Here is a 72,089-nt window from a genome sequence, read left to right on the forward strand (position 1 = left end):
ATGTTCATCATTAGGTTAATTTGGATATGTAATATTTATGAACGTTTAAAGTCCTAATTGTCCGATTCAATTTATTTGAATTTCCGATCTTAACGTGTGTTTTTGAAAATAACAATTAGATGTTATAAATAATAGATTAATTGCTAGTTGGGAAATTACAAGAGAAATTCCTCTATTAAAACATCCTGCAATTAATTTTTATTGCCTTAAACGCAACTTCTGCACGTGGTATTCTTCTCACACAATTATTCGAGGAGCAAAATTGCAACTGATTGGCTGAAAGCAATAGTCAGTTTATTAATAAGGAATGAAATGTATTATTTTCACAAATAATTATTTTAATTTGGCAAGTCAATAAGATTGATTTGTTAACAGCAAGGATGCAAGTGGGGACAATTTTCAAAAGATGACAACAATTTCAAGATGACTACTTCGTTCTTATACATGACTCTTATAAACAATTTTTATCATCATCCCATTATATAACTCCTATCACAGTGACGGAGTGAAAAAAATCTTCGTAAAGTTCTTTTGTCAAAAAATCAACTCCAAACAGTTTAAGCTGTATTCATCACTGTGTGAGAAGTATCGGACTACAAAAAAAATATATATATTGTTGGTCTTCAGGAGTGAACACTTACATAGAACTTTGCAATGTCTTAATGAACTAAGGCGATACTCAACAGTTAAAAAAACTTTATTTATAAAAGTAGTAAATCAATGGTAAGCGCGTACAACACATTATCAACGTTTTTCTGACATGAAAAGTGAAGAATAATTGTTTTTTTACATAAAGGTAATAAAAAAAGATATTACCGAACCGATAGACCGGAAAGTTAGCCCTGAATTAGTACAGGCCTTTTCGCAATCGCAACTTCTCGGTCAATCTCGGGATCAACGTTGAAAGGAAACTTTATAATTCTAAAATCAAAATCGCATCATTTGTTTGTATTTTTGTACTGAGATTATTACAGTCGTTAAGGTATAAAAATATATTTTTATATTTTTGCACCGGTTTTAAACCTTTCAAGGATTAATACAAAAACATACTTCTTTTTCATCTCATAATTATATGCGTGTCAATTCGAGGCAATCTTTTCTCAAAATACAGTTATTTCATGCAGTATTTATTTTAAATGTAGATTTATGTTTTTGCTCTGATTGGCATGAAATATATTGTATATAATTATTGTAGTATGTTTACGTTTTACTTTTCATTCTGCTCATCAATGGTAGTCACGATTTAAAGTTTTGATAAACTAATTGTTTTTCAAAACAAACAAAGCCAAATATGGATTCATATATGTGTGTATACTATATGTATGGGACATATAAATTGTTTAAATTTTCATATTATACTGAACAATATTTGTTGCAAAATATACCTTTACGTTTTCGTAGTGCATTTGCAAAATTTAGATGAGGTGTAGCACCTTTAAAGATTGAAACTGGTCGTTATGAAACGTTAGCATTAAACGAAAGATTATGTCTCAGTTGTAATGATATAGAGGATGAACACCGTGTATTATTAACATGCCCATTGTATGATGATCTAAAACAGTCACTATTTTTATATATTATTAGTTATAATGCAATTTTTTTGTCATTGTCTGATGATGATAAATTTATATTTTTATTTAACAATGAAAATGTATGTAGCTTAGTTGCCAAACCTGCTAAAGTATTTTACTGAGAAGAAATAGTATTTTATATCATTAATCTATGATACTTTTTATAAATCGTACCTTTTTGTTTTAACTGTATTTAAGATGTTTATATTACTATGTTCTCAATAGCCTCTCATAATTCTTTTTTTTTTTGCATTTTAATTTGCATGTTTTATTTCTTATTGTTATCATGTTTTATATGAATTTATGTGGTGAGACTTCAATAAACTATTGAACTGAACTACATATGAAGTACGGTGTCATAGAAAGATTTGTTTCTTTATAATACATGCCTTCATTTCACGAATTTCAATTTTTTAAATTACCGTTAATTTTGTTTTGATAGTCCGTATCTTTTTGTGAACATACACGAGGAAAGCTATTTTTTTCGAAAAACTAACGCAATAATGGGACAAAAAAAAAACATTGGCTGAATGCATTAATTATTAAATAGGGCACGACTCCCATAAATATTAATCGATTGTTTTTTTTTTTAAATAATTAAAGTTCGTCTGACCAACTTTTTCGTGATTAAAATACCTTTGGTGTAGATACACAGAACCATTTTACACAATAATCGAATACCATTTGATATAATTATTATCACGTGTAGTTCTGAACAACCCATCGTAGTTTTTTTAATGAAAACATTTTGTTTTGTACTTTTCATACTGTTTAATTAAATCATTGAGAAACAAATGTTGGTATGTACTGATATATTTCTTTGTGTCACAAGCAAACACATATTGAGATGGATAGGGAATTTTAGCAGTGGCTTTTACCGTTTCATGGTAGCCCACATACAAACATCGTTTAATATAGTAATGGTATATTATATAGCACTACACTTATGTTTGTCATACACCCATTCAAACAATCATCTACCTCGATAAAGAATCCAATATAACAGTGATATAAAAGCGTATCTAGTGAATGTAATCTTTTAATGTGACCGTGACTTCAAAAATTGGAATATTACATCATCCGACGCCACGAACTTGCTTGATTGAGGAATTTTCCTGTACTAAAATGGATCTAGTTCGCCCTGACTTGGCTAATTATTCTCCTGCATCTAATTTGTCTCTGAACGAGACAATAAAGAAACGGATTGGAGCTGGGGAGAAAATTTATCATTTTGCATTTGGACAGTCTCCCTTTCCTGTAATTGAGACAGCTGTTGAAGCTCTAAAGCACTACGCTGGTGAAAATGCCTATTTACCAGTGGCAGGTAAGCCTATTTTTTACGATTTTTAATATATCATAGATTATATCGGGTCAAATCAATATTGCTATAAATAGAATTTTGTTTGTGTTTACATTGTTAGCATTAATATGTAACCTCATATTGATAGTTATATACTCTTCTGGGTGCCATGCAAGAGAGTTTTGTTTATTTTGACGTGGTCAAAGTTTACAATGTTTTCAGCGCCGAATCCCAAAAGGAAATAAGACTATTTAAAAGCGAATGCTCACATGTCTTTGCGATATTATAATAGTGTTAAAAAAACGTCAAGGTCATTCGTGATATAGATTATGTCCAAAATAAGTCCAATTGCTTCTCCTTTTCTATTTACTTTTTTTTGGGTCATACAAAATTCAATAAAAAAAGGTATAGAAGGCACACACATGTATAAAAATGATATTAGTTTATTATACCAGGTACAATTGAGTATTACGACGTTTCGTACGTTGTTGGTGTCACATTCGATTGAACCGGGGCTGGTTACGAAAACCGAAATATTGCTATTAGAATGTGGAGTTATCAAAGGCAAAAGTTATCAAACTTTTTTTAATCGGGACTTTTATTAACTATATTGACAATTTATTACATAACCCAATGTTAATACATGTATATATTAAATGTTCAACCAGTCTTTTTGTTAAAAGCCTTTTTGTCCGTATTTCAATTATGTCACAAATCTTAATTTTTTCGACGTTGGCCATTGGTTACTTTATTGCTTATGGTTGTAAAATATAACAACAAATAGTATTTTTACCGAAGTATATTCACGCTTAAAGGACTGTGGAAATATTCAGAATATCATGTTTATTCTAAAAAAACAATGAGTTTTATTGTCTAATAGTAGATAAATACGCGCGTATGTTGTGATGTCACATTGTATTTTTCCCGACGTTTTCTACACGTTGCGTGCTACCCAGTCTTTATCATAAGTTTTTTACGTTAGCTTTGAGTGAACTAATAACTATGAAATTTTGAATTTTACATGTACATGTATATATGCTGCAGATAGTATATTCTAAAAATAATGGTACTTGGTTGAACATGTATTTAAGCGCAGCATTTTGTCTGTGTCTAACGTTAACCAAGATGTCAATTTTTATCACCATCCCATTATATAACGCCTATCACAGTGACGGAGTGAAAATTTGTATATGTTATTTGTTCACGCGTACACCATGCAAAATTTGAACAAATTGTTCAAAAAGGCAAATGGTGCTGAGTCGATTTCTTCATATACTTAAAAATGTATTCATCCTCCTATTGTTTTACCGTGTCTAACAAAAATGTCACAACGCGCATTTTTGACGTTTCTAAAGTAACGTTCTGTTTTATCGAAAAGTTACGATACTAGATTAAATTATTACGACTGTGGACACAATGAAAAACAAATACGATTTTAGCGCATCTGATAAAATAATGAAAGAAATGTTGAAAAGAAAACAGTAAAAAGAAAGCCCCCCCCCCCCCTGCGCGCACTCCAGTCTGATCATATGCAATGATGACCTGGTGGAACGGGAATTAGCGTGCCTGCATTAAAGTATTTTGAAATGTGTAGACGCGCTTGCAAATTTGCTAGTGAAATATTGTAAAATCAACGTATTTCATGATTGTCTAATTACTTCCTGACAGTTATTTTAGCTATAAGATATAATAAGCTGTACAACCATTGCAAAAAAATTTTTTTTAATTTGTTTTCAAAAACGGACCAAAAACAAAGCAAAAAAAAAGATTTATTCTGGTGTGGCCTTTTTGACCCCTTATAATTCGAAAATCGTAAGAGATATCCAAAATCTGATTGAAAAATTCTAAATCTAAACTTACTTGGGTTTTAATAAAATACGTATTTTTACCCTTTTTGGTCCCTTTTTCTAAAGCGGCGGGGACAACAAAGTCCAAATTAAATAGAAATCTTCTTAGTTGTTGGTTAATCATATCAACATTTCAGAACAATTCGTCAACCACAACTAAAGTTATCGCACGACGACGCGGACGACGACTGCGCCATAACATTATACGACCGCAAGTTGTTTTCGTCGTATAATAAAAACGGGAGATTTCGCTCAAAGAGGGAGATTTGCCAAGGTTTTGTTTTCTCTAAATTTTTAGCAATGTTTTATATTAGCAACAGACCTTATGAAATTCCGCAACGAATACATGTATTCGGAAATATCAACATACATCTACATTAGAGATATAAAACCAAATAGGAAAGGTTCATTTTATACGCTTTCACAATATGATTTCCGGGGGGTGCTACTGACTTTTTTGCTTGTAGGTTCTGTTTTAGTGAGGGCGTTTTACTTTTTTTTTAGCGCATCACGAAATTTGTTTTCATATTTCAGAACATTTTTCTCATAGGATAAAATTTCCTTCAAATAACTTTTAAATGGTTGATGCCAAACTATTTACCATATCAGGATGTGATCTGATCATTTCAATTGACCAAAACGTACGAAATATTAATATCGATCGGATAATTAAATAATAAAACATGTCGTATGTGTTATTTTATGTAAAATATTAAATAAGCACACTTCTTTTTACATGTAACAATTATAGAACGATGTACGTCGCAATACAAAGAAGACGTCAAATTTTGGCCATTTCGACGTTACCAAAATGACACCAACACCGTACGCTACGTCTGAACGTTTGAGTTTTTATGTCTGAATATATAAAGTGACACCATCTTAACCGAACTCCTATTACCAAAAAAACATACAACATCAAGTTCCACGCAGCCGCAGACGTTCGTTTCTTCCTTTACTAACCGCTGCAGACAGGCCTTTCGAAATTCTCAGACACTTTTCAAATAAAGAGTTATCAAGGGAACCAAGGTTATGGCGGTAATCAAAAGAATGTATGATATTAGTTTGTCATACCAGAAAAATTGTTTTAGTGTCTGAATATATAAAGTGACACCATTTTAACCGAACTCCTATTACAAAAACGTACTACATCAAGTTCCAAAACGTCGTATTATAATCGGATAACGTCGCGTAAAATCGTTCATTTTTCCCGACTTTGCAAGATTCTTGCATTTTCTGAGAGGACTGACTGCAGCGTCTAGCGTATATCTTGGAACTTCAGATATTGTTCGGAGCTTGATAATACATGTTGTAATAAATCTTTTTATTGAAGCATACAGGTAAATGACTTATGATACATTATTATTAACGTATTAAAATGTTACCCTTTTGCCTTCTTACAGTGTCATTGTGTACCATCTAAATGCTTTTGCATAATATGATCGTTGCATTGAATTAATAATCAAGTCCACTTTTTCAATCAATTATTGGTCATTTTAAAGTTTAAAGGTTTTGTTATTGATTTGGTTAAAAGATAAATGTATTTTTCTTTAAAAACTTAAACTAGTATGAGTCACTCAATCCGATGCATCAATTAAGTTCATTGGGCATTATATATATATATATATAAAAGATGTCAAATATTCAATTTTCTATATGAATGACATTTTTGAAAATTCCTTCCTCCGAAAGTAAATTTTCATTTTAGTTTCGTATCCATTAAATTCCAATTTCAATGAGATAAACCCTCTTATATTTACTCAATGAGAATAGTAAACATTAAATTTTATATACGTCATTTACCGCTACTATCAAACATTTGTATGACCTTATTTAGTTAAACCCATTTCTTTAGGCATTTAAGTACACTGTCAGATAACTAGTCTAATTTGTGGATGTTGGACTATGTATAAAAACTGTATGCTAAAGCAAATTGAGGTCTGTTCTATGTCAAATTGATAAGCTTCATTTTCTATAGTAAAAGTTATCAAAGAAAAACAAACCATATGAGGACCCTAAGTAATGAACCGTTATACAGCAGGAATTATAAAACGTATATATTGTTACAATGTAGTATGAAGGCACCGACTATTTTTTATACCGGGGGAGGGGGCTCTCAATGTTGCTAAATTTTTTTTTTCTGCTTTTCTTAAAATAATTTTATTTTGTTTCCGTAGCAATTGAATTATATTTTTTTTTCAGGAATATGCCAGTTTTTTTTTTTGCTAGTCAACTTTACGATAAACAATAAATGTAAAATATTATGTAAATATCAAGGGAAGACATATGAAAGTAAATACTCAGATAATCAGATATTGATTTCTTGTTAAGACCAAATAAAATTAATAGGTTTACATCCCCTTCCGCTCTTTAAAAATGACATTTTTTTCAAAATCAGGATTTTGTTCACTTCAGTCTCTTGTATTTAGGCACTATAATACACAAATCTTTCGATTATTGGTGACCAAAATAATGTTTCTCCTTTGAATCTGATTTGACTATGAATTTAGAACATGTGTATACACCAAAAAGATAAAATTAGGCCAGCAAATATCTGGTAAGGAGTAACAAATTAAAAAAAATAAATCCCCCCCTGGGGAGGGTTGAATGAAATTTACTTGGCCTAAACAAGACATGGCTTTGTCTGTAGTCAGACATTGATGAGGAGCTGCTTCTGTTTTCTAAACCATACAGAGCACCAGAAAGTCTTTAATACCCCAAAATATAACAGTTAGGCAAGAAAATCTATGAGTAAATTCATGATTGCTTATTAAAATTCTTGCACACTTATATAGAAAATAAGGGGTGACAGGAGACAACCTTGGAGTATTTCTTGTATGTCATTCTATTTACTCCTCTATGATAATCCGTAATGTGGCAATTTGGTCAATACATGATCGACCGCACCGGAATCTGGAGAGTAGCTGAATTCCTGTCAAGTTTTTGGCAGTTGCTCAGATCGCCCTTATTTGGAAGCATAATGATGTAGCTTTAACTCCACTATTCAGGGATTTCGACTGTTTCCTAAATGTTTTCAAACAAGTCATGCAAGGCGAGGTAGGGCCCTGTGCAGGTCCCAGTGTCAACAGAACAGGTGAAATATTGCTGCTTGGGCAAAAAACCCTAACAATCAATCAATTAATTAATCAACCAATCAATCAATCGAGATGTAGGTTTTTTCCGGGTTGATCTTCCAGACCTCAGGTGGAAATTTGGTTCGGTCCCGGGCCTTTTCCAGTCCTTATTCGTAGGGCTTTTATGATTTCATCCTTCGAGATTGGGTCAGTATCAACATCAAAGTTTTCTCCAGGAGGTAGATCAGGAGCATCTGATATATCTTCTCCATTTAAAAGTGGTCGATCTAGGTTTGTTATCACATTGCCATATTTGTCTTTAATTGGTTTGGATGTGTTGGTCTTTCTATCTGTCAGTTGGCGTGTGATGTTGTACTCAGTTTTTGTGTTATTTCTGCCCATTGCATTTTTTGCTTTTGAAGCGAGCTCGTTGATGTAGGTTCTTTTATCCTGTCTGTTCCTTTCTCTTGACTTCTTTATTAATGCTTATATGTTCGCTCATCAACCATCTTGTCTTGACCTGGTCAGGTTATATCTTAACAGACCTACGCTTCTCAGTTGTCTCGGTTGTATCGTCAGATAACCATGGTTTGTATTCCTTCTATGAGAATCCTTATTTTTCTTGGCATGTGGTGTTATGTGTGAATTTTACTCTTTCCAATTGTTTGTCTACTGCGCCTCTTCCTTATGTTCTACTTTTGCCCTCTAATCTGATTTTGTCTGGTTGCCGTGGATATCTTGATCTTTAATTTAGCCACCACAAGTTCATGATCGGATGCTATATCAGCACCTTGATAAGCTCTAACGGCTGTAATATTCTTTCTGCATCTCCTGGCGACTGTAATGTGGTCTATCTGGTTTCTAGTTTTCATCTCTGGAGACACCCGGGTTGTTTTGTGTAGAACCTTGTGAGAGAGTTGGAATGTCGTACCTCCTATGACCAGATCGTTCTGGGAGCAAAAATCTGGATATCTGAGTTCTCCATTTTCGTTGATGTTACCAATTCATTCCTTCCACATGATGAGTTCTCTCCCTGTGTTATCTTTTCAAACTTTGGCATTCAAGTCACCCATTACAATCAAGATGTCCCAAGTGTTATTCAATCTTAGGCACTTTGGACTACTATTAAGTCTTAAGTGTCGTAACGTTTCATCTTATTCCATTTGGATTTAATTGCACTTTCTCTAAAAAATTACGGAGGACTTAGATAACGTATAAGTAAATTTGAGTAGTTCAGGTTCTTATTAGCAATGTTAAATAACATTTGAAGTTGATCAAAAGGCCCATTAAAGACAATAAAGCCATCATCTTGGAGCTAATTATGTTGTGCTTGTTTGGGAACTTTTCAACCATAAAGTTAATAATTCTTACACTTGTATGTCGCATATGTCAGGGCAAGGGACTGTGTCCTCATTGCACATGGCATTAAGAACTAATTCTAATAGAAAAAAAATATAATGTTAGAAGTAACTTCACATTGCTCCTTTTTTTTAATTGTTTTCATTGCAAAGTGAATGCTTTCACTCGCCTTAAATAGTTCATTACTGAACATGCTTGTATACATGCGTACATAAGTTCATTGGTCTTAAACTATAGGTAGCAAAAAATAGTTAAGAAGTCTATGCAATTTCCCCAATGGGGAAGAATCGGACGGCATGGTATTCTTATCTCTATCCCTTCTCTATTGGAGATAAAATCTAAATTGGTTATAATGTTTAGTAGTTGTTCGTGTATTTTCTGCATCTTTCTAATAGTTTGTTTAACAAACTGGATTAATATAACACAAAAGTCTCTGGATTTTGATATTCATTTAGTTGCTCATTATAACATTAAGAATTTTTCGACTATAAACCGTAAAATGTTAAATTTAAAGATATTTGTTACATACTTCTTCATACATAATTTAACATACTTAAACTTTTTTTATGAAAGACAGAATCAAACATTTTTCTTTTTTTCACCATTAAGCAACTTCATTTATTGTTTTCTTGCCACAACAAATTTTTTGTTATATTTTTCTTCCAAGAGAAATTAATATTTTTTTCAAAAATACCCCAGCCCCCCTCAATATAAAATGGTCGATGCCTAAACTACTTCTAGTACTTCAATTTAAAGTTGTATATCATCACAGTCTCAAATTAAAATCACATTAGTTTTGTTCTATATAAATTCCATTTTGTCAGTATTTGTGGGGTAAAGTTTGTGACTTGACCGGTAATTTTGTATGTCCAACTTCATGAAAATGTTGATTAACTGCAGTTTATAGTTTTATCTCAACTTTTTAAAATTCTTTATTATTCGTTTGTGTTTAAGGAACACATGAGCTACGAAATTCCATAGCAAAGTTCCACAAACACTTCGAAGATCTGGACATAGATCCTGAGAGTATCATAGTTGGACCTGGCAGTAAAGAACTAATATTTCTTCTTTTGCAAATATTTAATGGAGGTAAATGGAAAATCATATTAATTTCGTTTATCTTAACTGTTTTTACAATAATACTTGTGTTGTATACAGGTTTTCACCTTGACGCGAAATAGAATTTGGTGCAGATAGGGGGTTAATTTTGGGGGAAGTGATTTATTCAACTGAATTATCGGAAATATGTTTAAATAATGTTGTGAATTTAAAATTAAATTTTGAGAACGCTTACCCTTTTTGGTGTACATGGTTTATGCTCCCAGTTTTAGCGGAATGCAGTTGCTTATTCACTTTTTTCTGTGTACGTATATGTACAACTTTGGTTATTTCATGCTCTTTGTTGTGTATATCTATTGATAACCGTACGAATCTTTGTTCCTTTAATTACTCTTTGAAAGAGTGTTAGATATAAACTTTGACGTTTTGGAGTATGCTTATAATTGATAGTCTTACATGACTAAAATATGTGACGAAAATAATGAAATGAACAAAGACTAAGTTTTAAGTGTCGTAGACCAAATGTATTGTATTAAATGTCTTTCAATTAAAAAAAATAGAATCAAAGCTAAAAAAGCAATCAAAAACAAACAAGAACAAAGGAACCAAATGCAAAAAAAAAAAGCAAAATAAAAACAAAAACAAAAAACAAACATATTGGAGCAAACACAAATTCTTTTGTAGACATGTACTTTCTAAATTATTTTGGATTGCGTATCGTTTTAGATGTACTTCTTATATCTCCATCATGGACAACATACCAACCACAGGCACGATTATCGCATCATGAACCGTATATCATACACACGACGCTTGAAAAGGACTGGAAGATAACACCAGACGACATTGAAAAGGTACAATACTTATTTAAATAATACAGCCTTTCATCTTGCATATACATTGTAAAATATAAGGAACAAATTACGGATTATAAATTTATAAATTTAAATGATTTTTTTTCACACTGGAATGATGTCCTTTTTTTAATTTAAATAAATTATTAAAAGAATTATGTAATAATGTTTTTGTCATGAATGATCTGTTAACGTCTTTATATAATGCAGCAAACATTACACAGTTAAACAAAATAAGGCATAAGTCCAAAAGGTTTTTTTCTTTTCGTGAGTTGATACAAATATGAGGATGAATTGAGAATCCATGCCAGAAAAAAGGTAATTTTACAGAAAAAAAATTCAGATCATTTTGGTAATATCCAAAGATCCATATTGAAAAATGACATACCGTTTTATGAAATATCTAAAAGAGTGTGATGGAAGTGAAAAAGCACATTCTTTAAGTAATGGCATATTTTTGTTTCGTTACAGGTCCTGAATGAAAATGATCTTCATAAAAACAGATTAATTATAATGAACAATCCAGACAACCCGTGTAAGTCTTTAACTGAGATAAGTTTTATAAGAAATCCGATGTTTTATCATCATATACTGTTTGTTATATGGTGAGACAATCTTCGTCTATATTATTTTAGTTTGGTGGCAGTTTTGTTAAAGCAGTTCTCTTCTATACATGTATATAAAAACAGTTTATTGTTTATTACAGAATAAGTTCCTGTTGCATAGAATGTCACATATGAAATCTTAAGTACTTATCCGTCTAAGAGTCGGGCAAAATGTATATGTGTGGCACATATTGTGCCACCCATTGCCTGATTCTTACACAAAATGGTTCTTAAATTGGTAGGGACATGAACAAGTTATAAGTTGGCATAAATGGTACTTTTCCAACCTTACTAATATGTTACAATACTTTTGATAGGTTTCAATAATAAAAAATCTAGTAAATCATGTTTTGAGTTGACTTGTATATTTCTGGTAACTAAACTCAAATGAACTTTTTTTCTTTCACTTTAAAATCGAACCGAATTAGATGTTCTCGTAGAAATGCACAAGCACAGATACTTGTTCATATAAAAAAATGCACACCTTCCCTTTTTGATATGTCACGTGTGTGTGTGTGTGTGTGTGTGTGCTAGGCGCACATTTAATTAATGAAAAGTTTAATAAATGAGTTTTTTGCATAAGTTTACATATTTAACTTTATTTTTTAGCAGGAACGAGTTACACGAAAGACGAATTGCTTGCATTGAGGTACGTACTAAATTTGATTTCGTATTTTAGTAAAATAATACGACTACTTTCAAAATAAGCAAACATATATATATATATATATCACCCCGTAAGAGTGATTGTTGACTATTATTCAGACGATTATATATATATATACATTGTAGAAAAAAAAACCAAAAATAAACTAGGATAAGTAATCTACGGTGAGACAGAATTAAGAAATTACATACAACAATCAAATAATGTTTGGGTTCTGTGACCAGCTACTTAATCTGGTCGATCAATCCAGTTGGTGATAGGTTGACATCTGTAAATACGTGTATATCATTTAAAGTGCCATTTTGTTCGTATTTAATACTACATACTAAGTTTGTGAAACATTACATTACGTTTTAAATAGAAGTATTAAATGATTTTTTTTTAAAGTGAACATACTTTTAACTTGGCCATTAATATCAAAGTCTATGGCGATATTCTGCTTTTATTTATATAGTTCATCTCAAACCGTTATGAATGGGAAGCAATTTGATTTCTTTCCTTATTTTTTCCCAGTAAGATATATTATAAAAAAGTGTTTCGAAATACAAACCCTTTGAATTTGTTTAAGTTCGAAAAAATGTTTTATTGGTTTTTTTGTTGCTACATGTCATTTATTGTAGCGATTTTTTATTGGGTGCTTCTAGATTTTTGAATTTGGTCCTTCTTTTGTTTTTAGTCTTTATTTTGTTGCATAAGTACATTCTTTTTGTATATCAATAAACACATTGTCTTAAATTGTAAACATTTCGCTTTAGCAAAATAATTCAGAATGTTTAAATTTTCTCAAAGTTTAATTAGGTTTCTTGTTTCTTGTTTCTACTCAGAAATCAAATCTTATAATACATATATTGTTTTTTTTTGCACATTTTTACAGAATGCGTTTTTTCCGCTTTATATAAAATTGCAATTTCAGCGAGTAATCCTTTGTGTATTTTTATTTGAGACGTTTAAGTTTTTCCCAATTACTGATTTCTTTATTGAAACGATATAACATAAAAGAATAATCAAGGAAACCAAGATTCTAGCGAAAGTCGACAGAATGTAATCCAGAGACAAAGACCAGATATTGAAAACAGACAAACACAACAAAGAACATGAAATAACCAAATAATACATGTGAAGTAACGAAAGTAAATGAGCAACTCGGACTCCACTGAAAACTGGGAGCATGGACCAGGTGCATCGGTAGGGTAAGTGTCCCTTGCTTTTCTAGAAACACCTGCCGAGTTGCTGATAAAAAGTCAAGTCTGAAGAACTAAACGTTATCATATATATTGTAGATTTTATGGTATATCTGTGCAAATAGTTTTGTAATTTTATTTTAGTGAAACTTTCAAGAAAAACAATATTATTGTCCTCAGCGATGAAATATATGGAAGATTACACTACGACCAGAACCATACTTCTATTTTCAAAGTAAGATTTGACAAATTACCCGTTTAGATCATTCAACAGGCCTACTAAATTGACTGTATATGGACATGTTTCAACCATCAATGAACTGATTATATGTTTACTTTTCCATAAATTCTCTTCAAGACTTTGTTTCTCTACAAAAAAAAAACTTTCTTTAAAGTCCGTGAATTTCCAAAGTCTCAAAAAGTATCCTATGAACAATTTATAAAAAAAAACAAAAACAAAAACAAAAAAAAAAAACCAATACATTGTAACAATAAATATGCTTAAAATGCCACTTTAAATATATGTTCTAGTGTTATCCAGAAGGAACGGTCTTGAGCACGGGTCTGTCCAAATGGGCTAGTGCAGGAGGGTGGCGGGTAAGTGATTTCATTTTTGGGATGAGGTCATGAGATATTAAATATTTCTTAGATACTATAATGCTAATTCAAATCAAAAGTCGCATTTTTTTCAGTAGGTAATAGAGGCAGTTTGTCATTGATTCAATTTAGATGTAATCTGATGTATATCTAACATACTTCAGATCGTAAGTTAGCGTAGGTAAATATAACTACTTTTTTCAGTTCATAAGTACAGTTAATGATGTTTATATATATTTATTGATTCCGCAGTATGAATTATATGACCAGAAGCAGGCACTGCATTTATACGTTTGTTTTGTTAATTATTCTATGAATAGGTTGGATACCACGCCTATCCTAAAGAATTAACAAGTTTACGGCAAGCTGTACGTAGTGCAGCAAGTCACACATACAGTTGTTGCCCAGCACCAATGCAGTATGCTGTCACTAAGGTAATTTGGTTCAGATACTTTTGATTCTTCTGGTCCAAAAATAAAACATAGATGCGACTATTAAGGGATATAATGGCCAAAATAATTAAATACTTGAGGTCTTTACAAACTTTAAATCAAGGAGAGTAGTGTTTCTACAATACTTTTTAAAAAGTCAAGTCTCGAAATCCTACCAAAATTTAACTCATAAGTTATACATATAATAAAAAGTAACTATTGCCCTTCCCTATGGATTTCAAGTATTGCATACCTTTTAACCCCCTTCCAATATATAAAGAGGGAGACTCCTCCAAAATGAATAGAAAATTTAGAATCTCCCACAAAGAAACGGAAATTTGTGGCTAAAATTAATGTTTTCAATAAAAAGTAATGAATAAATGATTTTTTATATACCAAAAATGCTTTTACGTAAAATTCTCCCACATGAAACAGTGTCGATGGGGAAGAATCTAGAACATTAACAATTCCAAGGGTTAACAGAGTACTTTTCTGACCGGGTTAAAACGTCCATTGAATGAACTAATTTGTTCTCAACATTTATAATTCGTTTCATATACATTAAATTTGCTTTACGTTACACTCGATTGATTTGAAGGCTAAATCAAACGATTTATTTATTTTTTTTAATTTGACCCCATTGCCTTTTTAAACTTTAACCATGATTGCAGATGTTCCAAGATTTAGATGCTATAGACGATTACACTAGGCATTGTTCGAGAATACTGAATGCTATTGGAGACTACTGTCAAAGGTACAGAGATGTCATGTTGGATTTTGGTAGAGAGATTTTCCAAGGGAGTGATAGTTTTTGTTTTTGTTTATTTTAACGTTGATTCTTCCATTTAAGATAAAATTGTTATTTCAGTCAATACAGAAACTGTCGATTTGAACATGTTTCTTGTACACAAAATTTTGCTTTACACAACAAAAGAGCTGATTTTCCCCAAGACACTAACGTACCTCAATCGTTATGGTACTTAGTAATCAATATTCGGTTCCTAGAAGTTTCAACTTGGCAGTCAGTGGATCTTTCACAATGAACAAACTTTGAACTATTTATATAAATTTAGGAAAATAAAATCTCCAGGTCATAACCATGGACTTATATTGCCTTCAGGTTAAATTCATCGCCTCAAAGCTTGTTAGAGTTGTTACAATGATTGGAATGTGGCCTCTATGGAGTCAGATCCACATATGGCAAACAGCTGGTATTTGTATTTATAAGTTCTTTTAGATCACATAGGTTCATCAAGTTGTTAGTTTGATTCGTGTTGCTCCATTTGGTTTTTAGTTTAGCGTTGTAATGTGTAACTTATTTTTCGTCCATTGTCTTTTTTTGTGTTTATGGCAAAGTCAAATTCGACATTTCGGCATGACTATTTTTTGTTACAAGGTAAATGAAATAAGTTTTTTTTTTTCAGTGAGTTACAGTCTATAGGAGTCAAGTGTCTAGCACCTACGAGTGGTTACTATATCTTTCCGGATTTTGAAGTTATGAGACCAAAGCTCAACGAGCGCGGGATTAAGACCTGTGAAGAGATGTGTCAGGCAATGACCAAAGAATGTTCTGTCGTAGTAGGTTTATATGAATGTTTAGATAGTCTGCAGTTCACAAAACACAGATAAATGGGAGCAGGAACACTACTTAAAATAAATATCGATTTCACTGGAACTTCTTACAATACCTACATGTATAGTTTTTGGTAGTAACTGAACATTAGACCAACTAAATACTACAAAAAATGTAATTACTGTCTTGGTTCGTGCTCTCGTTTTCAGTCCAGTTTTTCTTTTTATTCCGGCCTTTTTTTCTTAATAATGTATCTATTTAATTTGCGTTTTCCTGTCAACTTTGAGGTCTGTTGTTTCCCTTGATTTTTCTTCAATAATCAATATGATATAATTTTGATAGGTAATGGCAGGAGGGCCAGCATTCCTTAGACCAGTAACAGAACTCACAACAAGGTTGTGTTATGTCCCATTTAATGGTAAATCAGCTTTACAGGCCAGCAGGGATATAGGACTAGACAAACAACTACCAAGTGGTTTTGTAAAAGAGTGGTGTACACCTATATTCGACGGGATACAGGTAAAACAATTAAGATATACTGTGGTAAAATCATCGATTTTTTAAAAATAAACAAAACCTAACAATCGACTGAATAGATAGACCAGTTCATGTTTTTAATGAAAAAGACCAAACAGCTTACTCACATTTAATAGTAAAACAAGGAGCTGTTACATAAACGCTATTGGGTTTAACTACATAGGTTTTCAGAAGATATGACATATTTTATCATCAGAAACTATATATTCTGAAGTGCCTGTATCGCTCATCTGGATGATTGAAATAATTTATTTCAAACAAAAAAGTTCATAAATTAAAGATGTACCTATACTTAAATCATGTCTGCTGCCCACTGAGCCATATGAACAACAAAAAGTTGAATTAATTGTAAAGAGTATTTAGGTCAACATCCCAATAAAGTCTTGAAAAAAAAAACTTGCACTAGAATTGTTATATTTACAAAAAGTTGTTCCCAATCCCTTCAGTTTATTTTAGTAACAGTGGCCATGTTTGTCAAAGGATCATTAATCCCCACATCAGTAAGGGGAAGCATACCCTCAGGAATATTCATAAGAAGTTTGGTTCCAGATTGGTCCGACAGTTTCTGTGAAGACTTAGAATAAAAAAATTCAAAATACTTGAAAAAATAGCTAGTTAAGGGGTCATACCTCCATAAAAAGCTTTCCACTCTCTAGCTTACTTTGTGTCTTCTTTATCCACTGTCTTTTAACATTTTTATAAAATAGTTTCATGTTAATATCCAAAAACTGCTAAAAAATAGTAAAAAATTGCGTGAAATGGGCAATAACTCCTAAATAAAACTGTTCAGGGAAGATAAATCTCATGAAACCTAAGAGCCTAAGAACTGGTATTAGATTTTTCATGGATCTAAAAGCCCAATAGTCATTTTGTGGGGGAAAATGAAAAAGTATTAATTTTCCTGGAAGACAGAAAAGTGCGAAAAAAATAGTACCTGTGAAATTGATTTTTAACACTATTTAACATTTATCATTTTTTGAAACTGCGAAAATTGATACATTTACAATACCCTATTGGAGGAGTATTTATACCAATTTTCATTGAATTCTGTCGAATAGTTTTAGAAAAAATTTTTAAACTAAAAATATAAAATTTAACAAGGAAATTACCCAAAAGAGCTATAAATCTGACATCAGTGAATGGATTTTCACAAAATTTCACCACAGATGGATTTCATGCTGAAGAATTTGACCATGTCAGATTTCCCTAAACCTTAAAATTACAGTTATATATAGTAACAGTGATTATGTTTTATCTCATGAACCAAAAATTCCAATTGTCATTTTTTGCAGAATACCCAGAGAATCAATTGAACCAACTGTCATTGAATTCTTTAAAAAAAAAAGTTAATAAATGACAACAAAGCAACGATGATAGACTGGACACCAAGTGATAACAATAGGTTACAAGGCCTTTGGTGAGCTAGTCATTATGTTATTGAAAGGAAAACGGAGAGAAAAGGTCTAAGTTTGTTTTCTTCTCCAATATTTTAAATGAAGAACTAATGATTTAGTGGAGAATTCATATCTAGAACAGTGATAACTGGTACTTATTTCTTTGTGTTTTCAGGAACTGAAGAAATGGGTGCAGAAACATACAGATAAAAAATGAAAATAGTTGATGTGAATTAAATACTAGTAGACTTGTACTGATATTGTTTCACAATTTTTTGGCAATTAAACATATCTAGAACTTGCCAGTCATAAGATTGCATTTTAATTTTAACACATAACTGTTTCTAGTCAACAAAGTTTCTGAGAATGATAAAGTTTTGTGGAACACAGCTAGATAAGCCCACAGAGTTCAAACCCTAAACAGATCATGAAAAGGAGCAAATATGGACACAAACTTTAAACTTGATACCACTTTTAATTTTGATTGTGATTTAATGTATAACACAAGATTATATTTTGACCAGAATGGAAGGAGTCAAAGAACTTAAATACTTGCAATATAACATGAACAGACAAATGGACAAAATGCTTTCAAAAAACAAGAATTTGTTTTTGTAGGCCAGGATATGATTAATAATAAAAAAACCTATTATTAAAAGAAATAAACAATTCACATTACATTTGTATCTTGGCATATGGTGGAAGCAATTTAGAAATATTTTCAAAAATGGGATATTGACCATGCTTGTGTGAAGTCCCATAAATTAAAAATGTAAAATCAATAATACACATGTATATAAAAATCATTAGGGAGCTTACACTAATAGAAAATTACTATTCAACATTTTCATGAAAATTGCTTGAACATTTTGGGTTATTGCATAAACATATGAAATCCCCCCTTTTTATGAATAAAGTCCCACAACTGAAAATAAAAATTAAAATCAGAAACTTAAAACAATCTGAATGGAACTCTCATCAATTAAAAGAAACAATTCATCATAGTTCATGAAAAAAGGTGCAACCACTATTGAGTTAAATTTGAAAACAGTGAAATTCCCCTTTTTCTTGAATAACGTCCCATAACTCTAAATTGTAAAATCAAAAATTTTCAGATTGAAAGTGAGCTTTCATCAGTATAAAAAGACGATTCACCAAAAATTCAATGAAATCCCTGCTGGGGTTATGAGTTATAGTCTGAAAACAGTAAATTACTTAATTTTTGTATGAACAAATTTCAAAAACTCAAAAACAAAAATTCTGAAATAAATAAAACTGAAAGGGAGCTCTTACCAATCAAAAACAAATTAACCAAATTTTCACAGATTTGTGGCAACATTTTTGAGTCCATGAGCAAAGTGTGAATGACCGATGGACTGATGCTTGTACACCATAATGAATTCTACCTTTGAAGTCCGACTTAAAAAAGTTGGTCAAGTGACCAAACTGATACCACATTCTAAATTGTTTATTTCAAATGAGTACTGAAAACAAATGCAGAAAACATGATAATCAAACTTTTTTTTTGTTAAGAAGGTAGACCTTGGGCAAGGGACATAACTCTTGAAATCAGTGATATGTTAGTATTATACTCAAGTTCACCAAAGCCTATTTAGCTTTCATTTTAAACAGAATGAAATTGGTCCAAGTTACTTTGATGCTTACATGAGATTGATGTAAAATGCCGAGTACATATATTCAAATGATTTGTATGAGTTGTGTCCCCTACCTTAGGTCTACCTCCTTAAATAAGCAATATTGTGTTTAACCAAGTTTAGTTCAGCATTGAAAAAAAAAAAAACAAACAAAAAGACAAAACAAGCGGAAATCGGTCATAAGTCCTGAATGGTGAATTACAAAACTCAGGTATAAACTAAACTTAACCTGTTCTTCATGGTCAACAACATATTTATTTGACAAAAAACTGATTCAAAAATATCATCTGGAAACCTAATGTCAGAAATTTACTGCACCAAAAAAACCTTAAGTATTTGGAAACTTGGCAAACAGACAAAATAATGCACCATAAATAAGTTTATTAAATCATAGCACTGCCCAATGTCAAGTAATTGTACAATCATTACATAAATTAACAAAATAATTTTCACTTCATAATCACATACCTGTTAACCCTCCCACATTAGGGGGGCACATATAAATGTAACATTTGAGGGAGGTTTTTGATTAAATTACTACATTTTCTGTAAAAAATACTAAACGTACTTTTCTATCAAAAATTAGCTTCCAAGTAAAAATCTCCCACAAAGTGTCCCAAAGGTTATCAAGTATGTAATCACATAGTATATATGCATAATATCAAGGAAACACAAAATAACAGTCTGGCAAAGGTATTCCATACCCTAGAAGTTAAATAAATCAACATGCACGGTAAGAAATGTTTTTTTTTTTCATGTAAATGATTCAGTCATACTGAAAAAACATAAATTAACTGGTTCAAACGTACCCTATTCCATGAATTTGCATGAACAATGAAATCAAAAAGAAATTATTTTTTTGATTTTCCATGGAACAAAGAAAATAAAAAAAAAAACATGTTTTATAATTCAAACCAAATTTCATTGGTTGTTGACATAAGCATGTACATGTATATTTATTATAATCAAATTTTAAGGACATATTATTTATTTGTTTTACAGATCCTGTTGAATAGCAATAACCGCCTTCTTTAAGGAAAATAAATATGTCGTTCTATCAACATGTCAGATCCCTCTAAGAAAACAATAATGTTTAAATGATACACTCAAGGCATTTATTACAAGCTCACATGAAAATAAATGCAAGTTGAGAGCACCTGTGTCCATTAGACTTGAGACCAGAAGGTTATACCCCAAATCAATTTTCATTCACACAACCCTTTCATCAAATCACTAAGGCCAAAAAATAATATGTTTCCTGCTACCCTACCTACCCTATTTTTTTTTGTGCCCACCCTAAGCATTTTATGGCCATTATGTTTCAAGCAGCATTAAAGTATAGATTGTTTCCCCAATAATACAATGTAAATTAAAAAAAAAACCTATATATCTTGTTTTTTTCTTGCTGGTAGCAGGAAACACAAGTATTATTTATTGGCCTAAACAGACTGTTACACTCATATATCCCATCCTTCTTACTTTCTCTCTATGCATACTTTTCTAATCTGTCAATCACAAGTCTATACTGCTCAACAATTTCATCATAGGCCTTCTCCAGGTAGGCGTGTCTCTGCTCTATTGGCCAAGAGTTCATTGTAGCAGAAAGTTCATTTGGTTGAAGTACTTGCTCCAACTTCTTGTTGTCTCTACCATTTTTCTGCAAAAATACAAGTTATTACAAAAAATCAATTTACACATATATATAAGAAGCAGTAAACTCCTTTATACAACTGGAGTTAAACACATGAAATCAACACTGAAGATATGTAAGTACCAAGGCTTTTCATAATAAAATTTGAAATATACATAGTACACTTTCATGTGTATTAAAGATCATGTAGGAACATAAAATCCTGAATTTAAATAGTATTTAAGCTATCAGCTATCAATATAAGAATACGATTGTATATTATGATTTCAAACATTCAGAATCTAAACAGAAAAAAATGTACAATTTACATCAGTGACTAGGTGTAAGAGGATAAGGAATAAGATTAGTGTTCCTCAAGAATCACTAGCCTAGACCAAAGGCAATCTTCAAAATCCAAGGGACAACAAATGTACTTTTCCTTAAATATTCCTTAAGTGATTTTTTTAATACCAGCGGAAACAAAAGTTGTCATTAAACAAACACCTGCAAGGAAATTGCACTGCACAATGGCAAGATGACATGTTGAGTAATAGTGAAACTTAACAACAAATCTGTTCAATTTAATTCTCTTAAATACCAGGGATGGTTTTACGAGGTAACAAACAAAGCAGAAATTGGCAAAATATGAAGTAATTATACAGTAAAAAAAGAATCATGACAGTAAAATCCGGATTTGAAATAGTGAAATTCTGCTAAAAAAATGGAAAAAAATCCTTGTTGTTCAAAAAAGGTAAGATCTATTTACCAGCTCAACATCTCTTATGTAGTTACTACAATGTATCAAGTTGATTTCTATGAACTATGAAAAAAAAAAGAACTAACACTGATATTCATGTATAACCTAACCTGTCTTTGCAACATTCAGCAACAACCTGTCTTAAATTAGACTATGATTAAAATATCCCTAAGAAGTTCATTCTTTGTAAAACTAACATGTCCCATAAGATCATGACATTGGTTTCCATGGGAACGTAACGTAAGACAAGTTTGACTGTATAATAAAACATTAAATGTCAGTCTCTGTAAGAATCAGTGCGTGAAACATGGTATGATAAAATCCACCATTGGAAAGTTCAATTTGACTATTTGCATCATCAGAAACAAGAAAAAAAACCCAAAATTTTCTACATCATGTTGGTGATTTAGTTATAATTTCATTGAAACCTATTGAAAATGAATATTTCAAGGGCAGACAACTCTGTCAAAAGCCTAATTTTTCTTACATTCTATTGAAAAGTTTCTGAGCAAATCCAATGATGCAGAGATCAAATAGTGGTCTTTTCAAATAGTGAAAGCATTCTTGAGTGAAATTATACTGTTAGATCATTGAGTTTTTCCCATTTTGCCTGATTCATACAAATACTTACACTTGACAGAGAAATATATATGATAAGGACAAACCAAAATAGGAAAGTGCAGAATTCAGTTCTTATACCTGGAAAGGAGCATTGAGTCGTTTCTTGACATCTAATCTATAGTTCCTATATTCTTCTTTATCATTAACATTGGTAACTTTTAGTCTGAGTATCTCATACAATCTCCTGGTCTGTCTCTGTCAAAAAGAAAGAGAATGGTTCTCATTTAAGAGGATTAATAAATGTTAAGTAGCTGTCTTTGTAAGAATCATGCAAAATCTGAAAAATGTGATACACCCAAAAAGAGGCTACATATTTTTATTTTTGTAATTAAGTAGTTTTATGAGTCTATACCGTGAAATATGTAACTATTCATTCAAATTTGACTGCTCTTACGAGATAACCAACATTGAAAATCAAATAGATTCTATTGTATTTGAGTGTCATTTACTGAGTTACCTCCCTTTATTTCGAAATTTACAGAGCATTCTATATAATTTTTATCTCTTATGAACACGGAATATACGAAAAACTGAATGTTAATTTCTGTTTACTATGGCAATTCAAACAAAATATCAAAAATAAAAATATGTAGGCTTTTTACCCATGAATCATTTTTTGCATGATTCTTAGCTGGAGTGCTACTTAATTGACAGTGGGTTCCCTAGGTATTAAAGTCTTTTCCAAGGCTATTCCTCTATTAAGCTATTATGAATTGTGGATTAATTTTACCTGTCCATGGCTAGACCAGTACTGGATTTAGAGTGTGTATTACACTTTCTTATAACAAAAATAATGTTTACTATCTTTGTGTTGTTGCAGGTTCAAATGTGAAGAAAAGAGGATGGTATGCGACTGTAAATCAAATAGTATATAAATATACATACAGAAGAAGATCTCTCTATGTATATTTTAAGTTTTGGATAATTTAATATGACAATTCCATCATTATCTTGTAGTTTCAGACAAGTCACAGGACAAAAAAAAGAAAATGAAAAATCCTCCCACTGCCCCACCTTTTGGTAGACTCTGGGTGAAAATCTAGCAATTAAATTCAATTGGCCTAACTGGTTATACTATCTAGAAATAATTAAAACCCGTATGCATGTGCAAACAAAATCATTTCATCAAAAAAAAAAAAAAAAAGAACATGTGTATTGTCAACTTTCCTTTCATCCATGGCAATTTCATGGCAATTTCTCCCAGCGTATGGTATGGAGTTTTCATACCACAACTCATATGTTATGCCAGAGCTTGCTGTTACTAAGCAGATTTTTTGCATCTAGACTTCTTACAATTAGGCTTCTGGAACAGGGTTATGTTGCTACAAGATTGAAGTCATCATTACAGAAATTTTATGGTTTACATCATGAACTCATGGATCATTACGTTGTATCTATCTGCGTTCAAAGTGTCATACTTTCCTTTCCTTTTTCATCTACCCTGGACACACTTTTTGTGACCAACTCGGCAGGTATTTCTTGAAAAGCAGAGGACGCATATCCTACTGGTGCACTTGGTCCTTGCCCCAAATTTTAAAGTGGAGTCCAAGTTGCTCATTTTCTTTTGTTTCATTTGCTTTGTATGTGTTATTTAAGTTATTTTATGTTCTTTGTTGTGTGTGACTGTTTTTCGTGTCTGGTTTTTGTCCCTGGACTACATTCTTTCGATTTCCACTAAAATTTTGGTTCCCTCAATTACTCATCAAATACGTGGATTTAAATATTACCCAAATCAAGCAAAGGAAATTAATATAAAATAGAAAAATAAACGAGTTTTAACACCAAAAAAAAAAAACATTTACTTTTGAGAGTTTGAGTTTCTCTCTTGTTTCTTTGACCATATCATCACTAAAACCTTGAAGAAGTTTATCTTTCTGGAAGCTGGGTAAGTTCATACAATTTTTTGCATCTACAAAATCTCTAACTCTCTGGAAATTCTCTGATGGATCCTCAACTATAATAATTTAAAAAAAAATGCATCCTGTTATTTCCATCAAAATTAAACATATACACAGTGTTCTAAAGGCATATTTTTAGGCACTGTAATTTTAGCCTGGTGTAATCTGAAATGAATGAACTAAAATTTATGGGAAGAGCCTTATGAACTGCATTATGCTGGTAAGCACTAATCCATGCTGATTAGATTTAAAAGGGGATAACTGCAGATGCATATATATGTTTAAAAGTGAACAGATATACAGAAAAAATGGAGCACATCAGAAGATTCACATACCAATATTTCACCTTTTCATACTCATTTTAATAAAATATCATTTGTTGTAAGAAGTTTGAACTTTTATGGTAAATAATCTCATTATTACGCAATAAAATTACTCTTGAATAATATGAACTTTGTTTCTAGGTAAAATTTGTGAAGACACACCATTTTGTTCTCACTGAAACTGATCAGCAAACCTACAAATTTAACAATTCTGTTCCAAATTAAAAGAATACCTGTGATGTCTTTGATTTCTGGTCGTTTATAACAGGTATTATAGAATGTCTGTAACAACTGAGCTCCATGGCCTTGTCTTTGAAATGGTGGAAGAATCAATACTTGGCTACAAATATACATTCAGATTATCTCTCGTACATGTAATATACATTCAGATTATCACTGATACATGTGATATACAGTCAGATTATCTCTGATACATGTAATATGTTTGTCTAGGCTAGGCCTATGATTGACAGAGCTCATTCTTTGTTTATGGTGCCCTGCCATGTTGCTATGAGCTTAGTCTCATTCGGTAAAGACCACATGTGAGACTTTCTTTTGGGAAAGATTTATACATTTCTACACAGCAAATAATTAAAATTTTTTTTTAAATAAATAAAAACTGTGAATTTGTAAATTTGACAACTCTATCAAACAAATGAATGGGAAATTTCTGTTACATTGGGAAACAAATTTCTTGGCTCATCAAACACACGAAAATTGGTACTCCACATGCAGTATATTAAAAATCTTATCTATTGACATATTAAAAACAAAACAGCATCTCTGCACTTGTGCAATTGTCTACATTCGAGTCAACAATTTTCGTCACTTCCATCAGAATATTCTTTAGCCATTCATAGTTCTGGTCTTACATTCTACCTATATATAGAATGTTGCTCACACTCTGTCCATACTATGGGAAAGATTTAGTGTGATAAAAGTAACCAAGCAATTGGCAAGGCAAATCAATAGAAGGTCATGGTCACAACTTGAAAAATTTCTTGCATCACAGTTGACTTTTCAACTTCTTAGAAGATCCATTGAAGGTTAAGGTATTACATTAAAATTCTGAACTACATTTATTCATTGTATGTTTTGTGAAACAACATTTTAAATCAAAACAAATTTAACACACAATATCAAAAATAAAAGTTTAGGTCATGTGGAATTTTTCTAATTAACGCGCTCTGCTGTATTTCCCAAAAATGGATTTTAGCACTATTAATACAAAATTTAACTATGAAAATTCATTGCCATCTAACCTTAATTAGAGACTTGACCTGCAACCCTGAAAAACTGAAAATTGATCTTTATCATTAGTGGTTCCAGATTGAATTCAACTATTAATTACTTTAGGGAGTCAAAATATGTTGGAAGATGTAGATTCCAGAGTATTCATATATTTTTGTGGGGTGCTAATTTTGGCATATTTTAGTGGTCTGTCTGATAAATTTTGTGAAATATTAACTGTAAGCTTTAGTACTTAGTGCACCACTTACCATCTGCCAAAATTAGAACACACAAAGTTGTTTGCACACTTTTTTGCCCTAAATCTCAATATTTTACACATACCAAAATAATCTGCCATATGGTAACAGTTTTGCAGTAATATTTGGAAAGGGCAATAATTAAAGACAATAGTTGGTGTACTTTGTTTCTTATCAGAAGTCGCTTTGTAAGCCTACCTGACTGATTGATTGATTGATTACCCTATTCTGCCATGTATTCCATACATTTGTGTAAACTGGGCACCCCCATCTTGGCAAGGGAGATCGACGAAAAAGGTTAGTTTACATGTAAAAGGTGCATTTGGAAGCAAGGAAAAATAATCAGCAGAAGACCACATTTAGATGGAAGGATTGCCGTGAATTCTATGAAATGTGTATCCTTTCATTATTAATCAATCAAATAAAAGTATATTAGATGTTTCCCCGTGTTTGCAAGCCATTTATTAATTAATATACTGCTATGTATTGGATGCATTCAACAAGTCTGCTGTGATGTTTGCGTTTTCTGTTTGTATGCAAACCAGACATTTTACTAAAATCATGGTGTCAAGTCTGACCGTTTATAAATAAAAAGATATTTTAACTTGTGATTGATATTTGAGATCTGGAAACAGTTCATCAAACAGATCAAATGGTCAGTGACAATTTTTTTCATCTTTGAAATTTGATAATAAAATGGCCATGGGCCCAAGGACAGGGTTTTGTGTATTTGAGCTTCCACCACAAAGGTGAAGAAGTTATAATTAGGATGGTGTGTTATGAAAGACAAGTAAGACGCTGGTCATGGTTTTTTGCACAAACAATGTAATGCAAGAAAACAGCATTGATGGATTAATAAAACTGTTTCAAAAATACAAAATGGCTCAATGTTATCTTTTGTTGACAACTGTGGTTCGGATTTCCGAAATCTCTCCGGAAAAAAATCTAGATACTCATCGTTTTGGTGTACACCTTGCATCCCCCCTCCTGGAACAGACAAAAAGTTAAAAAAAAAAGTGTGTGGAATAAACAAAAGAATATGGTATGGATTAATGTCCTATGGCAGATATTTCATGCATTTCAGGACAAAAACATCTGACCAATCGAACATATCCTGCTTTTTTAATCCAACTCACTGAGCCAGATTTTTATTGTGCTAGCTCACAGAAGCAGCAGCCCACAGGTACTCAGATATTATTAGAACTCCAAGTCATCCAATCTGCATTCTCTCCCCTTAAATACCACATGCTTGGTGGAGAGGCAGTAACTACCAAATTTAAAATTGCCTAAATATAGCTGAAATATTGCTGCTCGGGCGTTAAACCCCCAATAATCAATCAACCAAATTTAAAGTTTTGGTGCAACTTAGCAGAGGATTGAACCCACAACCTCCAGAACTTGAGGCAAGTATGCTACCCTGAGACCACAAAATGGTTCTTACCTGACTCTTGGTCTTATTTTCTCTGGATATGCATAGTAACTATATGTTGTCATGTAACCAGCTATAGCATACATTGGATTTCCATTTACTTTGTACTTCTCAAATCTACAACAGAGAATGACAAAAACATATGCTTCAAGAATAGACAGCTGAAAACATAAATGTAGGTATAAATACGGGAAAAAGTTATCACTATTTCTTGACTGGTAAACTATCATACTTAACAAAAATTAAAAATGTAATGTCCAAGCCAGCAAAAATAAGATTAAATACAAAGCCTAAAGATTTTTCAAGGACACAATTGGTAAACAGCAAATAACAAAGATAAAGGTAATACAGCCATCCCCCTTTTTATCAGGGATTTGATACAAGCCAGACAAAATATCAGAAATCAATGAAAAATGAAAATAATAAACTTTTACTTATAAGAAAGAAAAAAAATGACAAACTAGACATTGCCCCTAACAAGACTAATACACCTCCTCATAGCAGCCTGTTGAACCCTGCTCATTTGAGGACCAGAGTGACAGATAGACTTACACATGTAACACTTTTTACACAAAATTTGCTGCCATTTCTAGAAGAGAAGTTGTGATCTAAGCATGAAACAAGTTTCCCTGAAAAACGCCAAAGTTCGACAGCCTTCTTTCTACAATATTTGCCCAAACATAAATTCTAAACAATATACACAACCTAATGTGGTATTTCAACACCCCATCAAGTTTCATAACAATCCTGAAAGTTGTTGAGGAGGAGTTGTGGACAAACCATGATACCAAGTTTTGCTGAAATATGCGTAATGGACAGATAGATAGATGCCAAGTAATATAACATGTATGTGTGTAGAAAATGAAGCACTTCCTCTGATACTAATGCGAGGGTCATTAAAATTTGAGTGAAAAATTTAAGTCAATCATAGTCTGCCAAAGTAATAGATGGATCCAAGGGGAGGGTGGGAGGCTAGGCCCCCTTATCAATTTGCAAAATTTATTTATATAGCATATTTTATATGTAAATATATATATTAAAATGTGTTTATCAAGGATTTTTTGGTGGGCCCTAGTGGCCCCCATCAGGTGATTCTCTGTGTCTACCACTCAAAGGGATCCCTGTCTAAGCCTTTAAACATACAATAAATAGAAGTGCCATCTGGCATCATCCACATCTATATAAGAAGCAGCATCAATAAAAAACAGGATGAAGGTCTGTAGCCTCTCATGATAATCTCTAAACCCTGGAGTATCAATGTCTGTGTGGTATATCTCAAATTCCCTTATTTCATCACCTACAATAAAGATATGTATTCTATAGAATAAAAGAAAAGAAAAACCAACAATATAATGTGATGATTAAACGTGAGTACATAGGAAAAGAATGGAGATATGGTGATTCATATACACCCACTAAACTATGCTAGAGGGTATGAAAACTAAGTTGACTGCCTTAACCATAGGTATTGAATATAAAACCAGAAATCTTTGAGTGATACCCTTGCTTTCAATCACAATATAAGGAAAGTAAACAAATCCTCGGTTAACAGGAAATTGTCAATTTTTTCTAAAATATAATCCCACTATATGGCATACCTACAGAAAGAATGTTAAGATTTCAAGCCATTGTGCTGAGTAGTTGATAAAAAAAGTGTGATAAATATTTTCACTTGCAATACTTTTAAAATATAAAGTCAAAATTAAACAAAGTGCTTGATTAACAGAATATTGTGGTTTAATTTTTCGAGGGGACTGATTGAGAACCTTGATTTATCCAAGATTTCGAGTCATCCAAGGTAACATTGTATTGGAGTTTTGCTGGAACTTTACAGTAATTTCGAGTTATCTGAGATTTCGACTCTTCTGAGTCCGACACATCATAGTTCCACTTAAGTTAATTTACGGAGTGCCATTTATGTACAATAAATTGCTCTGTAGATTTTTAGTGAAAGGAAATAAAAACTGTAATGCTACACATCTACACTATATTTGACATGAGACATAAATACATTTTTTATTATATAAAAGGGATTGGTGCAGCTTGTTACTGTGTGTACTTATATTTTCGGTGTTAAAATGTAGTGGTCGTCTTTTGATCCCTTCATTATAATATTCTTGGTTTCGTTCTTTGTCCACATATTTCCCTCTTTATGACACTTGGGTATACCACTTTTTCTTAGAAAACATCAGTATGCAGAATATAAATGTCAAGTTCATTGGATTGCATGTTCTGACATTCATTATTTCGGTTAGTCTTTAGTCCAGACAACGTCTGACATAGATGCCTAAAAGGGAGGCAACCAAGCAAAATAAAAATTAGCCAAGAAGGCATAATTATTTGGACTAGGTTAGTCTCAATTCTGGATGGGCTATTGTGATTTTGACTGCTGTGTATAAGGTCTTTATTGGTGGGAGGTACCTCTTTATATTTTACTCTCTCTATTGATAATTTGGTTCCAAGTTTCTATGGGGGCTGGTTATGAGATTTTCTGTAACTTTGCACCACATGTGTCCAGGGCATCTGGTATGTTTCTTTTCAAAATTTAATATACAAGTGGTTTGATTTTTTTTTTTTTAGAATTATAAACCAAGCTTTTGAAGAGCATTTTCTACTGTACATATAAAATTCTTTCTTTTTCTGAGAAGTTTTCGTGTATTTTAACAGGATGGAAATTAACAATAAAATGGTGTATTATACCTGTACTGGGAGACTAGCCTTCAGCAGAGGGATAAATTTTTACATCTATAGCAGAATATATTTCTGTCAATTTTAAGTAGGATGTTTATTAAAAAATCGGAGAAGGAAATAATTTTAGCACAACTCAATCCTGGGGAAAAGGATTATTTCTTTATGATCTCCAATTTCTTCAGAATCAGATTAAATTTTATTGTTTGACAGATCTTGGGACAACAGATGATGTAAATATCAGGTCAATTATATTCACCCAATTCATGTATAATAATTAAATTGAGGACTTATTCCTTCCCAGTTAAACCCTACCCATAAACCCTGTTTTTCTATTTATGGCACAGCCCTTTTATAAAACAAAAAACAAACCCCCCCCCCAAAAAAAAAAAAAACCAAACAAACAAACAAACAACTGTATCAACAGACAAATTTGATAAATGAAGTCTTCTGCTTTCATTCTAGTGGTCAATATTCAACAGGAATTGAATGTACCGGGGAGTGAAACGAATCTGTCTTTTATGATCTATGTCACTGAAATGCTTTCATCAAAATCCATCTGACAAGCATTTTAATGACTGACAAATTGATTTTTGGGACACATCAGACTTTTTTTATTTACACAAGGAAAAATAGTGGGTAAAATAATAATGCAATTTTGAAATTTTGGGGGATCTGTAAACCAACTAATTAAAAAATAAAGACCCAGCACAATCTGTTTTGGGTTAATCCAAATCTTTCAAGTCCAGTCCTTCCATATTTAATCAACAAACCTGTGTCCACTTTGTAAGAGTGTAACAGCTCTCCATATGGTTTAAATGTGGCATCTTTCGGCAGTAGTTTAACAAATTCATCTTTATTTGTACAATAACCTGGAGGAATCTCCTTAGCTAATGTCCCTATCACATCATCTGGCTGAAATTAAAAATTAGAATTTTCTTGGCTGATGCACATACCACAAAATCTGACTTTAAACAGGAAGTAGATGTCCCACAGGCCTAAAATCAAATCCCACAATATGGAACCTGTAACTTTTCTTTTTAATTAATTTGTATTCTTTCTACACTGCTCCTGCAGTGATATTAAGAATTTTTTCAAAACTATCTCATTCTTTTTTATTGGAAAAAAATGTCATTTTTTTTTAAATTGGGAATTTTGGTATAAATGTCAGGGTTTGACACTAACTTCATTTGTTTGGTGGTCAACAGGACTACTTCAGAGGTAAAACAGGTAGTCCACAAATGATAATGACAGTTCTGGTCTTGGATCTTACGAAAAATAAGTCGAAATTTAAATAGTCCATAGGATTACAATGAAAATTTTTCAGGTAGTTCACTCCAAAATTAAGGTGGCACAGGACTACCGGACTACTGATAGTGTCGATCCTTGACTGTACCAAATCTTGACTTTGTAGTTAAAATGATCAATTTTGTAAAGGATGTCAAGAAATAAACTATTAATCAGTGTAACCTTGAACAGAAACATCCTAACCCTTCAACTACCAATTGAAAAAGAGAATATCTTATTTGGGATTATTTTTTTCACCATTTATTTGACAAACTTGTAAACTTTCATAAGAAAAAATAGCTTACTTTGGTAATTTATGGCAGACAATATCACAGTTATGTAAATCTCTTGTACCAGAGAAATTTAAATGCCTGGTTTGGCAGAAAAAGTATGAGCCAATAATATTTGATCTTACTATTTCTCAAATCTTTAATACATATCTTAAATAAGGCCAAAAATAAATAATTGTTTGTTTCCCCAAACCCGACCCTACCAAGTCAGGTGTGGGTAGGTAGGTAGGTAAAATATTTAATTTTTTTGGAAATTGTTTTTTTTTGGTATTGGTAAGTAGGAATTACAAACCAGCATTATAGGCCAGTATTTTAAGTTTTATGGTGTATCAATTTATCATTTTCCTCATGTCAGATTTACCGAATAAAACTATGTATACTTTGAAATCATTTATTTTATTAAATTTCTCTTAGGTGGTATTTTGCCAATTATAATGCAGTCTCTGCACACTGGTAACACACTACAATGTGTTTTAAGGGCCTCCTTGTTCTTCGTTTGTTGCCCCAACAGCTGCACAGAAGGCAGAGAAAACTATACCCTTTAGTACTGAGTTATATAGCTTGCTTTACACAAATATTCAGAAAAAAAAAACAGATACTAAAGTAAAACAAGGTTTATAATTAACCTAACCACCATTATAATTCAACTCAGGATACCATGTTTATTACAAAAACCAAGGATTGTTGAAAATCCAGCAAATGTAAATAAAAAAAAGCAGGAAAATAACAGCAATTTTGAAAATGTCTGCTCCAATCAAATTTTAAAAATCACCGTTCAACTCAGGATAACATGTTTTCCTACATGTACCAAATTTAATTGAAAATCAAATAATTTTTCAAATACTCCCAAAAAAAATGGCATTTATTTTGAAATGCTACCAAGTGATTGGTAAAGGGGGTATCATGCACTAAAGAACGGTTAATGATAATTCATTCCATGGTTCATGGAAAATAAAAGCAAATAAAATCCCTTAGTTCGTGGGAATTTGAAAGTCACATGCATGATTAAAAAATGTATCTGTAAAAAATAGACTATGATAAACCTAGTACAAATGAAATAGCATGCCCTCAGTGTTGAGCAATCTGAAACACATTTTATCAGTGTGTTGTAAAAAAATTATCATGCCGATGGTATAGACTAAAATATACCTGTACCAACTTTTCTATGTACCCATATACTGTTTTGCCAATTTCTTCCAAATTCTTCATTATTACTTGATATTTCTAGCTGGAAGTTAGTACACATTTGGAAAATGACATGATGGATAAGCTTGAATTAATGATTTTGAAAATATCTGTCAAAAAAATAGATTTATTCTATTTTCTGTTTTCAAAAGGTCTAAAATGTGTAAACCCAAAATTCCTGTACCCAAAATCATAGTCTGGTATTTTTGTTATCTGTACTAATGTATTGCATATTTGACAATAAAACGTCATAATATAATTAAAATTTTCATTGACCATAAATTGAAATAGCATCAGACTCTGTTTATCAGATTTTGTTATTCGTATATTCTGGATAAGATCATATCAATTCTTAGCTGGCACGGGGATTGATGCTAGGTATGTAATTGAATTAAAACTCAATCACTTCTTTTTTTTTTAAAATATCAAATCTTTCAAAAAGTTATCCATAGCCTTAAGGTGAAGTTTTAACCTCTTTAATAATTTAAAAAAAAACGTAAAATTGGGACAGGTTAGTGAGAAATAGTCAATAAATAGTTGGGTACGGTAAATTCCAGTTACACATTTTAGACTTAACAAAACTGATCAAACAAGAGATATCAGAAAAATATACATCAAGTTCTTGATTAAAAATGAATTAAAACAGACTTTTCCACATTTCATGCAATTTTCAGTTCTTAAACGTGGCGTAAGAAAGAATATTTTAGCAAAACAATATTTGGGTACAGGAAAAGTTGGTACGGATGCAGGTACGGGTTACACACATTAGACCCTAACCATACAAGTTATCAAGATTGGAAAAAAATAAACAATCCTATCATGATGCATGAAAAATAAAAAATGCCCGGAACAGTAAACAAAAATAACCCCTTACCACCCACTACCAGGGGAGAAGTAAGGGCTGTCTGCTTTTATGAGACTAGTGTGGGATAGTTCTGTTCAAATATTTCCATCTTCGAAAATCTCCGCCATTGTTAACAACTGTTTCTTAAAGTTTCCAGCCAATAAACGGCAACAGAAACTGACAGAATGGTGTCTATGTGTTTACTTAAAGTTACGAACAATCTAGAGGATATGGAAAAAGACCCGAGAAAGCCTAGTCGCATCACTGATGCATTTTCATCTATGTCGATAACAAATGTGCTTTTTTTTATGTATTTGGCTCCTCCATTTTATAGGAGCACCACAGCATGAATTTTAACAAGTACAAAAATAATTTCTACACAAAATTGGCAATAAAATTATTTGGGTCGCGACGATTTTTTTGGGTCAGTCGGGGAAACAAAGAATATTTTATTTTTGGCCTAAATCATCTGAAGAAGTTGAGTGGTCATAATAGCAAATATTCACACTTTAAAATACATGTACCTCTATGCCATCAAATTTATTAGGTGAGATTCTATCAAAATATCGCATGTTTAAGTACGTCGTCAACCTTGTTGCACTGTAAAATATCTCCACAACCAGATCTTTATATCCAAATATAGACTCCCTAAAAAGAAATTCAAATTGATAAAAATAAGTAGCAGACTGAAACCAAAAGCATATTTGTTGCGTAGTATTTCATGTACAATTGTGTTTAGAAATTAAACTATAAGTACTGTTGTGTAGTATTTCATGTACAATTGTGTTTAGAAATTAAACTATAAGTACTTTAGCTTACATATCTATTTCATGGCTATTTAGCAATTCCTACATATTTTTCACACATTACTGAAGAACACTGCACAGTCAAGCCTGTCATAATAACTACATGAATTATAAAAAGACTACTATTTATAAGAGATAATCCATGTAGTGCATTCAATGTAAAATTAATAAAAGAACAGCAATCCAATGTCCCCCGCATAAAAAGATACATTTCAAACTTTTAATTCACTGAAATTTTCTAAGTCCAAGGGACATAACTTCTGTAAAAATTATTCAACCATAATCAGAGTTGAACTTAATCTGTAACTCTTCATAATAAGGCCATACACCAAAAACAAACTTATTTGGTAGCAGCATTACAAATAAAAGTGTGGAAAACCCGGAAGGACAGATGGAAAGACGCTCCAAACTCACCCTAAACAAAACAACTCACCCTATGTTCATTTCTTTGGATCTGCTATATATCATGAAATATTTTGGGACTGGTTATAGTGTAATAATTCTTTTTGAGGTAGAACGTAACCAAATTTTAAGTGTTAATATCTGCTGTGGGCAACTTTCATTTGAACATTCATTTTCAAATACAGTTCCTTTTCTCTAAGGTCTATCGAAGGATTTCCAATCAAAACATATTTGGAATTAATAAATGCATGAATTACTGATCATAAGCTTCTGTCTGGTTTTAAGGCAGAGCTGTACTTAAATGATTACAACACAATCTAGAAAAGACCAGGAACTTTGAAATTACCATTCAAGTTTTTTCTCAATGTGTGACAGACCATAGGATACAAGTGTATACCTCTAATCTACTTTTTTACTTACTGTTCACCAAATAATTGGTGTGTCATTTCTGGGTGAAATGTAGTGGAGTCATCTTCAAGATCTGTCTTTTGTCTCACTGAAATTTACGTTTATCTTAAATATACATATACATCTACAATATTGAACCATTAAGTATTAAGACAAAAGTAATAAAGTAGTTCTACACAGAAGCAGTATATACATTTGTATTATGTAATGTCACAAATACTGGTACAAATGTTTATTTCAAATAATCCTCACATTTTTTGCTTTTGCTTACAACTGCAGTTAATATTTGTATCTGTCATGCAAGCTTTTATCTTTTGAAAAACAGCTTTATTTCAATCACACTTAATTACCATGTTATAAAGTTAAAAAGTCTAAGGTAAAAAAAAAGCCAAAGAAAAAAAAAACACAATCCCCAATCTTATCAAAATCAGCTGTACAGCTGTGTATTACAGGCCTACCTAATTTGAAATGTATTGCCTCATTAGCACAACTCCTGAAAGACTCCAATCTATTCTTCAGCAGAGAATTAACAGCCATACCTATTACCAGAAAAAAAAATCATATATCATACAGGTTTTACAAAATTAAAGCTTTATATATATTTCAGTAACCATTTGCTACCCTGGGCCTCTGCTAAGTTTCTTTTCTGATGTCTTGCATTTAAAAATAAGCCTGTGGGCAAATTTAAGACATTTAAGTTGTGTTGTGCAATCAACAATATACAATGTATATATTTGTGTTTTCTTCTTGTTTTGTTTAGTGTTTAGACAATTTTACTTACATGTGAAGTACAGAAAGAGACAGTCTTGTATATCTCTTTCTGTACTGTACACACATTTTAATTTCTCCACTCTCCACAGTGGAGATATTATGAGTGGAGTCACCATTTCAAAAATTGTCGGTAGGTTACTCCTGTCTTTATATATAATGTTTCTAGTAGTATAATAACATTTTAGTAATTGACAGAAATTAATATTTTTTCAATATAGAAATAGAGCAATTTATCTCAGTGTTTAAAAAACTAGAAATAAAGATGAAATCCATCTCAGTAGACCCCACTGAGGTAAAAATCCTGTCCATCAGTCATGCAACAAATTAAATAAATCATGTAGAATTACTACAGTCAAGGCAAAACAGTTGTGCAAAAATCACAAGTTTTAACCAAGAAGTCTGAGTTCAAGGTCATGAGTCACTAACAATAGCATGCAATACATTGGCCTTAGGTGATCTACCAACATGCTAATTTTCATAAGTCCATCTTAAAACAAGAAAGTTACAGTCAGACATGACTTGCCACAGAAAAATACAGGACTTTAGGTCAAAGTTCAAGGTCATATGCCACTATCCATAGTACGCAACACATCATCATCACGCTCCATCTTCAATTGAGCTATCCACATGCCAAATATCAAAAGCCTACATCGAAATAAAAAAAGTTACAGCCCAGACAAGAGTGTCACAGAAAAAACAGGAATTTGACCTTGAGGTCAGATTTCAAGGTCTTAGGCCACTATCCTTTGTACATGACACATTGTCTTAAAGTGATCTATGAACATGCATGTTAATGATAAACTTTGTTACACAATTTTGAACTTTAATTGGTACCAACTGATGTTTACTTACATATAAAAACAATCCCCCAACAAAATTGGCACATAGAAATTTTATTGAACACAATGTATACAATGTCTCTGATGCGTGTCTGGTCATCAAATGGACTTCAAATAATTTTAATACACAACTCGATACGGTACAGTTATGAAGTATTAATCAACGATAAACATCTATTTCATGATTTTCTTATCATCTTTTCACATTCTACTTGTCAATTGTTAATACCACATTCTTATCGTCTCAACTGCTGTTTTATTGGCTTTGACTCGTATTAGTAGTGTAAATTTCGGCAATTGGATTGAGAATTTTCACAAGTCTCCTGGACTCTCCATTGGGATTTTTCAGGGGTAAACAATGAATTTTCGAGGTTAGGGACACAGAAGCCCTGGTCCTCAAGAAAAATAGTGAATACCAACCTCCATATTGTTGGCAGAGAACATTGTGATTAACTGCACCATACTGGGTGAATTTTACACCCAGCAGTGAAAGAAATTAGCAGTAGACCTAAGGACCAAGTCCATGTAAAATCAGGCAGGTCTATGATGAAATTGGCTCAAGTTGCTTTAAAATGTACAGTGCTGTCTGTGTAAAATTATGATGGATCTATGTTGACAATAAATTCAGTTTCTAACACTGACCCAGGTCAGTGATTCTCCTTTTTCAATAAACAGGAATATATGATGCCCCAGCTGGATGGGTGTAACACTTGTATTTAGCCATGAAAATGTCCAACTGACACATATTTACAACTCTGAGTGTACTGTAAGGTGATGTGTACAATGTACAAATGTTTAGGACTTCAATATCAATTTTTTGTTGTCCTAAAATCATTATTACCTAAGAATATTATGGGCCCATAAAATTTCTGCAAACTGAGAGAAAAAGGATTTCCAGGGTCTGAATATTCACCATCACTCAGGATATCTCGACGCCAGAATGGTGCATGTGAAAGTCAGACCGATTTTTGATTCTACAACCAAGAAGCTCAGCGACAAATTTTAGGTATGAACTTGTGTTTTTTTCAGGTTTTATCTGGGTGGTTATCAAGAGATTGATGTCATGAAACTTTAAGTGGAAGTTAAAAATATGTGTTAAATATATAATTTAATTTGGAACCGAAGAAAAAAAACAAGTCTTCAAACAAAATATAGGAATATGGCAAGTCCTTACACAGATATCAGTAGAAAAATAAAAACCATTTAAAAAAATTAAGATAAATTCGCTTTATCAACTGCACACAAGTTGTTTGTTCAAGGGACAAGACTGATTTATCTATCGACCTTACCCGCCATAATTTCCTTTTGTTTTGAAAGGTAAATTCCGAGAGGAAGTAAATTTCCTTGCTAAAACTGATTACCAGTAAAACTTGTAGAGTTTAATTGTAATAATGCAATTCTGTGGTGCCAGTCTAAATTTGTTCTCGGGTTTTTTCGCTAGAAACCATTAATCTATAAATAGAATTTAGATAGGTGTTTTCCGTACTTCACGCGCTGAGAGCGTGTTTATCCAATGAAAAACGTCCTTTCACGTGGTACCCGAACCGTAAATATAACCTAAACATGGCGAATATCACAGTGAGTTACAGCACTGGCTTGATGTTTCAATTTATTGTGTCACTAATATTGTGATTTAGTACTAATGCATGATAGCGCCGCATGAAATATAGCTTCTTGTAACTCCAGCAAATTATATTTCATTTACAAAATCTCGAGTTTCTCCATTTCAGGGCGAAGTCTTCGGGTTTCTTTCGAAAATCAGTCCAGTCCAAAACGTCCACTGCGATACGAAAAGTAGAAAGGTGATGATATGTTACTAAATTAACAACTTTGAATGAGTATCTTGTGTTATTTTAGATTTTGGTATGGTATAAAATGTCTTTTTGCATACTTGTAGTCGGAAAATTGTAATGACTTTCAAATCATGCCAAGGACATTGAGTTGTTTCCCTTGAACCTGTATTGGATGTTGGTTGCTTCAGCATGTACTGTGGTAGATGGTCAGGTCCCATCATTGCTTTTCCTGTTTTGGTACACTCATGAATTTATTCAATATTAGCACAAATCTGCAAAATATTTTGAAGGCTGTCGAAGGCATGACCTTCATCGGTTGCAAATAAAAAAAGCAAATGAATATTAAAAGGAAAACAATTCAGTGTCATAACTTTGTGTTCATAGTTTAAGATGTCACAAATAAAATTTAGTCCCCAAAATCACAAATAAAATTCAGTCCCTAAAAAATATATGAAATTGATCTTAATAATAATTTTTATTTAATTGGATCTTAATAATAATTTTTATTTAATTTTATTTTCAAACTTGCTTTTATAGATACACTTGCATTCTGCATTCTACTCAGTCAGTGTCTTATACTTAACCCTTTCTTTTGGGAATTGCAATACTAATAATACATGTAAAAGGATTCTCCAGTTTTTCTGTATATACTTGAAACATCTTTTTTTTTACTTTTTTATTCCAATTTATATTATAAATATGTACCATTGACAATGGTATAAAAAATTGTTTGGCTCAATAGATCAATGTATCTGACTGACACCTCTCATTGAAATTTATTTGTTGGTGTAATTAATAATTTAAATTGGATTAACTGGATATCCCTACTGGCAATCAATGTAAGAAAATCAATTGGTTGAAAAATGTAATTTCTTGAGATATTTTTTCAATTGCAAGAATGACCAGCACTTGCCAAATCACTGCATTTGTCTAATTAATTGTAAAGGAATAATTATTCTGGGCTGATGTTGGAAGTTTTCAGACAGAATTGGGAATCTGCTTGTTTAATAAGCGAGCATAGCTTACTATCATGTATAGAAATTTGTTTAATAACTCATCATGAGAAATTTTCCTCCAGGCAAAACACTACACTAGGGTACATTTAAGCTTTGTAAATACTAGAAATGCAAGCTACAAGAAACATTTAAAAGACACCTGTCACAAAAACTACTTCTTGTTGGGAAAATCTAGAAGAAACCCTGCAATCTATGCTGAACTAGGAACAGTTCTTCTGGTAATTTTCTTTGCTGTCCCCCTACTTGTTACTGATGAAAAATTTGTAAGTTGATAAATGGCATAAAGTGTTATTTGTTGAAAAGGGAACCTGATACTTTTGCTTTGGACTTGCTCACATTTAAGGCCATTGCCTTCTTCATATTACATTTTACATATGATGTGAATAATTTTGTTTCTTTAATTTACTGTAGTAAATAAGGCTGCTTTTCAATGGAAGAAGTACACATTTTGTTGCAAAGGTGGTTCCTAATTTTGTTTTTCATAACATTGATGATTTTCAAATCACAGGATATTTTAAACTAAATGTATAATTAGAATAACTTTATTTCAGATTGACCCAAAAGTTATAGTTCCACACTTGACTTAAATCTGTTTGATAATTTATTCTTAACAAAATTTAAGGTCACCACAGATTATGGCTATGAATAAATGGCTCATATTTCTTAAAATTTCATCTTAATATCAGTTGCTTCTTACATGGGCAAATTTCCCCCAAAGATGTATGCATATTTTTCTCAATCCAGTTGGTAGACAGAGCGGAGGCACAAGTTTAAAAAAAAAACAACTGAAAACTCTGCACACTGCATACTAATTTAGAGTAACACAATTATAATATAAAAAATAAAATTTGGATTCGACCTTATACACTTTAATTGATATGACTGAGTCTTCCTGATTGTAGAGATATACTATATTATTATGTACATGCACATTTAAGGTAATCGGTAATCACTGCAAGGGCAAGCTATATTGTAGATTTCGTGTAGTTTTATTATGTACTCACACATTCACAGTCATGTAGATACATATTTTTTGTACATAACATTTACATAGAAAATTCAGTAGACAGTTGTACACTGTACCTTTGCAGTACTTTTTTTTAAAAAGGTACAGAACTGAATAAGATGTATTATGAAAAAAAAATGCAATATGTCCGACTGACCCTATTTTTTCCTTGTCGACCCTATTTTTTTCTGGTGTAACAAAAGCAAAAAAAAATACAGAGTTTGGCATTTCTGTTATCGATTTTTACTAGAATTGCCTTGCTCTCCGATGTGGAGGTACAAATTCAGTAACAAAATGAAACAACATGGTCATTGCTACGACAAGTTCTGTATTCAGAGGTGTTATAAAACCTAGTAGCTTTTAGCCTAAGGAGGAATACTGAACACAATTTACACTAGTACATGTATATACATGTATATTCCATGGTTTAAATGAATAATCCTGTAAAAATTAAGTAAAACAGTAGTGCTGGATCCTCATGAGGTAAAAATAGGAAATTAATGGTTTTCAAACTTCAAATAAATATGAGTGCATCAGACTTGTGATAGCTGCTGAATGTTGTTTGGTTATTTGATTTAGTGCATGTACACATGTTGTGTTCATCCTTTTTTTAATGTTGTATAGATTTTTGCCATTTTCATTTCATTTCTGTGCCTACATCTTTTGCTTCATAAATTGAAAATTATCTTTAATAGATGTTAATCCCTTATAATTCAATAACATGTGATTGATTTGACATTTAAAGTTTAAAATAGTAATCTTTTTATGAATCATGCAAATTCTGTAAAATGTGATACACCCTATAAAAGGCTACACATTTTTTATTTTTGTTAAATTGTTTTATAGGTCTGTATAATGAAATGCATGATCATTCATTTCAATCTCTCTGCTCTCAGGAGTTAATTCACATTGAAAATCTGACAGTTTCTATTGTAATTTAGTGACATGTACAGAGTTATCTCCCTTGATTTTGAATCCTACAGTACATTCTATATAATTTTTATCTCTTAAGAACAGGGGTTATATGACAAACCACATGTTAATTTCTGTTTACTTAAACAAAATACCAAAAATAAAAACATTTAGGCTTTCCAACCATGAACCACATTTTGCATGATTATTATCTGAAGTGCTACTTTATATTTTTCATTCAGTTTTCATCTGGGAATAGAATATATATATTTAGAAATAGCAGGCAGCTTTTCCATGCAGTAACAGTGTATTCTAACTATACTTTTGCAACATAAGTATTCAATATTTTAGGTATTGATAACTAGAGTTTGAGTGATTTTACTATGTTTTGATGCTTGCAGCATATTGCATAATTTTTTGAGGGATTTAGATGCTGTTTCCATTATTCTTGATTAAGTAATGCATAATGTAAACATGATTACCACATGTGATTCGGGCCACTTCTACATGAATTTTCTATGATCATTGGAAACTTTATTTCTACCATTAACTTAATTGAGATACCAATTTTATTATGGAGATAGAAAGTTATTGGTAGTTCTCAAATTATGCTATATGTTTTTCTTGCATATATGTATCTGTAGTTATTGAACTATCCAAAGTGTAGGACCCATGCAGCAACTGCATGCCTTTCTTTGATATAATCTTGATCAATTTGACATTTGACCTTTAGATACATCAACATTCATGTAAAAGCTATAAATGACATGAGCTGTTAAGCTGACAAGTGTTAAAATCTCCATCATATATCTAGCATCAAGAAAGTGACATGTCCTTTCCAACAGGACACTCATGATTAGTAATTTTAATATCCTTCTTAGTTTATGATAATCTTTGTCATCTGTTTTGTATATAAGATGGTCTATATAAAAGACTGATATTATAGAGTATTCAATTTAAACCATGTTTTCTAATCCAGAAAAATCAAGTTGCAATTTATCAAAGGTGAACAAACTTCTTCCATTCAGTACTAAGGGTCTTTGAAGTCTTGCTGCATAATTAAGGAGGTAGACCTAGGGTAAGGGACATAACTCATGAAGTCAGTGATATGTTTGTATTATATTCAATTTCACCAAAGCCTCTCAAGCAGGATAAAATGAATCCAAGTTAATTATATGCTTACTTAAGATTGATGTAAAATGCTGAATACAAAAGTTCCAATGATTTTTACGAGTTGTGTCCCTTACCCTAGGTCTACCTCCTTAAGGCTTAACATTTTCTCTGTTGCATTAATTTAAAATGATTTGTAGATGAAAGAGATATCTGAAGTAGCAACTAATACCTTAATATACTTGATACTTTGTAATACTGAAGAATGGTCTCAGACAAATGCATGTTTTTTGGGTACATTTCATGCCAAAATTAAAGAGCAGTTGCATTTGTGATGACAAAGAGTTAATGGGCCACTGAAATAGAGAATAGATAAAGTTATAATGTCTGAAGTCAAAGATGTCATTTACTTTCAATCAAAGTTCTGAAGTGTGAAATAATTTTTCTTGAAATGTTGTTTTGTTTTTTGTTTACAAATAATGTACTAGTATTTACATGATTGTGTTTTTATTTTGTAAAGGTGGAGTTGTTAAAGAGAGCCGAGAATGAACAGCTCCGTGAGATATTCGCCAAGGTAAATTTTTAATTAAATGATTTACCCAATTGAAATAATTATTATATGTTGTACATTGTTACAGATTATGTAATGATTATAGTATGTAGAGAAATTGTTTCCATCTTATGATTATTTTCATTGTATTCAAGTGCAGTTTGTACATTATATTTCATTGAGTTCATGTGATGACATGATTGAGTACAAATTCAAAGGTGTTGCTTCATCTTTTCTTAAATTATTTTTTCGGTTTTGATAATAGTGATCAATACACCATCTCTGCACATAGACTATTAAGTATTCAAAAAGTTTTGATTTTAGTTATAAGTGAAACATAAATTTGCACATAAAATGTGTGCCTCTCGCTTTTTGTGTTATAAAAACCTAATGTCAATTTTTTTCATAACTTACATTAGATGACTTGTTTTTTTTTTGGTCGTTTGGGTATAGACTTATATGTAATGAAGAGTACCTTGTTTGTGTTAGTAATGAAACAGAATATTGACTTAAATGTTATTTACACAGGTCCAAATAGGTCTTGTTTTCTGTTATACTTTTCTCATAAAAATACATGAGTTAAAGGTGTTAGATAGAAATGTGACATAGTTTGTTCTATTTTTAGTATGCCAGTGGTACAACGAGCAGTGGGGAGCTGTACATGACCTATGCTGACCTTATCCAGAAATATCTTCAACTCCTAGACTCAAACAGATGTGATAATTACACATTACAACTGTTTGGATCCAGTGTGGATACCAGTAAAGACAAGTGAGTGGTTCACTGTATTATGACAATGGGTAATATTATGTAACTTTTTTGTGATATATATAGTTGAAGAGATATGTACATTTCATAATTGACAATAGTGAATATCAATTGAGATCTTAATCTTTTTTATTGTATTAATTTACTGGTGAATCCAGTTGGAATTGTTCAGATTTAATTAAAAGATTCACAACACACTCTAAAAGCCAGACATACAACAGTAAATGTACATGGTTCTGTTCCAATACATGTACATGTATTCGGAATTACACCTTTTATTAAAGTATTGCTGTTAAAAATGATCAATTCCTACTACCACACATTTGGTTAATGCTATTTCCATTTATTCAGCATGGAAATTTGCACTAAGAGAATACACATCTGTTTTAATTTATTATAAAGTTGCATGAGGTCACATTAGTCATTTGAAATAAAAAATAAATTGTACTAGCATTTATTCCCAATGTATTGTAATAGAATTCTATTTAATTATTTTTATATACTTATGTGTATTATTGGAACTTAAAAAAAAGTCATTTTTATGTCTAAAAGCTATTGTTCAAAGCACTTGAAAAAATGATATTTGTTTTCCATAATTTTAGTATGATATCCTTTGCTGAGTTCCAAGCCTTTGAGGCATTGCTTTGCCTCCCTGATGCTATGTATGCTTTGGCTTTCCAAATATTTGACAGAAATGGAAATGGCCATATCACCTGTGGTTTGTATCTAATTATTTTTGTGTCTTTATCTTCAGACATCTTGAGCATTCGACTATACAAGCTGTGGTCCTATTGACATATTTCTTTCAGTTTTAATTTTATAACACATGAACTTAATAGATTTCCCAAAAATATACCATTAACAATTTTATTACTGAAACTATTCTGTACTGCAGTTAATGAACCCTTTTCTGAATTTTAGTTTGAAAATTTGATAATCAATTAGTAGATTAAAATGTAAATAGGTTATTGAAAATCTTAAATGTGTAATTCATTATTAGGGTTGTTCCAGAAATAATCATGTAAACAATAGAGAATACCTCTATTTTAAATTCTGGGTGATGGGGAGGAGGGAAAAGTGCATTGTGACTTCTTGTGAGCTTCAAAGCTCTTTAGACCACAGCTATGGTAAAATAGTGATTAACATATGACCCAATATTTTGTGCAACACCTAAGCTTCGTTTATTAAAAATATGAAGAAACTAGTCATATTAGAATTGAAATAAATCGTGGCAACCCCATTTTATCATTGTTTTACCAGCATGCTGGCCATTTATGTTGTTAATTAGCAATGTGACATAAATAGCCAGCCCATGGTAAAACAATGATAAAATGGAGTTACCAAGATTAATTTCTTAATCAATATAGTTGCATATTGATAAACATGTTGAATTTCATTTTACATTTCAGATGAGTTTGAAGATATAATCAAGCACACAACATTGAATAGGGAAATTCCCTTCAACTTTGACTGTGATTTTATCAAACTTCATTTTGGTAAAAAGAAAGACAGAAAAGTAACTTACAATGAATTTACTCAGTTGATACATGTAAGTTACCATTGAGCAAGAACAGTTCACATAATGTAGATGTATTGGACATGTACCTATAAAAAATGTATATATCCTGCAATAAGATAATGAGATAATTTTATTTATGACTTAAAGAGCATTACAGGTAGTTTTGGAGATGTAATTTTTCTGCAGATTCTCTGATTTCTGCTTTAACTATAAATCGTACATACAGATATTTTTTTTTTTTTTGTAAATTACTATTCTTTTCTAACATTAGGAAAATCAAAAACATTGTTTTTTTGTAACTGCACAATAGGAATTCTATAATATTAATGTGAACACAGAAGTACTGTATTGGTAGCTTTATGAAGAACTTTTCTATTAGCTATGTCTGGTATTTAATTCATACACATAATATAAATGTTTTGATAAAGTTGATTTTCTATTCATGACAGCGTTTTCATCTAAATTTATACACATTAAAGAAACTTCTTCATATTATATTTATATACATACCATATAATGATTTTTTTTACTGTGTATTTATTTCCGATTTCACTGTTTTTACCAGGTAAAGTCAGCTGACTTACAAAAATTCTCCTTATTTCTGTGTTTTAGTCATACAGGGTCCCAAAAATGGGCCTTATTATAAGTGTATTCCACCTATTACAAATATTTTCACTTTTGTTTACATACATTAACTTTGTTTTTAGGATTTCCACGAAGAACATGCTTTACAAGCCTTCAGGAAAATGGACAAGGACAACACAGGAAACATAAGTGCTAAAGACTTCGAACATTTAATGGTCAATCTGAAGAGTTATCTTCTGTCAGATTTTGTTAGAGATAACCTTGTCACAGTAAGTAGTGAGAGAGTTTCTCTTTTGATCACAGTACTGTACTGAGTAACTGTAAACTTCAAAGGACCAGCCATCCAAAATGCCAAAGGGAATACCATATCTCAGAAGAAAGTGTATATTTTTCTTCAGTTTAGGTAATGGGCTTGTGACCCTGTGAGTTCATTATAAAGAGTCGTAACCCCATTCCAAAACATTGGAAGTGGTTGTTAATTGAAAGAAAACTACAATCTTACCAACAAAAACTTGTATGCATAAATACAATTATTACGAAATGATGATGAATTATATCTACATTGTAATAGGTTTGGTTACACCACAAAATAAAAAATTCTTATAATTTGGCATCATAATGATATACTTGGATGTAGCAAACTATGAATAAATCTTTCTTTGGTTATGGATGCTTTCAACATTAGAAATTTGAATAAAAAATTAATCCGGAAAGAGACTTACGTAAGTTACACACCCTATTTATGTATTTTTTTATTTATGAGTTTGAATTGATGACTGTTTCATTGACTGAAGGATAAGTTAAAATTATTCTTGAAGATGAGGGACTTGTGTATGTCTGAATAGACCATAAAATATACTTAATATATGATTTTCCCATAAAATGTACAAGCATTAGTATTGAACTGATTTTTGTCATGTTTCCAGGCATCTGTTGGAGGTGGAGGTCACAGACTTGTCAGCTACTCATACTTTTCTGCGTTTGTTTCACTCTTAAACAATATGGAATTGGTAAAAAAGCTATATATGGCTGTAACTAGAGGAAACCGAAATACAGAAGTTACGAAAGGTAACATTCAAATCCTTCAGAATTCATACTTCTGTATGCACTATTGAATCAGACATACTTTGCAATATGCTTTTTAAAATCAAAATTTTTCCATTACATTTCTTTTTTAACTTTATATTTACTTCTGATTTAACTTTGTATACCTCATAAAATCTGCTGAACAGAAAGTATTTCATATAGAAAAAAAGAACAATCAAGTTGTAAGTTTCTGAGAGGTTTATTCACATAAGTATGAGGATGTTTTATGTATGCTTTACAAGAATAAAACACATTTTGAATATGTATTGTGACCAGTCTTATCTGATACAAGTTTCATATACTTTTTAGCGGTTATTAAAAGCAAACAAGTACAATGTAACAGGGTGAAATCCCCCGTTCATACCCCACTTCAGGAATTGGCCAGGTATTATTTGATACCCTCTTAAAAGTTGCATATCCATCCTCTGACGGTATCCAAATGATAACTTAAAGAACATATTAAAGGATTGTTCCACAATTTTTTGAATATTTAGTGAGTAATATAAAGTACAAGTCAAGTTCAAGTTTTGGTTTGATCCGATTGTGTACACAAAAGTTATGAGTGATTCATAAATTCATTAAGGAAAAAGAACAATGATAAGAAGCTTTTTTTTCGTAAAGTAATTCATTGCAGTATTGCATGCTAGTCCTAATTGTTGGTTATTTTTTCAGAGGAAATGTTGTACCAGGCTCAAGAATTTGCACAAATTACACCATTAGAGATAGATATATTGTATCAACTAGTAGGACTTCAGCACCAAACAGGGTATGAAATGTTGCAGTCAAAAATTATGATATTTGGTAATACAGCATCTTAGATATAAATGTTTTTGGCAGTAGTTGACTTGATGTTAAATATTTAAAATTCTGAAAAAAATTGAAGGAGAAAGCACCTACTAATTTATTGAAGCGTTGACCATATATCTGAAGTCTAGTTTCAATGTTCTTACTTTATAAAACAAATAAGAATATATATAAGTACATGTGCATATTGTATATAGATACATGTACATGTATGTACCTAATAAATCCTATTGAAATTTTCTTAATCTGGAAAAGAGACTTTTAATTGTGAGCCTAATGTTAATATTTATGGCAGAAAAGTACCAAGTATTTTTTTTGGGATCAGGATAGAAGACCCTCTATATTTCTAGTATTACTGAAAGTATAAAATTTGAAATTCAATTTCTAAAATGTTTCTTTTTAAGACAATATTTTATCAATAAAATGATAACAGTTGTCAAATATACACTCTTTAAAAAGGAAATATATCTAAAAACAGTCATTTCGTTTTCTTTTTAAAAAGTGTTACTGGCAGCTTTTCTTATTTCATTGTTGAAATTTCAAATGATTCTGATAACAAGAAATATAACATCAAATATAAAATAAGTATACCCTGAAAAAAAATACATAGAAATTGAACCATTTTATTACATGACAGAAACTTCCTAAATATACTAATTAGAATTTTAAAAAATACACAAACAAAACAAACAAAAAATGGAAAAAAAACATAACCAGAAATTGAACCATTTTAATACAAACAAAAACTTCCTAAATAAAATAAACAGAATTAAAAAATACGCAGAAGAGGACAAACACAAATAAAATGCAATACCAATATAAAAGGAACAGTCGAAGGAAAAAAAATAAAAAAACTACACAAAAAAAGGACAAACACAAATAAAATGCAATACCAATATAAAAGGAACAGTCAAGGGAAAAAACCTAACAAACAAAAATAAATAAAAACAAATACATATTTTTACATTAACATTAAGCTTATTATAAGATGGGGCTTTTGTCCGGGGGGCTTATGTCGTAGACCAATATTTTTTACTTAAAACACAATATGTAAGAAGATACTAATTTTATTTATTTTACAGGAGAATAGTTTATGAAGATTTAGATATTATTTCACCAATAGAAGGCAGACAAACACCCTTTTCAATACAGATGCAAATAGCTGAGGTATTTATATTTTTTTTTTCTATGATAGCGACAAACACATTGGTATTAGAGAGTTATTATAACAGAAAAAATGCATGTCTTGCTATTATGAATGAGATGTATGTCCTTTGAAATGACTATGAAATATTGGTATGTGATTCATTTTTTATATGACCGCAAAATATTTGCGGTTATATATTGGTATACTGTTGTCGTCATTGTCCGTGGACACTTGGTTTTCATGGGATAACTTGAATATTAGTTAATTGGTGTTTATAAAATTTTAAAACAAGTTTCCAAACCACAAAAAGAAAGGTGCTATTGATTTTTGGGATAATGACCCAATGTTAGAATTGGGGTCCAAAAAGGGGCTGAAACAAGCATTTCATTGAATTAGACTATAAAACTCCAACAATAGTATAGGAATGTCAATAATATTGTTCCGTGATAGTCAAAACCACAATGGTCAGATTTGGATGAATTTTTGGGGTTAAGATGAACTTTTCAAAAATTTGGGGCATGAAACATGCATTTCCTGATAACTTGACTTTAAGTGAATGAATCTTTATTGAAATTGTATTACATTGTGCCATACCACATAATATAAGCTGGGATTAATTTTTGGGGTTGTGACCTGAGCCAGATAAGAATAAGGGGCCACAAAGGGCTAGCAACAAGTGTTTTTTTTTCTGATTTCTTGACAATAGTTTGTTTATTTCTGGTCTGGTTTAAAATTATTTTTTTTCCTCATGAAATTCCTTGACTAAATTTTTCAATCAGATTTTAGATATTTTCCACAGTTTTTGAATTACAGTTGAACTTCACTTGCTCGAACTCGGATGACTCGAACACCCTGGATTTCTCCTGTATAATCAATATAAATAACCATGGATTTCTCTAACTTCGATTTCTCAGACACTCGAACTGACTAGTAGGTCCGTTCGGTAATAAATTTAAGAGAATAACCTTCACTAACTTAAACTCGTCAGCCATTTTGTCAGCTTGCGTAATAGAAGGTGTGAAAAACTGAAACCCTATCATAAATCGGTGTCATTTTATTTAATTACAGATGATATTTAAGTCATCAAAGCATGAAAGAAAATCAGATGAAAACAAATTATTGACCAAGGAACTCAAACTCAGAACATTTTTAAAAGCAAACTCAACATTTTTAATGTCCACAAATTAACATAAATCTTCCGAAAGTGACTGAAAAAGATCCACAAACTAACACAACTTCGTATTAAGTAAACAATTTCTAACGATAAAGTTGAAGTTGGACTGGAAATGAAAAAAATCCGGAAATATATGAACTTCAATTTCTCGAGCTCCTTATAACTCAAACACATTTCAATGGTCCCTTGGAGTTCGAGCTACCGAGGTTTGACTGTATAAAGGGTCAAAGGGAAGCATACCCCAAACATAGACTTTTTATTTTTGGTGCAATTTTGAAGTTTTTTTTATATTAGATTCTATAAGAAAAACCAGTCTAAATACAAGAATTTTAAGAAGTATGCTTACCAAATAAACCATATCGTTTACTGTTTTTTGAGATGAGGTACAAAGTGATTCATGAATGCGTCCTGAAGAAGACCTCAATACATAAACTGAATTTCAAAATATTGTGTAATGTGTCCAAATAAGGAGTTGTGTCCATAATGAACTGTAAGTCCCTATATTTAGTGTTTCAAAAACTAATATTGTGTCCACACTTACTTCAAGTGAACATAATTCAATTGGCTACGGTTTTATCATGCAGCCCTTAGCAAAGCTCTTTATTCAATGTGTAATATTTCTTTCAACAGAAAGAATGGTGCAAGATTTAGAAAGATGAAAGTGAAAATGAAATGCTTTTAATACTGTATGCACAATTCAATATAAGAAAGAAGTTTTTTTTATGATATTTTAGGAAAAGCTTCGCCTTGAACAAGGAACAGAAAGAACCCCATTACTTAGTGTATTAGAATCTATGTACAGATTTACGCTTGGCTCTATAGCTGGAGGTAAGGGTTTTAGTGGTATTTTAAAGTCAACATCGTATCAACCAAGGAGCTCTGCTCAAGGGTTGATATCGGTTGAGGGTTGATACAGGAGCCAATATTTGACAATGCAAAGTCAAAATCTTTTTATCACATATTTAATTCATTAAAAAAACTCTGGATGGCTATTTAGTCATATTTGAATATATTAATTTATAAACAGATTATTTGATGTATAATTAGGATATTACTTTCTTTACTGATGATGTTTCTATTAATGACAAGCTGATACCGATTATGTCACCATTGACAATGGGCCAATATGCAGTGATCAGACCAAGGCTTCCAACCTCTTTGTTATTAAAGGGGCGAATACATCCATATCTCTTTGAAGCTAGCTCTTAAATGAATAAATTCAATCTATCTGGATTCTTTTTTCATATTGACCACTTAAGAAACTTTGGTCAAAGCAAGACACTACATTTTTACCTATTGAAGCTCTGAAATGTTGTTAAAACACCTGCTAAACAAAACATTTCAGAGACCCACATGTTAGTTAATCAGAACTACTATTATCACAGAAAACGTACTTTTGGTTGTGGTAAAACAAGGCATTGTCCGAACCTGGAATTGTTTTACTGATAAAATTACAAATATTTGGAATATCGTTTGCCTGCCCTCACAGACTTTTGGTTGTGGTAAAACAAGGCATTGTCCGAACCTGGAATTGTTTAACTGACAAAATTACAAATATTTGGAATATCTTTTGCCCGCTCTCACAGATGAAATTATTCATAATCAAATTTTGCACATATGGTAAATGACATGAAATATATTTTATTTAAATTGGAACCTACTCAATGCTACACTTTAAATGGGAACCTTCTCAATGCAATGCTTGCACTTAAGGCAAATGCCTGTCTCATATTATGTGTATATGAATTATTTTTCATGTTTTATTTTCTTTCAGCTACTGGTGCTACTGCTGTCTATCCAATTGATCTGGTAAAGACACGACTCCAAAATCAAAGAACAGCCATGGTTGGTGAACTCATGTATAAAAACAGTTGGGACTGTTTCAAAAAGGTGTTGCGGTTTGAAGGTTTCCGTGGTCTGTACAGAGGTTTAGGTCCACAGCTTGTTGGAGTGTGTCCTGAAAAAGCTATCAAATTAACAGTTAGTATCAATTTGCTTGGGTACTGAAGATATATTTTGTGAATTTACATGACTCTGTTATAAAATCACTTGAAGACTTTTATTGATTCAGCTAATTAGAAATTTTTAAACATGAATATATTGGTGTGGGTGTCATATTATACACTGTATTTTTTAATTTATGATAATTTGAAAAGTGAGGTACCACTTCCTGTACTGATTAATACTCTTGTTTGGTCAGACTTCAGTTGGGTGAAAAGATGGGACTATTTGATCATTAGGGTATTTGTAGTTTTATGAAGAAGTTTAAATATTAAATCAGAAGATTTACTCGAACTGTATTGAAAGCACAACCACTCTTTTTCAATTTGCAGTAAAAGTTTACTAGTCAAATAAATGTTATAGAACTGATTTTATGTGATTTAATTTTCCTTACCCTTTGAAAAGCCTACATGTATTATATTTTTATGTCAAAGTTGAATGATTACAGTTTGATATGGTATTTCTCTATTTTGATAGATGAATGATTTTATGAGAGATCATTTAATGAACAAAGATGGAAGTCTACCTTTGTGGGCAGAAATGGTTGCAGGAGGAACGGTGTGTTTATTTGATTTTACATTGAAACATCAATATAGGTTGTGTTTAGAACTCATTTTGAGTTGCTAATTGGTTCTCATATTTAATGTTTATGCATTTTACAAGTTGTAGGAACACTGTATATGTGAAATTAATTGACAAAATATTTATAAAATTTTTTGATTAATGATAAATTATAGAAAGGGTCAATTACTGGTTTGGTCTAACTACCAGGTAGCACATATTGTTTTGTTCTGTCACTAATCAAGTTTAAAAGAGCCCCCAATTCCTCACACATGTATAAAGACTGAAGGCTAGATTAAGATTTTCTTTTATCAATTTGACTTTTTAAATGTTTTATAGCAAAACATGAACTTCAACTTAGTAGGAAAGAGAAGACTTTTGTTTAGTCTTTTTCTCATGAACAGCAGACTAATTTTCTATTTTCCTTGTTTTTGTAGGCGGGTGCATCGCAAGTTATGTTTACAAATCCTTTAGAAATAGTTAAAATCCGTCTTCAAGTTGCGGGTGAAATAGTAGGAACTCAAAGAGTTAGTGCTTTCTCTGTGATTAGAGAACTTGGTTTTCTTGGACTGTACAAGGTTGGTAGCTCTTCACATGTTTTTTTCCAATGTTTGCCTCTTGTTTCATTTTTAATCAGTGTTAATAATACTTCCTGGTTCCTATTTGATTATTGCTACTAAAGTACCAATCGATATAAATGTCAGACTTAACAGTGATAGAGGTGATACATTGTACAGAAAACCCATTGACCGAAGTATACTTTTTTGTTCTACATACTTCATTATGTTTTAACTTAACTATAGTTCTTAATGTTTACAGGTCTATTTATTTTTAGAAAAAACAATCAGTCATCTTTCTCTAAAATCAGCCTTAGAAAGTTCCAATTTCATATATACAATCTACTTGTATATTATAATTATATAGAAGTGCAACAACCAAATTACAGACTAAGACTAGTACTGTGGTCTGTAGTTGTTTGTAAATTAAAAGTACATTGAAACCTGTCTAAACCAAACCCTGGATAAACCAAACACCTGTCCAAACCAAACAAATTTTGATTTTGATAGAAAAGTCTTTGTGTTCAAGTTTAATTGGAAATATAGAAAGGATTGCAGAAACTTTCATCAGATAGACCAAAGAAATCTTGCTAGTGAATACATTATTTCTTGCTCATCAGATAGACCAAAGAAATCTTGCTAGTGAATACATTATTTCTTGCTTTTGCGGCATTTCTGTCTTTGCAACTTGTTACTTATTAATTCTATCTGTGCTTGCTCTGTAGGGATCGAGAGCTTGTTTTCTAAGGGACATTCCCTTTTCAGCCATATATTTCCCAGCATATGCACATGTAAAGAAATGGTTGGCTGATGAGAATGGTTACAACAATCCTGGAACTCTTTTGTTAGCTGCTACCCTGGCAGGTAATTTGAAAGATGATAATGTTAAATTGTTGAGAGGTTGTTCCCAGGAAATATTTAAACTGCTTTTTGGGGTTTGAAACCATAATATTAGTTTCTTATGATCTGTATTTAAAATCATCAGAAAATAATTACACTAGTTGAAATAGACCAGTGTCCAAAAGATTACACAGAAGTTCAGTAGTAATTAAGTACAACACATTGGTAAAATGTAGGGCAGATTTCTACTTAGACAGATATTTGAATTCAATGATTTTCCAACCCTTATTTTAGGTCCAAATTTCGGCCCCATTCCAAATGAGAAAAAGGCTCTAAAATCACAATTGTTGGTTGTAAAATTCCAAATTGTCAATAGACGTTCGGTCGCCTCAAGATTGTGATCATGTTGTTTTTTTTCTTCCATATCATACTTTGTTTATGTACATTTGGGGTGTTTCGTTAGTTTTCCTTATACTATCAATGCCATTATGATTGCATTGCAATCTACTCGATTCTATGTCATCATTGCACCTGAAGGGAACTAAAAAGGTTAGACAGGCAAGCCGAAAAATGACTCATACAATACGTCAATAGAATATTTCTGACTGGGCAATTCAATTTCTGGCGCAGTGTCGTCTCATAATTCCAAGTTCTATTAAAAAAACTGAGCTCAGCTGATAGTGTTAGATGTAGGAAATTAGATTCATTTTCCTTAAAAAAATCAACATGAAAGAAAACTTAAATTTTAATATTCTATTAAATGATTCAAATGACAAATGTTTTATTAATGTTTGAAACTGATGAAAAAGGAAAACAATATATGCATTATTAATATGAATTTTTTATGAGAGATGTACATGTACAAACTATTCTTCAGTCTGTTGTATCCAAATTGTCCTCCAAGGGAAATCTGCACTTTTCAATACTGAGGGAACTGTAGTGTTTCTCATTTATATATCATTTCTCAAATTAGCGATTTCACACGCTTTTTTCCCAATTGCATGAGCCCCGGGCCCCTTCCCAAAAACAGTAGGAAAATCACTGGAATTATTCAATAGCCTACCTAGATTTGTATTGAAATTGGAACTGGTTTTTTTCAACTAGCTGTAGTTACCTGGAAGTTTAGTCAATGTGCTCATATTTTTTTGGTTTAGAATGTATATATTCTCACACAGAGGGTCCTGAGCAAGGGTTTAAATTGGCACTGGTGTGAGGACCAGGACCCTCAATTTCTGTTGTATGACCTTTGAAATATATACCGAAGTTCTAGAATTACCATATTTATGTTTGCTCATACTGACGACCTTTAACTTTTGTATAAAAGACCTTTCAGGTAGGATGCATTTCACTCTTGAAAAATAATTTGAACCGCTGCATGTGATATCATATTGCTTTACAAAATATACCATCAAGATAAGGCAGTATAAAAGTACCTTTCATTATTCAGACTATTATAAATTATTTTAAAATTCCAATCTCATGTATAACTTCTATATATTTCAGGTATGCCTGCAGCAGCATTACCTACTCCTGCTGATGTAATCAAAACCAGACTACAGGTGGCAGCACGGCAAGGTCAGACAACATACAAAGGGGTCATTGACTGTGCTAGAAAAATATATCACGAGGAAGGATTTGCAGCATTCTGGAAGGGAACACCAGGTACATTATTTATGAATCTACATTTATGATATTAAGGATTTGTTAGTGAGATCTTTTGAAGAGAAATCTTTAATTGAAAAATCTGTCTTAGTACAATATGAATGGTACTAAAGTTAGGTGCCATTTAAAAAAAGTCTGCCTTCATATCTGTTCTTAATTTGTATTTGAATGTACCTTTTTCCCTCAACCCTTCTTATTAGCTTCACTTAAAAAATAAACTATTTTATTGTTATCGAAAACTTTTGATAGAGCTGAAATTTTCCTTCTTTAAAATGTAATTAATATATGTGGAGAAATAAGCTTGTTACTGAATGATGTGTAATTGCCATGATTTTGTAGCTGCGAATTTGTCAATATCTGATGTCTGTCAGTGAGTTCATGTTACTGTGGAAAGTACTATTATTAAAACAATCACCAATACCATTTTGAATCTTGGCATATACAAAATGTATACACATTACACTTCCTATTTTTAAGGTATCTCTTTGTGATATTTTTAGTATGAATAGCCTGTAGGACTGTTAGATTTAATCATAAATTATTTAAAGAAACAAATCGCTCTTTTTTGTAGCTCGAGTGTTTAGATCTTCACCACAATTTGGTGTAACATTACTCACATACGAATTACTCCAGAGGGTCTTCAGGGTAGACTTTGGTGGAAGGTAATGTTCATTCTTAAATAGCTTTATTAAACATCAACTACAATTAATTGCTAGGCTTTTCATCCGTGTTTGTCTATAAAAATTATCCTTCCAATTTTGTTTGATGAACATGAATTCAAAAACATTCTTTCTCCCATTTATAGGCTTCATTCACACCGCATGAGCCAGTGATTATAAATTTGTAATTTCCCGCCACGTGTTGGGAAATAAAATGTCGCGCGAAGACTCCCAGGCTTACAACGCTTACCATGTTTACTATGTTTACAGTTGTTTTTCATATTGTTGATCAATTAAATACTCGTTGATTTACGAATGTTATTCATATTATAAAATATTAGTTGGTAGTGTATTAATTGGTAGTGATGTTGATAACACAACGACTTGATGACCGGAGGGGAGGTCCTTGATAATGTAGTTGATGCTGGGAGAATATAGGGTGTTATTTAATTTATTTTTTTATGGTTTTATCCATGGGAGAAACAGATTCTCCCTCATTTCTGTAGGGGATTATAGGATTTCTCAACTCGTGATAGTTGAATTTTAGATTTTAACTATCTCGAGTGGAGAAACCCTAGAGACTGAAGGAGAATCTATATGTCTGTGTTTTCTGTATGAACTTAATATATTTATAATGACAGCTTGCTGACTTCAAATCATACCAACATATAGATGAGGCAAAGATTGTGAGTAAAGCCAAAGTAGTAAACATTCATGTAAAGTATGCTTACCTTGGTAGACTGTTCACATTATAAAGCTATTCACTCTTTTCAGGCGACCAGAAGGATCTGAAGCTAGTGCCACAAAAATAGAAGAACAATTATCTAGAAATCCAGATCATATAGGTGGTTACAGACTTGCTCGAGCAACATTTGCTGGAATGGAAGCCAAATTTGGACTTATGTTACCTAAATTCAAAAGTGCTGGATAATGGAATTTAAGCCTAGTTTTTATGAAATTCATGAATTTTTAAATAGTTGCAAGTTGACTGATTTAAATTTTATGCCCAGTTTCTGTTGGGTTGTATGTTTGTGGTTATTGGCAGTGCCAAATGATCTGCATCCAATATTTATTTGAATATTAGTCACATGGAGTAATGTTATATGTACAACAAGGTGACTTGTAGTACTCTCAAGGATAAGGCTTACATTTCTGATTTTAGAAGGTATTGCATCTTATTCTGTTTTCAGGTATTCAGAGTTTTGGCCTTTATATTTCAGGTTTCATTTTGCACTGTCTCAAAGAAAATTTTTTTATTATACAATATTTTACAGTGCTATGATGTAATGTGATATGAAAACTGCAGTCAATTTTTTACATCTTGTGGTATAAATAAATTATGTGGAACCTGTGGTTGACTTCACAGAAAGTCATTTTAAAGGTGTAGGGGCATTATTTCTTGGATAATGTTAGAAAAACATCAACTCTGTTTAAACCATAATTATACAATGTATAAAAATAGCAAGAAAATGAATGCTAGTGGATGCTTAAGTTCAAAGTCACAACTTTAGATTATATAACTATAATTAACTAAATTGTTAAAGCTGCTTTAGCTGTCATTTTTTTTTTCTGTTGAAATATGTCTTTACTTGGAATTATTTCTACTAAATTGTACTTTTCCTGTATAATTTCATTTGATATCCACAAATAAAATGCATTAAATACATGAAATAGGTGGCGATACATATATTGTCTTCAAAGACAAGAAGTTGACCTAGATAAAATTTGTAGGCATGTGACTTCTGGTGACCGCCTTCTCCGCGCATGTGCTGTAAGGGTTGATTCTTTTAAAAAAAAAAAATCTAATTGCAAATTGAAAGGGGATAATCAGTGGCAAGGAAGACCCGCTTCTTTGATGAACTTAAGCTGTAAAAGAAAAAAAGTTTGAATATAATGCAAGGATCCTTATGTAATTTATGTATAGTGATATAATATGGCACAAATGTGGTCAGTATTTGTCATTATTTAGTTGAAAACTAATCATGAAATAGGTGAAATGAAATGTAAACAAGACACACGCTTACCTGTGTATCCGTTTTTTGTTATTTTTAACCAAGGTGAAAGTATTTTTAACCCAGGTGAATGTCCTGTTGGCAATCTTCGGAAGTTATGTCGAAAAATAATTAGATCAGAGCTATTCATCTTCTTTGAATACAATATTCTGTAGTTATTATCGGCATTTATTACTTCAATTGCATTACTACAAACTTGTTTCATTGAACAAGCAAAATTCAGTAGAATCAGAATTAAACAAATATGAAAGCTAAAGCAGCTTAAATAGAATTCCTTGATTTTAGTGAATTTCAAAAAATTCTTTAGTAATTATGAAATATGAATTTTCAAAAATTCTGTGTTTTTCCAGTTATTGATTCAAGATTCCAAAGTCACAAATAACACTTTCAACATTCAGTGATTAATTTTTGGTTGTATTTTGGGCCAATAAGACCCCTTAATGCCCCTTTTCCTTTGATTATGATTTCTTGATAGAAGTCTACATTGTGACTCCTTCTGGCACCTGAGACTTTTCCTGGTAGACCACAAGCCATTATTGAAGATGTGCCAATTCCCTCATTCATAGTAATTGATTATTTATGGACATCAATCTGTAAGTGACTTACAATTTTACTTCACATATCATAGAAACATTTACTTTATAGATGTGCTTAATATCTTGTTACTGATCATCCTTCATGAAGGAAGATCTTTCATGATGGAGTAGGGGATGTCATTGTCATTTAAAATTTTTCAGTGGAATTATCTGTTTTGATTCTACTATTTTACCTTTGCAAAATTTTCCTTATGATGATTGTATCAATCTTCTTTTTTATTCTTACCTTTTCAGCTGCATAATAAAGTATCTAGCTGTGAATTTATTTATTCAAATTATTTGTATGAAATGTATGTTTCTTTTAAGAAATAGATGATATTTGTATCAATGATGCACAAGGGATTCTTAGATCCTCTTTCAATAAACAAATTTGGTTCCCAGGATAGGTATGGTTCAATCACTGCTGTAGATAGCTGTGAATTGCTACTTTTTATGCTGTATTGAATGCTTACTTCTAAAACATTTTATTTTAAAAGCACCATAATGATGCTTAGTGGCTTTCCCTTCAATGTAATGCCAAATTGCTTTCAATTACCTCAAATTTTAATTTGTGCTATTAAATACAGTGCATTTAGTATTAACTTTACCTTTTTTATTGTAGGCCTTAATTACCCAGTTTTTTAGGCTTAAAGTAATATGAAATGACCAAATATAGTTTTCTGTCATTCAAAACAATTTTTATGGTTTTCAATTCATCATTTTGTTTTAAAAGTATATGAAAGAAATAAAACTGATCTATCAAGTATTTTCCTAGTAAAATGTCATTAATTGCCATTTTTCTCAAAAATGCTTCTGAAACATCGACATAAAATATGAGGTTTGAACTCATTTACAGTCTGATTAATGGTTAAGTCAATACTGATTTTACTGTATGACATTTTTCAGTATTAATGTGATAATTCCCATTTTGTTTTGCATATGAATAAAAGTAATTTAAAATTGTATACTATTTTAAATAGAAAAAGGAACTAGAGACTTGCATGCATATAGCATGTCGCAATGATTTTAGCAAGCGTTGAAATTTAGGTAGATTACCTTCAGGCAATATTTCTGGTGAAATGTTTCAATTATTCACAAAATAGGATATTATAATTGTAATTATTTTGCTGTTTGTAAGCTATTTTAAGTTAAATGTTATAAAAACTGGACAGTTTTTGAGTAATATTTTATTTTTATTCAACCACAAGTTCTTACCTCTACAATGGTGCTAAGTACTAATGAATTTAAGAATAGTTTTTAGGAATTGAAAAAGAAAAGACTAATGTCAATTATTTATGGTACTGATTATCTACTGAATTAATGTATAATCTTAAAAGTACTTTATACTGAAAAAATCTGATAGAATTAGATGTACAATGTATATCGTATCAGTGTCTAACTTGAATATACGAACATTTTGAAATGAGCACAGGCATTGTGTATTTCTGTATTGCATGATTGATACCTTGCACGATATTCCTCTATATATATTGTATGTGGCAATAATTTACGTGTGATTGGATGAATATGAAATAACTGTAGACGGTTTTTTCCTGTGAATTTTAAGTACGAAGTGTGAAATACCACTTTTATTATTTTTTGCTTTTGATGGGGCTTTTGAGGAATACATTCATTCATATACATCTTAAAAGATAATATTTATTTGCAATGGAGTAAAAGATGAGTGGCATTCAAGCTGTTCTGCTCCCGGAAATTGTGCACTTTTAAGAAGTTTTTCTGAATTTCCATGTGCATTTTGATATATATGTAAAAAAAGTTGGTATGTATTGTCTATCTTTCTAATGTTATTTGCCATATTTGTATTCATGCCTGCCATTATAAAGCTTGTTACTCATTTATATCATGATTTTTTTAAACATCAAGAGAGTTTGTCTAATCAGTGATTTGAAATCTTTTACTAAAACTGTGGTTCTGGTGTGTAATCAAAATAAGTACTATTTCATAAAGGCATACACATTTGTCCTAATTTACAGAAAAGTACCCAAGATAATTGTAGTGCAAAATAAAGCTTCTTAATATTTCCTTTCCAGAGGTGCTGACCTTTACAGATTGTCAGTAATTTCTATTAACTTTGATAGGAAATTGCACTCTGTAGATTGTGAATTTCTCCATTGAACTGATGTTAAAATCACATAAATCACAATTTTTCAGATTTTCATAAAATACGGGAATAAATATTGATAATCGCTTAGAAGTTTAAACAGGTCTCCTTTTCCCAGTTTTAAATCTGCCTATCAACAACAAAGTCCTGACTGGGCATGCTTTATTGTTTGAGATACTATTTTAAAGATTATTTTTACAACAAATATTACAAGACATATCTTGGTAGGTTTAAAGAGAAAGACCCCCTTTGCATTAAGTTAGGCTCTTATGATAAATAATACCCACGTAAACAAAAATAAATAACCTTAAATGCAAAATGTGCTTTTATAAAATGCTGAAGGCTTTGCAAAGTTCTAAATCCTTGAAATATAAGTAGATAGCCATCTTGCAGAACTCTCCTATCTGAAGGAAGATCGTAGTCACTTTATTGATTTTTACTGATAGCTTCCGATTGGCTCCTGACGTCACTAAGTCGATTTGGTATTGACACAAGTACTGCAAATAATATATAAACAAAGAATATTCCGTAAATATTTCTACGATCCTGTTTATCTAATCACCAAAACATGATGACTTGTCAAGCTTAAGGTTGCACCAATGATAAAAGAGAAATGTTTTTTTTTACCAGCAACACGAACATTCTTTGGAAATCATGGAAGTAGCCAATAAGATTCTCTTTACAAATACTAGCCATCTGGCTGCAAATCCCGTTGTTCGTCAATGATGTCTGACTTTTGCTTACATGTTGTGCCTCAATCTCTTCTATTTATTTTGGGTTGAATTTATAGAGGGAAAGTCCCAATTTGCGATTTCTTCGGACATCGTAATCAATTACCTATTTACTTTCACTTTACAAACCGACTTCATGACGTCACAGTTCAACCGATTATGGTGGCGCCCGTATGCGTGGGAAATTCAGATTTCCTAATAATAAATCTTGATTAATTAAGAAAAGGAAATTATTTTGTTCCAATTTAATTTTCATGAATATTTCACAGATTAGTTTCGATATTTATGACTTGCACACTAACATGGTCTTCTCCTTTAATGATATGCATGTATTGATAGTTTTTGAGTGTTTTGATCATCTATAATTTTCTAAGTGCCACTGCAAATGAATATTTTCTTAAAAATCTTCGTTTAAAATGACAGACAACTCTGGCTGATATGCTGTTTTCAAATGAAATATAAAATGTAAAATCACTTTTTTTTGCACTGTAGTTTTGTTCAAGAACAGCTGCAGTAAGAGTTGTTATCTGAAATGTTAACGTTGTTATGGTGTTATGTTTTTGTTAACATGTTACTTGTTTTCTTTATTTTGCATTCATGATTGACATAGTGGGTAATTTTTGTGGGATGCTAATTTTGGTGTATTTTAGTGGTCTGTTTTAAAACAGCAAAATAAATTTCACACAAAATATGGGCTCTGGCCTCAAAATTCAAAATACTTAAATTTTCTATATTTTTTTTTTGCTACGAAATTGCCAAATTTTACACCTGCCAAAATAACCTGCTATTCAGTATTGTTTTGAACTGTTTATTTACATTGGACAATGGAAGATTAGTTTTTCACCTAGAAAATTTTGTGCAAATTTTTATCTTTGTTTTAATGTTTGATATGGCCTTGACCCAAATGACCTACACAAATATATATAGAAGTTCCGTGTGTAGCTGAAATCGTTTTGGTAGCTACTAAATTTATAAATTAAAATAGTATTTCAGTCATAAAATAGTTTTACAAAAAAGGCATATTTCAAAAACTTGTTACAAGTGTTATTTTGTTTTCAAAATGATAATAAAAAATGGAAAAGGTACATTTTAACTTTACACAAATGATGCCATCTGTTTGTAACCATGATTATTATAAGTCTTGTTAAAAGTATTTTGGAGGAACCAATCTGTTTTCATATTTTTAATTTATATTTTCTGTTGATTTATTACCATTTTGTTTTCCTGTTTTTTGCTTTTGTTGTGTTACTCTTTTTTGCCAACTCTTGCAGTGAAATGGCAACAAAATTTTTTTTTATGAATATTAATTTAACCTAAGATTAATGCATGATCTGTTTCCAAACTGTTTGTCTCCTGTCAGTTGAGAAATACCTATTCAAACATGAACTTGTAAGCATTCAAAAACATTATCTTTTTGTTTTTGTCAGGTTTTCTTGTATTGAGGTTGTCACTTAATATATACCAAGGTTCGCATAATTTTCGATGTGATAAGGACTAAGTTATATTGTTTAGGAAAAGGTAGGCTTTTTTTACGTTTTTAAGAATAAACAGGAGAAAACTCCTCTGTTTTCTGTGTAATATTGTATTGAAGAAATGAAATAAAAGGCCCCATCAGATATCTGAAGAATTAAGGAGTTATATTGGTTGAGTTGATATAATGGCTAGTATAATTATTATCATGATAAATGCTTGGGAACTCTACTCCATTTGCTGCATTGAATTTCATGTTGTCTATGAAAACAAAAAGGGAGCATTCAGTCAATCTTTGAATAAGGCATACATGAATAAAACAAAATAAGAGAAAACAAATTCCATTGATCATTGTTGGGTCATGGTAGTGATTACATATACTAAGCAATACACAATATTTTTCTAGGAATCAAGTTATAATTTTTTTTCGAAAGACTTAGCAACAGAAGAAAATCAAATCATTAGGAAAAGATCCGATTGAGTGTTTATTCTTCACTGAAAGATTACCTGTAACAAGATGAACCTCAAAACCTTGAAAAATCACTCGATAAGCTATTTCTATACTGTGCCATTTGTTAATTAGTGAGAAATCACAACAGTAATCTTGACACTGCAGACGGAAGTGAAATTTCGAAATTAGGTTTGAGACCGTAAAAATCACTGTATCAACATCGTGTCATTCAAGACAAAGCTACAAAGTTCTGTACTTTCATGTTAAGAAGGTAATTTCGATACATGGTTTGAACGATTAGCCAAAAAAAAAAAAAAAAAAAATACAGTGTTATGAAGAGAAAAGTTTTTGCGTTTGTCAAAGTGCTTATTTCGATTGTAGAGTATCTAGATATAGAAGACTTATTTTTAAAGACAGGTGTTGCTTACCCTTGATTTAGGATGAATATGAGAGAAGATCACCTCAATCTAATTAAAATTAGCTCTTATAATTGCGGGAACGTAGTTGACAAATTACAAAAGCCGGTTTTAATTAGATTAAGAACACCTAAACATCGATTTCTAGGTAACAATGCAACATTAGCATAAGCCGGAAATAAGACGAAATGATCTATCCAAATGAACAATGGACACCATCGGTAATAAAGAAGAACATGCAAGTGTTGAAATAAAACAGAAAAAAAAAACGATATGAAAGCAATTTGTCAAAATGGATAGCAAGTGTGCTTTAAATACCCAATCAATATGTGTTTCTCTGATCTAAACAAATCCGCTACAGATCGGAAAAAATCCGCCTGTAACCCCCTCCCCACTTTTTTTTCATCCCATCTCCATTTTGTCTTTTGAAGTCGCTAATATTGTAAGTGACTTCATGCACTCGTAATTTCAGTTCTTTACATTCCCATATGATTTGCATAATTATGTATTACTACTCCGCATTAAGCTGCTGTTTGGTGCCGTGTTTACTTTAACAGCTTCATAGATCTAGCTTCATACGAGATCAAAATGTACCTCTTAAATATCATAGGCATGTGTTCTACGTGTGTGTTTTTCCTTGTATGAGATCGGAAAGTTTACATTAAAAGATGAAATAGTCGGTTAGCATTGAATATTACCCAGTTTCCGATTCAGACACAGGGTCTCGTTACAATTGATTATAAGTCATATACATTATCAGGGCCCCGATATATATACCGGTGCACCTGGTCCATGCTCCCAGTTTTTAGTGGAGTCTGAGTTGCTCATTTGCTTTTGTTACGTTGTATGTATGATTTTAGTTACTTTATGTTCTTTGTTGTGTATGTCTGTTTTCCATGCCTGGTCTTTGTCCTTGGATTGCATTCTCTTGACTACCGCTATAACCTTGGTTTCTCTTGATTACTCTTTGATCTGGTTCCTGGTAACCAGTTGTTTTAATTGAAAAGATTCGGGTCATCACGGTTACGAAAGAGTATTCATATCAAGGGAATCAAGATTCTAGCGGAAGTCGCCCGATTTTAGAGCATATCGTATTCGTACGTTTCGGATGTTTGAAGTTAGCAAAAAATCAGTGGCATATATTTGACGATTAGCGACTTTGAAGACTTCAGTTTTTGATAACATTTTTTGGATTTCCGCTAGAATCCTGGCTCTCTCTATACCCTGAGCATATTACAATGTAAAAGTACCTTGTTTATGTTTGTGTGAAGTTACTCTGAAAAATGTTTTATTCAAGGGGTATGAAGCAATTAGTTCTTAAAGATATTGAGGTTGGAATAATAGTACTAGCTTTCAAGGGGAAAAAATCTTACATTGCTCCTAAGGAACTTTTGATCCTCGTTAGAACTCAGTCTTTTGGCTGTCTTAGTCCATTATACCCAGAATGCTAAAACTTTGTTACAGTATAACACAATAGAAAACATGTCAGAAGAGAGTATTTTTACTGCTTCAATACAATCAGCAATACAATCACGTACTAAAGAGGTGCAAAAGTAACTATACCTGTTTCAACAACATAAAGCTGTAAGAAGACATGTCAAATTCCTAGACCCGAAGCCTTTAAGCAGCTTCATGTAGCAAATAAAAATCACGTGGAGAAAACCAAGAGGAATTGCATATTGAAAATGCATTACATCAAGTACATGTGGACTGCATACAACTGGTAAATACAACACAAAACAGAAATGTCTTGCTAAGTCACTATGATGACATTACCTCTTTCCAGTATATAACTTGCAAAAAATTAGATTGGTTTCGAAATAAACTTTAAGAGCACAATAAAAATGGATAGAGTAAGTGAAGTAAATAACGATAGTTTAAGTGATCTTTGGGACAAATTAATGACGCGTCCGCCTGTTTTCAAGACATAATATATACTTAACAGTGTTAATTACCTCATGTGGATATATTGACAATGTTCTCGTCATCAAAAATCATAGTGGAGAAAAATATATAAATTTAAAAAAAATAATAAAATAAAATATCCGATAATAAATTTTGCCGACAAAGCGACGTATGTATGGGAGGAATAAATGTTCCTGAAAATCATGAAGTACGCGATTGCTATTACGTTTAAAATTCTGTATGGCATTGATATATAGAAGATTATATCAAAATTACTGAACTGATCAAACTCGAGGCAAAATCAAAAGGAATAGTCAGAAAGGAAAGTCTGTATAACAAATGGCGATATCAAGGCAAACAATAGAAAGCTGGAAACAAACGCAAAGGTCCTTGCTTGATTACACTAAATATTATATCCTGCTAAAGCTCCCGGTTCCTTTACGGGTAATTGTTTCAGTCATATGGCGATACAAACAGCCTACATACAGCATGAATTGCCACATAATCTAATTTTAACAACATTATGAAAACCCAAATTGTTTTGTCAGAAACCGAAATATTTTAAAATAAGATCTAGATGTTTGAAGGAAAACCTTTTAGGCATCATATGAGAGGTATATTTAAAATATGTTCGTAAATCCTGTTTTCCAGATGAAAACAAGGTGGCTTTGGCATACCTTAACGACTTTGAAATATAAACACCGTATGCACGGGAAGATAGTATATTAATGCGCAGGAAAGGGGAATTTTGTAATTTTAATATCAAATCGTCTCCTTTGTGATGTATTTTTTGTACTGGGATGACATATGTCAGCTGTTTTATAACCTCTTAATTTCTAGTTCTGATGAATAAATGAACGGAGGCCATTGTAAAGATTTATGATTGTCAAAATATCAATATGTGAAATGAACTTCCTTGAATAAATGTAATTCCTTTTAAAACATGCGGACGCGTCTTGAATTTGTTCCGGAGATCAATAAATACTACTGTAATTTTTACTTTATATATTGCCATCCATTGTTAATTGTGCTCCTTTGGTTTAGTTTATTTAAACATCAATCTACTTTTTTGCAAGTTACTTCCTGGAAAACAGGTAATATATCCATAACGACTTTGCCAGATAGCTCTTACAACCAATGTATTAATCATGAATGATGAAAAGTTGAGTTCTTACATATTAAGTATCATTGACTTAGATATGCACGCCAAACAATCATACAGAGTCCCACAGGTTTTGGATTCTGAGAGTACAGAAATTTTAAATAGTTATATAGAATGAATAGTTATTTTTATATGGCGCTTTCTGGTAAAATATATTTGAAGTGAAAGTTACGAAAGAGTAATCAACGGGAACAAGATTCTAGTGTAAATCAAAAGAATGTAATCCAGGGACAACGACCAGACATGGAAAACAGACAAACAACACAAAGAACATAAAACTAAAATTATACATACAAAGTAACAAAAGTAAATGAGCAACATGGACGCCACTAATAACTGGGAGTATGGACCAGGTGCACTGGTGGGGTAAGCGTCTTATGCTCTTCTAGTAACACACACAGAATTGCTCATAAAAAGTCAAGTCGGGGGTAGAAGAAAGAGGAAAGAAAAACTATGACACATAGAACAAGTCATTTTTCATGGTGCAGATGGATACACCATAACGATCCACGAATTCATGAGAACGACCATGAAACGTCTGCAGTAATGACTTCAGTCTTGAATCAATATATCCCTGTTCCAGAAGCCTAATTGCAAGAAATCTAGCGCGATACAAAAAGTCTGCATAGTTAGGCATAGCTCTGGCAAAATGTCGAAATGAAAGTTATCTTCTTTTGAAAAACAAAATGAAATGCGAATGCATTCATAAATGTCCTACCACCATTTTAAAAGAAAGATACTTATAAACTTTTTGGCCGATGCCAATGTTGGTGGACTAAAGTCCCCCCTGGGTAATTCAGTACTGAGAATTGTGTGACCACAAATTAAAACATATATTATTTATACAAATTTTCAGCGTTATGGATTTCAAAATCCCTATAACATCGAAGCTTCATTCCATGTGTTACATAGATGATGAATTAAGATTCCTATTCTATTTCGATAGTCTTGGTTTTGAGTTCTTCTTATATGCAATTGATTTTTGGATTTCTTTCTTTCTTTATTTGATTCTAATGCCGTTGGTGAGAGGTTACTTCTTAAAACAAGTATACATACTATTCACATGATCGGTATTTCTGAACTAAGTATTTCTTAAATTTCAACGATCTGAAGCATTCTTAACATTCACTTTCACAACAAGTTTATTTAGTAGCGCGTTATAAAACCTGGTTTAACTATTCTTTCACTTTGAAATGCCATTACCAAGTCAGGACCATTGCGATGGTCTTCATTTTGTGGGTTTTTGCTCTGATGTTGTCATGTGTTATACGAACTTTCCTTTTGATTATTCCATTTAACTATCGACTTCATTTGATCAATTGGGTAATTTTGATATTACCCTTCATTTAGTTATCAAATGAACTTGATTATTAAGGAATGTTTCTGGTTTTTGAGCAGGTTATACGAAATAACATTGTTTTCGACAGTTTACACTGCTAAGTGTAAACTAGACCAATCGACGTAAATGATAAAAACCAAGCAAGGTAATACAACATAATCCGAATTGCTCAAAGAAAAGCAACCAATCTGAAAGCTTGTTACAAATCTGTTTAGTCATTAGGTATCATTACGTTTTTGAGGAATCGGTGAAAGAACGAGATCTACCTTTCACAAAGGTACCAACACTTGGAATAATAGTTTGTACAATGTGAAGTCCGCCATTGATCTTGTTGATAAACAAGGCATGCGCCATTGCTTGGCTGAAACGGCGCCCAATTAAAATACGTAAGGTCAGACCCATCGTCCAATTTCCAGGTATTCGATTGAATTTCCTTTTTTCCGGCCAAACAAAGTGAATTCCTTTGGTCTCCCGTTGAACCTAAAAAGGGAAGAAAATGGGAACTGTTGATTGTCACATTATTGTTGTTGATTGTATTACTTGAATAAAAAAGGTACACAAAACATACCAACATTTTCCAATGATATTAAATTGGTCATAACTCAGCTATATTCAAGTTTTAAACACTAAACCGAAAAGTTAAAAACGCAATTTCTCTAATATGTGACAGATTCATCATGTAAAAGAACGAAATTTAGACTGGCCTTATCGATGACGAAAGAAATTTTGAGTAGGCGTGGAAAGGCTTGTCTGCTGCCTGACCTGTTCCATTATGTTCAGACACGAAATCAGCTTTTTTTTTACAAACGGTGTGTTTTTCTCATTCGGAACTATTCAGTAACTTTAAATCTTTATTAAATCCATAAATCCCGGATAGCTCTACAGGATGTAACATCTAGTCAGACTGAAAGCAGGTTATCAGTGCTTCAAATGCGCTATCTTTAATTCGTGTTCATTACCGTTTGAAGGTTTTTGTCCTCTACTACAAAACCAATGATTATGCAATTGCTTATACATTTGTTCTGTAGATATATAATATATAATAATAATGTAATATAAATACATAAGCGTCTTAGATATATGAGACATTCATAGCTTGCCATTTTTGTAAGTATATTATGTCTTCACTACTATGTATGGTGGTCTGATAATGTGACTAATGAATTATTGCTTGCCTAATATCTCACAACACGTTCGGAATAAATTTACTGTATACGGAAAAAACAAAGATTTTCCATTTTTTTTTGACACAGGGAGTGGAGTACGAATTTACAACTCCGTCTGCTATATCAATGCATTATAATTATCTTTTATCTTTATATTGTATGCAAGGTAAAATGGAGTGGTGTGTAATGTAAAGAAGTAACATAATAAATATGCATATATTATTTATTTGAGGAAATAACATTACTTAAAACACTGTTTTCAAGAATTAATTTATCGATGTAGAACACCGTATCATTTCTGCACTCGCAGGACAACTATAAAAGTTCCGAAGAGTTTATAATATCACGCGCGCATATGTGAGTGGATAGAATTAAAAAAACAAAACAAAACAAAACAAAAAACAAAAAAAAAAACAACAAAAAAAAAAAACAAAACAAAAAAAAAAAACAAAACAAAAAAAACAAAAAAACAAAAAAAACAAAAAGTACTTAATCCTTAAAAGTCCAATAAAAATATATGAAATTTAGTTTTTTATTTGATTATTTGAGAACTTCATTCAGTGCAATTGACAATGCAAATCGTGATATATTTCAAGAAACGTCAAGGTTGTCAATTTCAATATTTAAGGTAAATTTGGGATACTGATGACGATATTTCTTTTTTGAATATACGATATGAGTTGATTAAAAAAACTGATTCCAACTTCTGTTGGGCTAATTTTAAGTCAAGGCGATGATAGCTATGGTTGTTTACATAAAAGTTGTGGACTGTAAACACTGTCACTAGTGAGGCTGGGAAGGTGAATATAACAATATGCTAGTAAGATTGGAATTCCACATGTTTTTAGTGGTGAATTGTTTTCAAAACGATCATATTTTAATAATTTAAAAGATTCTACACACATTCCAACATTTTGTATGCTAATACATGTAGATGTAAAATTATAAGATGTAATGAATAGTAAGCCTAATAATCGTAATAATGATAATGGTGTATATAAGTAGGTTTTGGACTGCCTTAAAATTAAAGGGATTTGGTTTAGACAGGTTTCACTGTAGTTGACCAGTTACACGTGTAGGAAACAATAACTTTTTCTAAAACAAAATCCATACCTAGTACTCCCTTGAAGTACTGGTGACGTTGTTGTGAGGTTATTGGGGCAAGGTTTCCACCAAATGCTGCACAGTTCGATTTGAAGTTATTGAATTGTATTGTTTGAGGCCCAATAGTCTTGTAGCAGAAATCCATTGCTCTGTATAAGAGGAATGAAGTTGGACATCTGTCGGTTCCTTGAAAATGTAAAAAAAATGTTATCAAATGTGACTATCAATTATACCACAACCACAATTTGTTTTTGTTTTTGAAAACTGCCAATATAAAAAAATGATAATAAGGATTTTAGGTAATAGAATCGTGCAAAAATCATCCAGATGGCATCGTAAATCCTCCCAAATCATCATTATTTTGGGGGAAAACTCCACTCTTTATCAACATAATGCAGCGCTTCTAAAAAAAAATAAATAAAAAAAAATAAAAAAAAATAAATAATAAATAAATAACATAATAATAATAAAACTCATACCCCAATAAAACAATCGGGATTTGTATCGAATAAGAGAG

At 31.6% G+C, this 72,089-nt stretch overlaps 3 protein-coding genes across 5 annotated transcripts; 2 read left to right on the top strand and 1 right to left on the bottom strand.

The window, feature by feature from the left end:
* The first annotated feature begins 2,437 nt into the window (after window positions 1-2,437).
* Window positions 2,438-18,361, top strand: LOC148611714 (uncharacterized). Of its 2 annotated transcripts, XM_088592530.1 has the most exons (12): window positions 2,457-2,895; window positions 10,106-10,240; window positions 10,937-11,064; window positions 11,536-11,599; window positions 12,279-12,318; window positions 13,662-13,752; window positions 14,049-14,114; window positions 14,435-14,548; window positions 15,217-15,299; window positions 15,970-16,123; window positions 16,461-16,637; window positions 18,225-18,361. In XM_088592530.1, exons 1-12 carry the CDS (start codon window positions 2,697-2,699, stop codon window positions 18,264-18,266), a joined length of 1,293 nt encoding a protein of 430 aa, XP_088448656.1. In that variant the 5' UTR covers window positions 2,457-2,696; the 3' UTR covers window positions 18,267-18,361. The 2 variants fall into 2 exon arrangements, with proteins under 2 accessions (XP_088448657.1, XP_088448656.1); XM_088592531.1 differs by lacking the exon at window positions 10,106-10,240 and having other exon boundaries at window positions 2,438-2,895.
* A 1,709-nt stretch (window positions 18,362-20,070) lies between these two features.
* On the bottom strand, window positions 20,071-38,781 carry LOC148611715 (histone acetyltransferase type B catalytic subunit-like). Its single transcript, XM_088592532.1, has 11 exons — window positions 38,659-38,781; window positions 36,218-36,298; window positions 35,772-35,847; window positions 34,668-34,791; window positions 31,311-31,452; window positions 28,993-29,146; window positions 27,862-27,966; window positions 25,167-25,273; window positions 24,515-24,666; window positions 22,791-22,907; window positions 20,071-21,361 (listed from the first exon to the last, which is right to left on the bottom strand). Exons 1-11 carry the CDS (start codon window positions 38,663-38,665, stop codon window positions 21,191-21,193), a joined length of 1,236 nt encoding a protein of 411 aa, XP_088448658.1. The 5' UTR covers window positions 38,666-38,781; the 3' UTR covers window positions 20,071-21,190.
* A 116-nt stretch (window positions 38,782-38,897) lies between these two features.
* Window positions 38,898-59,988, top strand: LOC148611716 (electrogenic aspartate/glutamate antiporter Aralar, mitochondrial-like). 2 transcript variants are annotated; one of them, XM_088592540.1, is made up of 18 exons: window positions 38,898-38,947; window positions 39,100-39,171; window positions 43,727-43,780; window positions 44,382-44,527; window positions 45,127-45,242; window positions 45,934-46,073; window positions 46,751-46,897; window positions 47,555-47,696; window positions 48,387-48,480; window positions 49,601-49,685; window positions 51,574-51,667; window positions 52,614-52,819; window positions 53,318-53,398; window positions 53,839-53,979; window positions 54,684-54,822; window positions 56,302-56,460; window positions 57,032-57,122; window positions 57,894-59,988. In XM_088592540.1, exons 1-18 carry the CDS (start codon window positions 38,933-38,935, stop codon window positions 58,048-58,050), a joined length of 2,079 nt encoding a protein of 692 aa, XP_088448666.1. In that variant the 5' UTR covers window positions 38,898-38,932; the 3' UTR covers window positions 58,051-59,988. The 2 variants fall into 2 exon arrangements, with proteins under 2 accessions (XP_088448666.1, XP_088448667.1); XM_088592541.1 differs by lacking the exon at window positions 39,100-39,171 and having other exon boundaries at window positions 38,913-38,947.
* The last annotated feature ends 12,101 nt before the right edge of the window (window positions 59,989-72,089 follow it).

This window comes from Perna viridis, chromosome 7 (assembly GCF_037379345.1).
Source record: "Perna viridis isolate PV_CMFRI_1.1 ecotype Kerala chromosome 7, ASM3737934v1, whole genome shotgun sequence".
NCBI lineage: Eukaryota > Metazoa > Mollusca > Bivalvia > Mytilida > Mytilidae > Perna > Perna viridis.

What these genes read in the sequence shown, in the direction of transcription:
- LOC148611714 (XM_088592530.1), top strand. Translation starts at nt 2,697, where the DNA reads ATGGATCTAGTTCGCCCTGACTTGGCTAATTATTCTCCTGCATCTAAT. An exon ending in GACGAATTGCTTGCATTGAG is followed by an intron (nt 12,319 to 13,661) that starts GTACGTACTAAA and finishes ATTTTATTTTAG; the next exon opens with TGAAACTTTCAAGAAAAACA. An exon ending in TGCAGTATGCTGTCACTAAG is followed by an intron (nt 14,549 to 15,216) that starts GTAATTTGGTTC and finishes CCATGATTGCAG; the next exon opens with ATGTTCCAAGATTTAGATGC.
- LOC148611715 (XM_088592532.1), bottom strand. An exon ending in CTCTTACAAAGTGGACACAG is followed by an intron (nt 29,147 to 31,310) that starts GTTTGTTGATTA and finishes TCTTTATTGTAG; the next exon opens with GTGATGAAATAAGGGAATTT. An exon ending in GACTCAATGCTCCTTTCCAG is followed by an intron (nt 21,362 to 22,790) that starts GTATAAGAACTG and finishes GTATTTTTGCAG; the next exon opens with AAAAATGGTAGAGACAACAA.
- LOC148611716 (XM_088592540.1), top strand. An exon ending in GTGGATACCAGTAAAGACAA is followed by an intron (nt 44,528 to 45,126) that starts GTGAGTGGTTCA and finishes CCATAATTTTAG; the next exon opens with TATGATATCCTTTGCTGAGT. An exon ending in GGACTTCAGCACCAAACAGG is followed by an intron (nt 48,481 to 49,600) that starts GTATGAAATGTT and finishes TTTATTTTACAG; the next exon opens with GAGAATAGTTTATGAAGATT.